At 34.8% G+C, this 72,089-nt stretch overlaps 3 protein-coding genes across 5 annotated transcripts; 2 read left to right on the forward strand and 1 right to left on the reverse strand.

Annotated features, from left to right (window-relative positions):
- Positions 1-14,049: 14,049 nt before the first annotated feature.
- Positions 14,050-18,385, reverse strand: LOC115987341. Its single transcript, XM_031110868.1, has 6 exons — positions 17,877-18,385; positions 17,255-17,400; positions 16,598-16,766; positions 15,046-15,144; positions 14,524-14,606; positions 14,050-14,422 (listed from the first exon to the last, which is right to left on the reverse strand). The coding sequence occupies exons 1-6, from the start codon at positions 18,276-18,278 to the stop codon at positions 14,290-14,292; spliced, it is 1,032 nt and encodes a 343-aa protein (XP_030966728.1). The 5' UTR covers positions 18,279-18,385; the 3' UTR covers positions 14,050-14,289.
- A 3,174-nt stretch (positions 18,386-21,559) lies between these two features.
- On the forward strand, positions 21,560-28,106 carry LOC115986710 (ribulose-1,5 bisphosphate carboxylase/oxygenase large subunit N-methyltransferase, chloroplastic). Of its 2 annotated transcripts, XM_031109968.1 has the most exons (12): positions 21,562-22,037; positions 23,412-23,575; positions 23,666-23,749; positions 23,885-23,942; positions 24,308-24,361; positions 24,628-24,699; positions 25,303-25,383; positions 25,871-26,043; positions 26,480-26,582; positions 26,660-26,791; positions 26,891-27,013; positions 27,651-28,106. In XM_031109968.1, the coding sequence occupies exons 1-12, from the start codon at positions 21,666-21,668 to the stop codon at positions 27,735-27,737; spliced, it is 1,503 nt and encodes a 500-aa protein (XP_030965828.1). In that variant the 5' UTR covers positions 21,562-21,665; the 3' UTR covers positions 27,738-28,106. The 2 variants fall into 2 exon arrangements, with proteins under 2 accessions (XP_030965829.1, XP_030965828.1); XM_031109969.1 differs by lacking the exon at positions 26,891-27,013 and having other exon boundaries at positions 21,560-22,037.
- Positions 28,107-30,578: 2,472 nt separating this feature from the next.
- On the forward strand, positions 30,579-36,926 carry LOC115987111 (TMV resistance protein N-like). 2 transcript variants are annotated; one of them, XM_031110578.1, is made up of 7 exons: positions 30,579-31,234; positions 32,820-33,939; positions 34,044-34,352; positions 34,437-35,513; positions 35,596-36,413; positions 36,533-36,607; positions 36,692-36,926. In XM_031110578.1, exons 1-5 carry the CDS (start codon positions 30,723-30,725, stop codon positions 36,352-36,354), a joined length of 3,777 nt encoding a protein of 1,258 aa, XP_030966438.1. In that variant the 5' UTR covers positions 30,579-30,722; the 3' UTR covers positions 36,355-36,413; positions 36,533-36,607; positions 36,692-36,926. The 2 variants fall into 2 exon arrangements, with proteins under 2 accessions (XP_030966438.1, XP_030966437.1); XM_031110577.1 differs by having other exon boundaries at positions 36,533-36,926.
- The last annotated feature ends 35,163 nt before the right edge of the window (positions 36,927-72,089 follow it).

The following is a 72,089-nucleotide window of genomic DNA, read 5'->3' on the forward strand; positions in this document are numbered from 1 at the left end:
TGGAGCGCAAGAAATAAGTTTTGTTTCGAGAAATTTCAGAGGCACCCAGAACAGATTATGAGGGAGGCTACTGGTTTTTTACTGGAGTATCAGATGCTCCAAAATGCCCAAGTATAGCCTGGGGAAGAAGATACTAAATGCTGGCTTCGCACTTCGCCGGGTTATGGGTTCGGGTTTGTTTCAGCCTAGTGTAAAGGGTCTTTGGGAAATAAAAGGATGTATTGTAATGGAATTTGGCTCCGCAAACCAGGCTACTGGTGGGCATACTTTGTATACAAAAGTTTTTTACATCAATGAAATTTCTAACAGTTACCTCAAATATATATATATATATATATATATATATATATTAATAAACTAAAAAAAACCAATCACATATACTCAATAAAAATCACTACACAATAAAGATTATCACATGTTCTATCTTATTAAAAACTAGAAAAAAATTATCATAATTAGTATTAAATTTAGGTAAGCATTTTAATATATAACTAATTATGTTTACTTTTTTTTAAAAAAAAAATTGATTAATTGTTTATATTTTGATGATAAAAATAGTGTTTTTTTTTTTTGTTTTTTTTTTTGGGAAACTAAAACAAGATTCATTTATTCATTAAAAAACTAAAATCCAAATACAAAGCCCTAAGGGCTGGTGGTGGTGACTCTTTCATCCATACAATATCATCATCTATTTGACTAGCATAACAAGCTAAAGAGTGGGCAACTGAGTTGGCACTAAGATGAACACAACTAATAGCTACACTCCAAAGACCTACTGCAATGCAGCAAATGTTCTCATAAACTAGTCCCAGCCAAGACAGATTTAAAATTAAAATTGTGTTTAATTTTAAATATATCTATACATAAAAATGTTTTACATGCTATCTTTTTATAAATAATTTGACTAATTATTTATAATTTTATAATAAAAATTGTGTTTAATTTTAAATGAATTCATGTGTTTGCATGGATTACATGTTAATTTTGAGTTAATAAGGGGTGCATATGATTCAGGGGGAAAAAAAGTATGGTAGACTTTAGCTATCGGGCCTAATAATCTCTCAAATTTGATGGAGGATTTGTGGCAATGCTGGATAAGAACAATAATATGTTCAACTTACTCTAACTTAGATACAATATTATAGGTATAATATGTAAACTTAATTCTTTATGTTGTTAAAGCATTCAACAAAAACTTTTAACTTCAGGACGTAGAACTTATTCTGGATTTCACATTGATATAAAACACAATAAAATTACCACAATAAAATAGTCATGAGATTTACTTGGATCTATTGATGCAATTCTCTTGAGATCCAGTAAATAATAATAATTCCCTGTAGGATTGGTTTTTCTCTCTTCACCCTGTATACACTCAGTTTAGTCAAATTTAGTCTATAATGAGAAAAAAACCGAATACCTTAATGGTAGAGAGAGTACCAATTTTCTAGTTTACTTTAATCTCCACTTCACCATCAAAGTTGGAGTTACGTTTAGGAAAACATTTCTCTAATTAACCAATTAGATAAGACACTAATCCTATATAAATAATAAATAAAAAAAGATAAGACACTAACAAATATGCGTTTATTTCCCCTTTAAACCTCTAACTTATCACATGTGCCTTATCATGTGGACCACTAAATTAAATTAATAAATTAATTTGGTCTTACATAGTATATTAATGTTTTGCATTAATAAATCAAAAAAATTCCAACTATTGTTAGTTTTTCAATTCAATTTTTGAGAGGGACATGAGATCCATCTTTTTTTGGCTAGGAAGGCAGCACTGCGATTGTTGAGCAATATTGGTGAGGTAGATATGGCATACACATTTCAATAGAATTCAAATAGCTTTCGTTAGTATCAAATATATGGAATGGGTGCCACATGCTAGCAAAGGGATCCAGATTAGATCTAGTGCTTCCAGTGCACTAGACCTGGTCAGATGGTGACACATGTCTAAAAATGGACACGTGTCACAATTCCAACAGGTCCAGTGCCATTGGACATTGGACCCAAACCTCCCCCCCCCCCCCCCAACCAAGTGGTAAGTAATTTTAATAATCAAGATGATGACCCATTGGGCTAGCCTGGTGATGGAAATATCTTGGACATAAATGTGTTTCAATCTGACCTTTCTTGAGGCTAATGCCCCCATCAATGGGCTTGAGTAAAACTATAAAACTAAGGGTGGGCTATGCATTAGCCCTAAATGTTTTGCAAGCCCAAGTCTTTTTTTTTTTTTTTTTTTGCTCTAAGATATAATTTTACTCTAACATAATTTAAGTGTATATATGTGTAAAGAAGATCTCTTATAGAAACTTGAACCCTGACCCTTGCCCCGACACCTTGCAATCTTGAGCTATTTTGAAAATGGGGGAGACTGGGAGAGTTCTAAGGCTATCCCAACTCAGACCCCTTTGCTCTGGGCAAGTGGTCCAACAGTTTTCAAGTAGTTTTAATTTCATGATTCTCGATGGGTATTGGGTGTTTGACTCGGTTTCAGAGAGAGAGGGACAACCATCGATGACAACAATTGTGTGGTTGACCTTCCTATGCTAGCTAATCCATTATTCATTTATTCCCCTTTTCTTAACCTTACTCTCATCGAGATATGGGAGTTGTGTCTCAGTAATGGTGGAGGTATTTTCATCCCATTCAGTGTTGATTTTGGAGAGAGAGAGAGAGAGAATCAACCAAAACATTGAACATCAAATGACCTCCAATTATTAGTATTAAAATACTCTATTTATGCATTTCATATGTTATTGTCAATGTCAAGGCTATAATCAAACTCATTCTTCTTGTGGAGGAGCAACATACATTATAGTTTATACTTTCACTTTGGTCCATGGTTGTCAAGAGCACAATCTAAGATAGCAGGATTGTAAAATCCTACAATCCTATTGTATAGAATTTGATTTGGATTGTATTGGGATCATTTGTAAAGAAAAATCAGACTGGGATCGCGAGTCGAATCATAGGATCGTACAAAATCGTGGTCCCACAATGATTTTACACAATTTTACCACATCTACTTTAATTATGCTTATTCTTGTTATTAGTCCTTTAATATAAGCCCAAAATAAAAGGAATTTTTTTGTCTCACACAAAAGCACACATGGTTCATTAAAAAAATAAAAAAAATCAAGCACCAATTGGCCTAAAGCCCATAAAATGAATTTAAATGCTTTAAAAGAAAACCCCATTTCTGTCAATTCTCAATCTATTTTTGCTAAGTTGGAGCATTAAAAAATTTTCATTTAAGACATGTGTCGTGTCGATAACCGTATCTATTATGGTGTAGATACTATGCTATTATGTATGTGTGTGTGTATATATATAGATATATATATATATATATATATTTTTTTTTTTTTTGAGAAGGAAGACATTAAACTTTATTAAGAAAACCCAGCAATATCAGCTAGGACAAGAGAAACAAAGGGTGGTAGAACAGTCTCCATCCACATCGAAAAATCAAAAATACAAATCGAATGTCTTGCTAAATTATGCGCTACCTTATTACCCTCTCTCTTTACATGAGAGTAAAGTAATTGATTACACAAACTAGCATTGAATCTGATGTACTCCATTAATAAACCATCTGAAGACAGGTAGGGGTTGTTGTTTCTCAAAGCATTTGCCAACACTTGGGAGTTAGTTTCCATAATTGCTCGACTAAAACCCAGCTCAGATGCAAACGCAAGTGCTGTTGAGGCTGCCAATGCTTTAATCTCCATTGGCATGTACAGCTGTGGCAGAAGTTTGGACATTGAAGCCATGACTAAGCCGTTGCTGTCTTGGATCACTATGCCAATACCCGATTTTTTCTGCTCCTTGAAAGTATCTCCATCATAGTTTATCTTCACCACTCCTTGAGTTGGAGGACGCCACGTAGCCCGAGTTCAAGTGAGGTCAAGTCGAGGAATGGATGGCACGGATTGAGTCAGTGCAAACTCAATCACTTGCTCCTTTGCCGATGATGCAATCTGATGAACACTAATGTTGGGTTTGCTAAAACACACTTGATTCCTTTAAGTCCAGATTAGCCACACTGAAGTTGAGAACAATCCAAGTTATGGTCATTTGTACCGAGCCATGAGAGTAGCTCCTTAAAATCCACAAAGGTATTTCTTCTTTGGCTTTGTCCAAGTGTTTCATCTTCCCAAATCCCGTCCAACTCGCTGCAAGTCCAGAGAGCATGGAAAGCTGATTCAAGTACCTATTTGCAGCGATCACATGTCGCGCTTTCAATGATGTTGGTGTAAACACAATAATAATGAAAAAAACACAAAGAGAAACTGAATAATACGTTGAATATTATTAATTTAAAGAAAGAAATTACACAACACTATTTGGACTGAGGCACGGCACTCGCTCTCTTTAAGGAGACTCAAGCCCTTGGTTGGCTAATCTTTGTAACCGGTGCAGACCTTTTCTGACTTGTCTCCCTAGGATACAACAGCCCAACAAATGTTGTATGGCTAGAACAGCTTCTGCACAAAGTGTTCAAGCCCAAAACTCCACCAGAAGAACACCTTTCTTTGGCCCGAAATTTCTCAAGTATTTAGGAATATTTTTGAATTCACTCTCTCACACAATACTCTTTGCTTTTAACTATTTTCTTCATTCACTCTTGATATGAAATTAGTCCATAGCATAGTCGTATATATAGTCTTTTAACCCTTCACATAACCTACATGTTATTTATTAATTAAGAAAACTTCTCTTAATTTATTTAATCTAACTTACATACAAGTAACTCTTTCTTTAACAACTTTTATTATAACTCATCTCTTTATTCATCTTCAGTTATTTTGAGTTTTAACATATTTAATTTAAAATGTACTAACAAATGATAGTTCGCCGCACAAAATTATCTTTTGTTGGCAATGAGTTACGGCATGCCCTCCACACCAAATTCTTGATTTTATTCGGTACTTGAAGAGACCAAATTGTCCACCACAATTCCTTATTGTGTGCCCTCTGTTCTTCACCGATCTCGGTTTGTTCTTTGGACTTCAAAAATTTGTACACAGACTTACTTATGTAGATTCCATTACTTGTGAAAGGCCAAAATAAAGTATCCTCTGCCTCGCATCTGGAGAGTGGTATTGATTTGATCAAGTCCGCTTCCTCCAGGGTGAACATTCCATCTATCAAGCTGTAGTCCCACTGCCTTGTGTCTTCCTTGATCAATATCTCAACTTTTGCACCAGCCAATGTTTCCACCGTGGGTGATAAAACTTGTGGCATGTTTTTCCTTAGCAGCCAGTGGTCTTGGCATATACTCATTGCCTTCCCATTTTCAATCCTCCATCTGCAACCCCTAAGTAATACATCCCTTCCATGCAATATGCTATTCCAAGCATGAGAGCCACCACTTGAGTGTTTAGCCTCCATAAAAGTGCAATTTGGAAAGAAGCGCGCCTTAAAAACTTTGTGCAATAATGAGTTCGGGTGTTTCAAGAGTCGCCATGCTTGTTTAACCAACAAGGAGTCATTGAACATAGCTATGTCCCTAAACCCCATGCCTCCCTCCAATTTTGGTTTTGTTAGTTCCTCCCACTTCAACCAATGGATCTTCCTTTTTTCTCCTCTTTGGCCCCACCAAAATTTCTTGATCATGGTTTCAATTTCATGGCAAAGACCCAAAGGTATTTTAAAGCATCCCATAGCATAAGTTGGGATGGCTTGTATTACCGCTTTAATGAGCACCTTGCAACTGGCTTGAGACAAGAGTTTCCCTTCCCATCGTTGTAATTTTCTCCACACCTTTTCTTTGATAAAATTGAAGCCTTCTTTCTTTCTTTTACCCACCAATGATGGCAATCCAAGGTATTGCTCAAAATGCACAATTTCTTGTAAACCCAAGGCAATCATGATTTCTTGCTTGGTTGCTTCCGTGGTAGATTTACTAAAGAAAATGCTTGTTTTGTTTTTGTTCACCTTTTGGCCCGACTCTCCTTCATATTTCTCAAGGATATCAATGATCTTCCTACATTCATCACTAGTTACCCTACAAAAGAGAAGGCTATCATCTGCAAATAATAAATGGGTTAGTGTCGGGCCTCTCCAGCAAAGAGGGAAACCCTTGATTTCTCCCATATTTGCTGCATGTTGGATGAGGCCATGGAGGCCTTCTGTGCATAGAAGGAAGAGGAATGGTGATAGTGGGTCACCTTGGCAGATACCTCTAGTGGGTTAGATAAATCCTTGAGGTTTGCCATTGACCAAAATGGAATAAGAGATTGTTTTTACACATGCCATGATCAATCTAATCCACCTCTCATTAAATCCCATTTTTCTCATAACATTTTCTAGGTACACCTATTCCACCCGGTCATATGCCTTACTCATATCAAGTTTAATAGCCATGTACCCTGTTTTTCTTGCACTCATGTTTTTCATGCTATGTAAAGATTCAAATGCCACAAGAATATTATCAGTAATCACCCTATTCTTAGCAAAAGCTAATTGGTGTTCAATGATGATGGTGGGTAAAGTATGTTTAAGTCTATTTGCTAGAACTTTAGAGAAAATTTTGTAGAGGACATTGCACAAACTAATGGGACGATATTGAGTGACAAATTCAGGGTTTTTTATTTTAGGGATAAGTGTAATGAAGGTGTGATTTATTGGATGAGGGATTGTACCTGAATTGAGCCAAGATAGGACTGGATTTGTTATCTCATTATCAACCACCCCCCAAAAGTGTTGATAAAATAATGGTGGCATGCCATTGGGTCCTGGGGCCATTTACTTGAGAGCTTCTATAACTTCATCTTCTCTAAAGGGTGCAATTAGGGCTGCATTTATGTGGTCGGTGATTACATTAGGAATATGTTCCAAGGCTGCCCCTTGTGAATTCGGCTTTAAAGAGGTGAAGAGATCCTGATAGTACTTGATCAAAAGGGCTGCAATCTCATTCAAATCCACTCTCCAATTATTTGCTACGTCCATGATCCCACGGATTAAATTTTTCCTGAACCTTTGAGTGGCTCAGCAGTGAAAAAATCTCATATTTTTATCTCCATTCCTTAGCCATAGTGTGCATGATCTTTGGCTCCACATGCATGCTTCCCTATCCAAGAGAATGTTTATTTCTTTTTTAAGTGCCCTAACCTGTGTGTTCTGCCCAATTTCTTGTGCTTCTTTTTCGGCTTGCATCAAAAGCTTCTTTTTCTTTGCCAACTCTGTCCTCACATTGCCAAATATGTTGTGATTCCACCATGCAAGATCTCGACCACACTTTTCAACCCTTTTCATGATGTCACTATCACTGAACCCTTGTTGGTAGGAGGACCATGAAGCCTCCACCACTTCACCACATTGCACATCTAATAACCACATCTCTTCGAATCTGAATAATTTCTTTTGTGATGGAATCTCCAAACCTGACAGATTAATGTATAGAGGCATAGGGTCCGATGAAGTACAATGGAGGTGATACACAATTGTACCTAGGAACTAAATAAACCAATTTGCATTGACCACAACTCCATCATGTCTCTCCCAAATAGAATGTCCATTTGCAAAGTGCTTACTCCATGTGAATCTGTTTCCCACAAAGCCAAGATCTAGGAACCCACACTCATCCAACACATCACATCCCTAAATAGCTGCATCTGACCTTGGTGTCTTGTTGCACCCCCAAGTTTCTTTTCCTGTTGGACTATCTCATTGAAGTCACTTGCACACAACCATGGCACATCAGGGTGGTGATTTAAAATTCTCAGACTATCCCACGCCTCACCTCGTCTTTGAAGTGTTTGGTTCTCTATAAAACCCTATGAATCTCTATTCGTTAGGGGAGCCTTTGTCAATCCAGGTATCAATATAATATTTGGATGAATCTATCACCACCAAGTTGATTGAGGACTTCTAAAAAAAAAAAAAACTAAACCACCATTGTGCCCCACCCTCGGAACCACCCACTTGTGTTCAAAATCTATATTTTGTTGGATCATGTCTAGCCTTACTTCGTCTGCTAGTGTCTCGGCAATGAACACAACAGAGGGGTCTTTAGCCCGGATTATTTCTCTAAGCTCTTTCCTTGTACGCAAGTTCCCAAGCCTGCGACAATTCCAAACTAAGCAATTCATGGTGACTGGCGGGGCTAGGTGTAAGCCTCTACCAATTCAATACCAGCATCCTCCTCACTCCTTGAAACCTGGTAGCGTTTATTGGGTAACTTGGAATGATTATCATTGAGTGCCACTATTCTCTTCCCATTGCTCGGCTTGCCATATGATACATCCACTATTGGTTCTTTGTTGACACGTACAACCCTAGTCCAACATGGTTTAGGTGCTTGCATAGAAACCCTAGGGATTTTTTGAGTGTCACATGCAAGGTTGGTGGCCTCATTAGGACTTAATTTCGGTATTAATTCTGAAATAAATGCTGAGGTAATGTTTTCTTTCGATTTTGAGTTTGTATGTTTTTCTTCAATGGATGAATGTGGATGTGATTCTGTACAAGGGTAGGCTGAGGAGTTTCCTATTTGGGTGGGATTCTCTGAGGAGTCAAACTCCTTTAATGCCGCACCAATCTCATTAAGGTGAAAATCAGGGCATTGCGTGTTTGGGGGAGGGAAATCATTGCACTTTAATACTTGGGCACCATTGGACATGTCTATCATTGAGGGATTAACATGTGTAACGAACTGCCTTAACTCATGATTGTCCACGTCAACTGAACTAAATTGGCTCTGTTGCTCATCGGTTTCACCATTACCCGACAGTGGTGCACGTTGTTCCTCAGCCTGAACCTCCATCTGCTCCTTCCTTTCCACGTATTTTCTATTCCCCATCGTAGCCTTCTCTGCCGAGCCCTGAGTTTTAGATGGTCTAGACTTGTAGAACCTAGGGACTGAGATGACTTGTTTGTGAGAGTAAGAGAACGGAGCTACCCTAAGACTTGGCCCGAATTGCTTCTGCTCCTAAGTAAGTGAGCCTTCGTTATTCAGCCAAACTTCACAATCCTTATCGTCATGATCAAAGCAGCCGCACCAGTAGCATATATTTGGTAATCTCTCATATTTAAAGCTAATCCAAACCTACTTCTCTTGTCCAATTGAAACCAATCATCCACGGCATAAAGGACCGGTCACATCCATTGAAACTCTAACACGAATGAAGTTCCCTCCCTCTGATTCACTCGGGTTAGCAACAGGTATGATTCTTCCTAGAACCTCACAAATCTTCTCCGCTGCCCTCATGTTCATAAACTTGATAGGGAGGCAGTGTACTTGCACCCAAAATGAAGTCCTATCTAGTTTGAGGTTGTCAATAGAGGAGTTAGTATCGAACCCTTCCATAACTATTAGGTGTTTATCAAAGGTCCATGGTTCACTTTGGAGCACTTTGTCCACCTCCAATTTGTTATCAAACACGAATAACACTATGTTCCCCCATATTACATACCTTGAATCTATTCTTAGAGCGCCAAAGTGGAGTGAAGGTTTTGGCAATAGTGTTGATGTTCAATGCTCTTTTTGTGAGAAATTTGTGGCAATACTGAACTCAAGTGAGCTCAATTCCTCATCCAGACAACAACCCGGACCTTCTTTGTCTGACAGAGTAAGTTGATTCCAATTAGTGGTCAAATCATCCATGGTGATGAAAAAAACACTAATGCACGAAAGGATTAAAAACTTCACTGTTTCCCAGTATCCCCGGAAAAGAACCCAACAAGCCTCAGAATAACCTTGTTATCCCAAGGAATACTATTACTTCTTCCTAGGGAAGGGACCTCTATTCTACTGTATAAGAAAAGCTAGATGGGGAGCTTTCTTAGGCACAGAGAAACTAGAATTCATACATGCCTCATGTAAGTATATTTGAGCTTTAACTTTTATATTAACGGTGAAAATATAGATCAAACCTACCTTTGATTGATGATTCCCCTTCTTTTAATTGTCCAATGAGCAATGTTTTCAAATATCCATTGTTGATGGGCATGCAAATTACATATAAAAAAGAAAGAAAAACTCTTTCAAGTTGAAACATTTTAGTTTCTTTTCAAGCTATTTTGTTGTTATAGGTCTCTCTCTCTCTCTCTCTCTCTCTCTCTCTCTCTCTCTCTCTCTCTCTCTCTCTCTCTCTCTCTCGATAATCAAGTCTTACTCTGAGATTGTCAATATGTTTTAGTTTATCAATTTATCCTTTTTACTTGCTATTCTTGTCCTTTTCCCCTTTAGTTAATGTATTGGTTATTAGGTACTTAGTAATTATTGCCTTAATTTTTGTCAAACTTACTTATTTTTTTCAATGGTCTTAACATATATCATCATTATTGATGATTTTTCACTTTATTCTTTTACAAAAACTAGAATCTTACGATCCTTGCTCTAATCCTATGATTTGATCTTCAGATCCTCTCAACGATTTGTTTAGGATCCCAAACTAGATATTCTCCAACTAATTAACAAAAATAAGAGTGGTCAGGTAGTAATAAGCTCATAGCCCTTGTGTGCTTCCAATAAAAGCTCAAAATACCATCAATACAATCATAAAAAACTTCATCACAAATTTCTTGTAGCCTTAGAATAACATTTATTCATGAAATTCTTAGATATCATGTGTTAGTAGTCGTTGTAGAATGAAAGAGATCCTAAGTATTTGGAGAATGTTTTTTTTTTTGGGGGCCAAATTCCAAAACCCACCCTCTAAGTTTCACTAGTTTTCATTTCAATCCTCTAAGTTTGCATTCCTTTATTTCAGTACTCTAGTTTCAAAACTCCTTAATTCAGTCATTTGTTATGCCATTAAATCCCCAAAACAACACCATTTTGCCATTAGTTTAATATTTAATTTTTTTTATTTCTTAAATTATAAAAAAAAAACATTTATTTAAAAAAAAAATCCAGAAAACCCAAAACAAACTGAGATTGGTGGCTCCAACCACTTAGCGACTTCGATCATGGTTGATAACTAGAATCGAGGTTGCACACTATTTACGTGAGAAGAAAAGCCTATCATGGTTGTTGAATCATAGGAACTCCAAATTATGTCATATGCCTTGCAATCTCCTCGTAGTTATTGTAATCCCTTTAAGTAGTTAGTTAGTTGAGATTATAATGAGTTAGGTAGGATTTGAGCACATGTAACTCATTTAACACATGACTTAATTTATAGAGCACATGTTGAATTAACTAACTAATTATCTTGAGCCATGTGGGCTAATGGAATTAGAGTCAGTCTCTTATAACTACATAATTGTAATTCAACATTAGATATCAATGAAGAATAACCATCTCATTGCTTAGTGCATTTCCTCTCTGTTAATATTTCTTTATGGGTGACTATCTCAAATTAAGTTAATTTCTCTACACTTCCTACCCATCTCCACTAAGAACCACTAAGTTCCTAACATTGAGAGGTTATGTTAAAGGACATTACGATGATGCTGCGCAAACACTAATTAAAATGCTTGATCTGGGCTTTAATCCAGATTATTTGGACAGGGCCGCTGTGTTGCAGGGTCGTAAAAATGCTTTGAGTATTTTTAATTCAGACACATATATGTTTGAAAGATATGGTTTAGTGGTGAAGATTGCATAGCACAATCACTTTTTCGATGCCTTTTTGCAAGTTAATACAAGCACCATTGTTAATTTTGTACAGTTTTGGATAGATTTGAACTGCACAAAAATGTTGGATGGACCAATTTTTACAAGCCGATCAATTGTGAAATATAGGAATATCTCAAGTCATTAATTCATTATCTACGTAAGTATTGACACTAACGGCAGTTAATAGAATGATTAGTAGCGCTCATTTTTTAAACTTGAGAAACTAATAACGCTCATTTGAAACTTGAGACCAATCGCATTCATAAAATAAACTCCAGGAATCAATAGTATAGCTTCACCTTTTAATTATGGCTTAATCAGCTATAGGTTTTTTTTTTTTTTTGAGAAACAATCAGCTATAGGTTAATCTATCAATTAACACCCAATTTAATGTGATTAACCAATCATATAAGTATGGACATCTCTACAAGCATGCATAAACATATAAAACATGTATAATGAACAATCCATAGAAAATCAAGCACAAGATAACACACCAATGACCTATGTGTTATCAACGAGGGATGAGGAAAACCCAAGTCCTAGGCGTAAAAACCTCTATGGTCTTATTGCTAGAAACAATCCACTAAAATAATAGTTGCAGTACAATTTACTCACAGAATCCTCCAAGTAATGTAGCAAAATCATACTTGAGTCCTCCAAACCCTGCTAGCAATCAACTCCTTAAATCTTTTCTCTATTCTAGCATTGAGATTTGCAAGTTTAGCAGTCAATCACATGATCAAGTCTCCTTAACCACTCAAAAGGGCCTCTTGAAGATTTGGCACTGCTCCAATGATTCCTAAGAGCCAAACAACAGTAAGAACTTTGAAGGTTTCTTTGTGTGTGTATTGGATTTAATCTCCTCTCACAGAGTTTGGCAATTGGAGAGGGAAAAGGTAGAGAGAATGAGAAGGTTTTAGGTCTCTTTCTAGCTCTTCCATATGGGGACTAGGGTTACAATTTTGTGGGAAATGAGAATTATATAGGCAGACAAAAGAGCCATTACTGCAGACAAAAACATAAATGAATTGTCTCAGGTTCTGCAAAATTCGTAAGGGCGAGGAGGTGAGCATGGGGCTAACTTACTGACCAACATTTTTTCAAACTTGAACTTTGTACCGTCTTCGCCTCATACACATGCAATTCGTAGGGACGAGCTCCACTGCATCAGACTTCCACTTTTTTTGCACTTTATACCTCTTCAAATCACAAGCCCAATACAATTAAAGTTCACAAAATTACATACACATGATGGAAGTTTGAAACCCAAAACACAATTAAATTTGTCATGGAATTAGCCAACAGGATAAACCTAACAAATTTCTAGGAAAATATTTATTAAAAAAAAAAAAAACTTATACTTTATAGTTGTGACAAATTAAATTACATATTTAAGTATTTTTAATTGTGCCAATTTAAACACCACATTTTTATTAGTGTGACATTGATTTTTTTTTTTTTTTTAAATCCTTGCTTTTCTTTTAATAGCATTATAGAAGGCAAAGTGAAGTAGTTAAGATGATATTGTCATCTCAAAACATTTAATCAAGAAAGATGCTTGTGCCACGTAAAGTGGCACAACTTGTGTCACAACTCGCCTACATGGTTAGTTAAAAGTGATAGGAGTGATAGTGAGTGTATGTGAAGACACCTCTCTACCACTCATAACTCGCCACATGGGTGAGTTGTGGTCAAGTTATGCCACTTTATGTGGCACTAGCATAACTCTTTAATCAAAGGCTTCTAAGTTATAAAGGCAGCATGCCTTAATGAGAAGCTAACTATTTTTTTCTTTTTTGTCACAAACATAATATATTTCACTTTCGTTTTTGTTACAATTTGTTAAGGTGATAAACTATGATTAGTGAAACATTTTTTTTTTTTTATTGAATAACTTGTGCAACTTCACTTCATGTAACCACAGCTAACATCACTTTTATTGTACACCAGTCATAATTTGTCACCTCAACCATTATGGGAAAAAAAAAAAAAAAAAAGTGATGAAATTACACTCTGTACAGACAACTAAAATTGTGAAAACACGATTTCAGCTTGTGTACAGACAACTAAAATTGTGAAAACACGATTTCAGCTCATGCACGTTCAGCAGTGTATAACTCAATGTGTGCAACAAAAATTAACATGAAAAACATTGTGAAATTTGTTTTGTTATTAGAGTTATTGCGTTTTGTAACCATCCTTACTTGAAAACATCTAGCAGTCAACAATGTGGAAAATTACTCATCATTGAGCATTAAAAACTAAAAGAAGTAAAGGAAACGAAGCAAATATATTTTCTTTTTCTATTATGTTAATTAAATTTTATTGACGTTTTAAATAAAAATATAATTTCATCACAATAAATTTGGGGATTTGATCATTTCATTTTCTTTTGGGAGGAATGAACAAACATAGGGAAAATGCGAAATAGAATGGGGATTCCATTCCTTCTTACAAAACTCTCAAATGAAATATTCTTTATGAATCAATTTTATTCCATTCCTCCCTCCCAAACAAGTTGTAAACATTTCAGGCATGTATCAATGATGGCATTTCAATTTTTTTTTTTACATAAAGGCTGATTTTACATTTTAAACACAGGCTATGCTTCATTCTCCATACAATGATAAAGTCGCCAAGCGAAGCGATTGACATTAGCACAAAGAATGTGAATATCTTATGTGACTCAAAGAATGTGATTCTCATTCAGACTTGGATGTAGTGGGGTTTAGTGAAATAGGCATTGTTGTTAGTGATGGCCTTAGGACAAGGTACAACGCCGGGCCTAAAAATGGTACCGCTGATAAGGGAAGAAGCCAAGAACCTTTGTCAAACCTGTGATAAGCATATGAATGTTATGCTACATAAAATCTTCCAAAAGAGGATTTCAAAGCTTAAAATGAGAAAGAAGCACTCAAGAGTATCCAAAAGCTCACCATTTCCTGGCAGTCATATCATTGTAGACCCAAAATGGAGCAAATGCAGATAGTAGAGTGAAATCAAGGGACGTGATATGGATCTGCAACATAAAGGTCCAGTGCTAATGGTAAGTTTTTGTAGGTTTATGAGATTGCAAATATCACGATTCACGACTAAAGAACCATACAAAATTACCAATGAAAAAAAGTATATGATAAGTTTTTGTCTAAAATTGACCTAATATATCATACATAAGGTACTTCCTCAAGGAAAAGAAAAAAGAAGAAGAGGAAGGTGCACATGACACCAGGACTTGCATTCTGGACTTGAATCAATTTCATCAATGGGCAAAACTTTTATGATTAGAAATTTTGAGATTGCTACTGAAGGTTCAAAAGCTCCACTGAAAGTCGTTGTCATGGAAAACCAACTCACTATTCAACATGACTTGGTATCCAATTATCAAAATGGGCATTATGTTTTCCAAACTATAGGAATATCTATGATATGCATGGATAAATGCTTCACACAACACTTACAAATTTGCTTTCCCTGAAGTACTGGGCAAATTCCTTCCAGTCGTCCCAATTAGCCAAACCTGCATAAACAATTATACCTAGTCCTGCAGCAAGTGATATCTGATGTGTAATGGAGTTAACTTGCAATTCCAATATAAAATTAAGAAACTAATCTAATTGCCAACTTATGTTCTCAATAAACGGGTAACACTTCATACACAGGATTGATCAAGGCATGTCCTACTTACAAGGAAGAGGTGCCACCACTAGACCAAAAGTCAGAATATAATAACCATTTTATTTTTTGAAGAAAAAAAAAATGTGGGAAAACAAAAATGACTTTTATTTGAGTTCAACACAATGCTTCGCTCTCAACCAACCTAGAGGCTTAATCATTAAAAGCTGTCAGTAAAATGGCTGCCTGATTCAATTAAAATCAAATTGAAATTAACAAGGTGAAAACTACTGATGCGGATAACAGAGAGTTTGAGGAAAAACAAGATTAAATACCAAAAGATTCAATGTTTTTGGTCTAGTTTTGATGTGGGGCTTTATTGGAACATTTCATACATTATTTTAGTTATTGTTGAGTGTTAGTATAAGTTCTTAGGTTGGAAAGTTGCTGGTTTAATTATAATAAAGTTTTAATAAAATAGTAGTTTGGTAATTTTCAAATTTTCTGGAATGGGCTGCCCTAGGTGTCATGAGTCTTATTTTATATTTTGAGTCCTCTCCCTATTTAGTTTAGAAGTTCTTAAGTACTTTTTGTTTGTTATTTATAATCCTAATCATTCTAGGAATAGGTTATTTAGAGATCTAGTCCTTCTAGGAAATGATTTGACAATAACCTATATAAAGGTTTATTGTAGTCAATAAAATTAATAGTGAGAGATTCAAATCAAATTAAAGCAGCTTATTTTAAGCTACTGTTTTATCTAATATTATTCTTGTTCTATTCTTACTTTAACTCCAAACAGCCATCAACACATTCAACATTTAGTATTTTCTTTACACAATCCCTTAAAAATCAATCCTTATTTAAGAACCCTTCAAGATCTGATTAAGAAATCTAATTTAGTTCTGAATTATTAAAGATCCTACATCTAAATTGGTATCAAAGCCTGTTAAGTGATCCTACATCATCCTGATTCCATCCTGCATAAAATAACCCCCCCCCCCCCCCCCAAAACACCCCTCAAAAAAAAAAAAAAAAAGGTAGAATTTCATATTCACTTGTTTTATTTCCATGCCTTTATCAGTAGAAAGATTTAGAGGTCAATATCTACAGGTAATCTTCAATCAAATAATTCAGATATTGATAGGATACTGTGCAGATTTGAAGCAGCATCCACTATTTTTTTTTGGCTCCCAAAGACTGTTTAATATTTTGGTATCACATTCATAACAGGACTATGGTTTTGATATGTGCATGGTTTAGTCTTATATCTTTATTCTTCTTGTTAGCTACTTGTAACAAATTTCAAAAGCTCGCAAAACAATTATATAAATATATTTTCAGATATGTTATCAAGAGAGTTAGTTTGAGTTTTTAAAAGTTAAACAGATTTCTCACCCCTGCAGTTAATTTTGATTCCAGAAAATTCAGAGGCCATCTTCTGACCTCAGTTTCTTCAACAGGAGGTGGTGGTGGTTTCCAAAGTACAAAATAGGGAAGAAGAGCATATGCCCCGCCAAAGCATGAAAGTATTAGGAATGGCCAGACTGGAATTTTGCTTTTTGAGCTGCAGATACAAAAAAGAAAAAATATTTCAGCTGCAAAACACTAATGGTCAAGAAATTTAAAAACATAGCTAGATGCTTGTGAGTTCCCTTCATCTCAACCACTGCAGTGCACGTAGATGCTAGCATTCAGGCCACCTTAAATATAGCTTACTAGCTTGCATGAATCATCAGATATACTTGACATGTTAACACTTCTATTATTCCATTTATTTGCATCATTTGGCAAACCAAAATCTATGACAAAGAATGCAACCAAGTAGAATTTTAATTACTTATGAGTCACTTTGTCATATTGGTCACAGAATTCTTTTTCTACAGGAATAAAAATAATTTGAGGAATAAGCATTGGTGGACTCATTGGCTAGATATTGGCCTATTCTAAGTTTCTAACCAACCTTACTGTTTCTAGTAACACATAAGAAAAAGTATGTGCAGGAAAAAAGGTACTTGAGATCATTGATTGACTAAGCTAAGGAATGGCAGGTACCTTCTACCTGTTGGGAGCAGCAGCATGCTATAAACCAAAGGCCACAGACCCATTATGTACCACAGAGACACAAGCACTTCATTCATCCTGAAGCCATCATCCCCCTTCAAATTCAGTAGTTTTTGCAAGAAATACATGTCCCTAGACTGAATACAGTTAAAAGACAATATGTTAAGAATAAAATGAAAATGGCTACTTTGCTTACAACAACAATATGGACAAATAGAAACGGGTTATTTTGATTAAGATTGTTTAAAAAAGATTGAAAGATACAAAATAGGGATTTTACTATGCTGAATTTGAATACATATCACTTCATTTTTTAAATTCTATTTTTTGTTTCAATCCAGTGGAAGATATGATTGAAAAACACTAGTAAGAAATGGGCATTAGCATTTTACACATAATTATCCAAAACATACAAAATCAACACTAGAAATGCAGTCATCAACACCAAGCATAAGAAGAGAAAGCCTTAGTCCCAAAACTTTGGAGTTGGCTATGCATCCTCAAGAGACTAATTGGAATGAACCACATGTACACAAGCAACGAAGATATTTTAACAAGGCAAAACAAATATTATGAATTTGATAATTAAAAAAAAAAAAAAATTCAATAATACCGGGGTCTGATTTGGTGTGAGATTGAAAACATAGTACATGAGTGCTCCCCACAACACCAAGAGTAAAATTGAGGTTGACCAGTTCCATCCCTCTCCTCCATTTCCGCTCCCACCAACCCCACCTTCCAAGGAATCTCCTTTTTCAACAGCTGGGTCTTCTGAGTTCTGATTTGTTAAGTTACCATGACAAATTTGAACAAGACCCTTTCTCTGAAATTCCAAGATGGAACTTGTATGATTATGGGGTTTGAGAAAAGCTGAAAATTTTGAGGTTGTTTTGAGAAATGAGATTCTGGGTTTAAGGTTTTGGCTTTGCAGTGAAGTTCTGAGTTTTGGCCCATTGAGAGTGGAAGATGTGAAGGAAGAAAAGTTGCAGGAGATAATGTTGGCATTAGCAAACATGCTGAAGATATGAGGCTATTTGAAAGATATTCCAATCGAATTTGTAGCTTTTAAAGTGAGCTCTAGAATAGAACTCGCCTAGAAAACAAAAACAACAACAACAACAACAACAATAATAAATAAATAAATAAAAAGCTATACATAACAAATATGAATATGATGAGAAGGTATCTTGTGACCGATGAGACCTATATATGTTGTGAAAGATAAATCTCATAAGATAAATTTTTTTTATTTTTTATTTTTTATAAAGTAAGGTGTGCATTCAATCTACCAACTCAATAAAATTGACTCCACCCAATTTAATCCATTGCCTTAAGTTGATTTTCGTGCAGTGGAATTGGGTTGTGTTTGAATTTTATTACTTTATTTAAATTTTTTAGTCTGATTTATTTTTGTAATTTATGAATTATATATTGTTGATAAATTTAGAATTTTGCATTATAATTATAATTTAAGCATATTAAGTAATTTATAATAATTACTTATAAAAAGTAATTGGATAATGCATGAAAGTTTAATATAGTACATGCATTATACATGTAAATACAACTTACCGACTTAACCCAACCCAGCCCAATTTATGTTGGGTTGTATTGGCTTGAAAAAACCACCTAACCCCACCTATGTACATGTGAGGCCCAAGATACAATTTTACAAAACGCTTCTCCACACCAAGACAAAAAGGGAAAATAGTTTTCAAACTTTGGATGTGAAGTGTTTTATATAATGTCCACGCTTTTACATCAAATGTTCATATCTTATACATGATATAAAAGAATGCGAACATGATGTAAAATAATATAAACACTATTGGACCTGAAACAATCACTACCATGCAAAAATAGACAAGGCAACCTAGGACCCAAAGCCTATATTGTATTTTAGATTAAGTTATGTTTTCAATTTTGTCAATTAAACTATCATATTTGTGAAATGGTTTTATTTGAAACCATTGTCCGGGAGTATTTATATTCTAACAAGTATCAGAGTAGAGAAAAGTTGGAAATTATTAATAAAATTAGGGTTGAAATTACTTGTGGACCCGGGGGGAGGGGGGGGGGGCATTGTTTCATAATTTTTTAACAATAAATGTAGTTAATTTGTTTATGGTAAATATAGTTTAAATTTGGTGTTAGAATTTTCAAAAGTTATACTTCTTCATAATTCCCTCTTACCAATTAAGTCGACACAAACAGATCTTGAAAACTTTCTCAAAAAAAGAAAAAAAAAAGAAAAAAGAAAAAGAAGAGATCTTGAAAAATAGAAATAAACCAACTAATTAATACCTATACGGCTATACCTCCTTCTAAAAATATATATATATATATATATTATTTAATAAATACTTCAACTTAAGTGGTGCTACTATCTTGAATGCATTAACCATTTTAAGAAGTGTTGACAATTCGTGGGTGTACCACTAATCTCTTGGTGTTCTCAACACTACCCATGATATTAGTTTGCAAAGGTTCTCAAATCTGATCTCAATACATGTTCTTATTATATTTTTCATGTTTCTAAAACTTCAAGAACATTAAAGATCAAAATTTAAATTTTAAGTTTTTGTGGTAAACAATTATGCATAAAAAAAATAAGTTTATCTCTGATTTGAATGAAATTTGATACGTAGGTTAAGAACATAAAGAATATGTAATTCTTAAAATTTCAAAATTCACATTCAATAAAAAGATATAGGACAAGTTTAGAGGATTTCTCTCCAAATTAGTTTGGACAGAAACCTTTTGCTTTATTATTTTTTTAAGGAAAACATGTTCATAATCTTTGTATTCTTCTCTAGAACATGACTGTTCGTGTTCATGTTTTTCATAATTAATCCGTATTTTCTTTTCTTTTCTTTGTGTTTCTTGTACTTTTTTTATAACCAAACACATCAAAAGTCAGATCAATAACAGTTAAACAAAATAACATTTTATTAAGCATTTTCTTGGCACCCAAACGTGTGTCAATCTCATGACCTAAACATTTTTCTCTCCTAATTGGTAATCTAGAAAATCCCCTTTCACAAACCCAAAAAATTCCCTTTCACAAACTTATAATATCCATTCTTAACGCATAGAAAATTAATCTTAAATACAACAAATAAGGGGCTTTAATTAATGAGTTTTTCAAATTTTTCAAAAACCCAAAACAAATTTAGCAAACCCACCCATCTCAAATTCAATCCAAAGATAGAGAGAATGAGGTGAGAAAGTGAGGAGGGAGAGGAAAACGTGGGCCTTCAGATCGGCTTCAAATCTACTTGGCCAAAACCCAAATACCCCACCTACTTAGGTGAGAATGACCATAGCAAAAATATCGACCCACCACCTGCGAACCCAATTGCCGATCCCACATTACTCCAACGATAGCAATCAGCAACCTCCATCACTAGCCACGAACTCATGTCACACCAACAACCTTAGAAGAAAGAAGGAAAGGCATCCACTTCAGAAAAATCAATTATAACGACAAAGATAAACAACAAATAAGTGAATGTTGAGAGGGGGTTTTGTAGGATGAATGGTGGTGGTGGTGGCATCAAACGACTGAGATGAATGGTGGAAATGGGGAGCTTTGAGAGAGAGAGAGAGAGAGAGAGAGAGAGAGAGAGAGAGAGAGAGAGAGAGAGAGAGAGAGAGAGAGAGAGAGAGAGAGAGAGAGAGAGAGAGAGTTTGGCTTACTTCTAGTACATTTTTAACTAGACATATCATTTTGTTTTAAATATACAATAACAAGTGGTAATGAGTTTTAATCCCTATTTTTTATTTAATTAGTAGGTGATATGACAGTCTTTCATTTAAATAAAATGAGATTTCTTTTAAAAAAAGTATGGGAGGTAAGCAAAATCTGAGAAATAAAAGGAATGGTGGAAAAAAATATTTGTGATTTTGTTTGGTTGTTAAGAAAGCGCAAGAAAAATCTAAGAATGTTCATATTTATATATTTTTTTCAATTTTTAAAAAGTTTTGATTCTAAATTCATTTTAAATGCTAACATTGAACTTTTTAATGTTAATTACAAAAAATTATTATTATTTTAATAACCGCATAGACGCTTTGTGCGCCAATTATGCACTTCATCTATCACGTATACTATTTCTGTTAGTGAGACGATGAAGACTAAAACGAGAATGGTTTATTTTATTTTATTTTTTTAATAAATTATTTTGAGACCAAAAGTGGGAAAAAAGAGTGACCTAAATGGAAATCGGCAAAAAATATAAAGACTATTTACCACCATAAAATAAAATAATATAATAAAACTAACCAAACACCGCGTTGTACAACTGCCACAACTACCATAACCCCATCCACAACCTTTTACAGACAGCAGATAAGGTAGCTCTCTCTCTCTCTCTCTCTCTCTCTCTCTCTCTGCACAGCCATGGCTGAAGCTACAAGACTCTTTCACACCACACTGATACCGAGTTTCAATCCACTCCACAAAACCAAGCCTTACACATACTCTCATTCTCCCCCAATAATCTTTCATAAGCGCCCAATTAACTGCTCAGTTTCTACAAGTGACACTACAAAAGCCACGGTGACCCAGAAAGTCCCTTGGGGTTGTGATATCGATTCTTTGGAAAATGCGTCAGCTTTGCAGAAATGGTTGTCTGAGTCAGGTCTCCCACCCCAGAAAATGGCCATACAAAGAGTGGAAGTTGGAGAAAGAGGACTTGTTGCTTTGAAGAATATAAGGAAGGGTGAGAATTTGCTCTTTGTGCCTCCTTCACTGTGCATCACTGCAGACTCGGTAAGATTTCCTTTACAGAAAGTTTGTAGGAAAGTTGCTTAATTGTGTGTTTCTGTTAAATTATCTGCGTTTTATAACTGTGTAAGCTTGAACTTTTATGCATGTTGTTGAAAACCAAGTGATACGAGTGCTTCCATAATGTTTTTGGACTTAGTTGGAATTGGAACGTATATTCATTATGTGGGTGTCTGCTACATTTGTTTGGTTAGTCCAAATGTATGCTTTTATACAAGGCTGAGATGAGAAAAAGTTTGACAGATGAAAATTAAAAAGCCACAAAAAACAGAAACGTCTTTCTAAAAAGTAAAAACATAACCCTTGAATCCATTAGGTGTTCCTTAAATAGACAAAAGAGAATTCCTGAAATCCATTGGAAAACGTAAAGGAGAAAACCTCTCTGAAAAACTTTTATTGGAATAATGGTTAAATAATTAAATTCATTGTTTTCTAAAAGCTTTAGTTTTTGGGACAACCTGTAATTATCAATTTTAATAAGAAAAGTAAGAATACTCGGTATTCAACAACCACTAATTTATAGGAAAGAAATCCTAGGGTGGGTAAGAGACCCTTGGGAAATCCTAGAAAACCTTAATTCTTGTTAAGAACAAAATAAGCTAAAAAAAAGAACGGAAAATTTTACAACATTATCAAATCCTATGGGCTTTAGGGAACGTCCCAAAACTGATGGGACCTTGGTCTAACTTTTAAATGGATGACTAAAATAAAAGGAAAAATTATCATATATGACAAACTAAACTAAACAAAAGCCTAAACAAAGGAATTTTCCCGAAGCAGTGTAGGTCGCCACCAATGAAGATGTGTTTTGATCTTCACTATGATTCCCTTCAAGCCACCAAATTTCATGCGATTCTGTCTTTGGCTTTGACGATTTATGCTAGTACTTTTCTATTCAAGAAAAGTCTGTGTTGTTCATTCTACATCAAAGTTCTTAAGTTTATCTAACTTTGAAGGTTGAGTGAGTGATAGAATTCATTGACCACCAAGAGGAATCCCATGCTTAATCCAAAACATAAGCTAGCTCACAAACCACAAATGTTGACAATCAGACAAATCAATGAAGGAAACAGTCAAAAAGACGATACCAAATTCTATTTGTGCCATTGCAGATTGCAGCATTTAACTTGGCTAGCTTGTTGTCCCGTGCATAAATTTTTTGGAATGCCAAATTCTGTATATATATATATATATATATATATCAGCCTTTTTCATGCTTCTTCGATCTGCACTTCCAAATTATTGTTATCTTCTGGTCTTCTATGAGACCTGTAATTTTTCTTCACTAAATTGATTTGACTGTCATATTTACCTGCAATATTTATTCTTTTCTGTGTATATGTGTGTTTTGGATGCTAGGAGTGGAGCTGCACAGAAGCTGGTGAAGTGCTAAAACAGAATTCTGTACCAGATTGGCCACTGATTGCAACTTACCTGATCAGTGAAGCAAACTTCATGGAATCTTCGAGATGGAGCAATTATATTTCAGCCTTACCTCGACAGCCCTATTCACTTCTGTACTGGTAAATTCTACTCTTAATTACTTCTTTCTTCTATTATGGAAAGGGTCTACTCTCAGTTTTTTTCCCTACAGCTTCTCTGTATTATTTCAGGAGACGCGAAGAGCTGGATCGATATTTGGAAGCATCACAGATTAGAGAGCGGGCAATTGAGAGGGTTACAAATGTCATTGGAACGTATGATGCTCCTGCTAAACTTGGTTTTTCTTTCATTTGCCTTTGTTGATATATATTCTTAGTCTAGTGCCTATGTTTTGCTGAGTAAACAATTTGGGCTGTACTAAGTCGAATATCTATTCCACTCTTGTGCAGATACAATGACTTAAGGCTCAGGATATTTTCCAAATACCCTCATCTATTCCCTGAGGAGGTATTCATTTCATATTGCTGAATCTCTACGTGAAATTTGACATCTAATTTAATGGCCTGATGATTTCATTGTAAGCATGTGTGAAGGCTTATTCATCTTTTCATTTTATCTGGCCTTTCCCTTCTTATAATTCTAATGATTGACTAGTTTACTTGTACTTCAATATTTCCATTTACATAAAGAATCAGGATTTAAGTAAAACTGTCTTTGGTATTAAGTTGGGCATAAAAGATAAGAACATTCCAAACTACTAGTTGTATCTGGATCTCCTTATATGCATATTTATTGTTACTGTATATTTACCATATAACTTATTTTGACTTTTCAGCATGTTGCCTGACCTATCAGCATGAATGATTTTACAGGTATTCAATATTGAAACCTTCAAATGGTCATTTGGCATTCTTTTCTCACGCTTGGTAAGTAAATTAATTATGAGACCTTTGAAATTTTCTGCCTAATCCACTGAAAGAAGACTATGATAAGGCGTATGGACATATTCAATTTTTTTGTTTATGTTGTCCAAACACCTTTCAACTATTGCCTTGTATTTTTACCATATCTTTGATAAATAAATGTCACTGAGATCGAAGCTTGATATTTTGATCTTCCTTATGAAGCTCAAAAGGCATGCAGTGGTTTATATGAATGAATCTCTTAGACTTCATTATTCTCTGAAGCACAGGTACGGTTACCCTCAATGGATGGAAGAGTTGCCTTGGTTCCGTGGGCAGATATGCTGAATCACAGTTGTGAGGTATGATTTTTTGATAATTGAGAAAATTTTTTATTAAGAAGAAAAGACATCAGCCACTATGCAAGGTGTGTACTAGAATAGCAAAATCATGAGAAATTCCAAGAGTCTAAAAAACTCTAAAAGATGGGCACTAGGATGACCTGGTAAAATTGCCATCCAATCATACAAAGAACATAATAAAAGCTTGTTAAGCTCTGTTGTAAATCTTTTGAGGCCCTCAAATTCTCTGCTATTTATGCTCATGTCAAATGGTCCACACAAGATACAACGGGAAAGCCTTCCAACTATTCCCAATCCAATACTTTGCAATCTGCCCTGTCCAACATGCCAATAAATCAACAAACCAGTGAAGCATGATCCGCTGCACTCCAAATAAACACACAATAAGAGACCATAACTCCCTAGTGTAATCACAGTGCAGCAGTATATGATCTACAATCTCTCCATTTCTTACACAGAAAACACTAATCTGCCACTTTGTGAAGTAATGTTAAAAGGTTGTACCCATTGCACAAAGCTCCCAATTTGTGAGACATTGTTATTAGATATATAACTTTCTTGATTTAAACTCTAATTAAGTGCATCTTTTATTGACTTTTCTAGGTGGAAACCTTTTTAGATTACGATAAGTCGTCAAAGGGAGTTGTCTGTACAACAGATCGGCCATATCAGCCAGGTGAGCAGGTAAACAAGCTTTATGTAATCCCACCAATGGCAAACCCTCTCTTAGGTAGGAACTGCTTGGACCATAAACCAAAGATTCTGATGCATTTGTAATTAAGAATCCTCTCGTAATGTCCATATGAGGGGAAGGTTAGAAGAAAAATAAGTCCTGTTGTTTTTTGGTTTTGTTTAATGACTTGATAAGAAAGTTTAGGACTTTTTTTTTTTTTTTTTTTTGATACTTGGATTCACTCTGGGACATCGGGGGGGGGGGGGGGGGGGACCAACCAAATGGGTTATGTCAGTTTTTGTTCATTTAAAATAACCACAGTAACAGTATGTTATCTGCCACAAAGTCAAATGAATTCTCTTATGGGGAAATGTGTTCACATAGCCCAAGCGCAGTGTTAGTTATGAATTTCTGAATAATCTTTTAGACCTGTAATAGTTGATATATGCCATCTAAAGGAGGAATCATATGTTTGAATCCTTCTATTTCTTTCTGCAGGTTTTCATTTCATATGGCAAGAAGTCTAATGGAGAGCTATTGCTATCATACGGATTTGTGCCGAAAGAGGGTACCAACCCAAGTGATTCAGTTGAATTGTCACTGTCACTTAAAAAATCAGACAAATGTTATAAGGAGAAGCTGGAAGCTCTGAGGAAGTATGAATTATCAGGGTAAGTGCCTTATAGGTCAATGGCAACGTTTCCAGTCCTTTTAAAAAAAAAAAAAATTCTTTCTTTAGTTTAGTCATTCTCAAGCATTTCCTAAGCTTGATGGACGAAAACGATGAGGGATTAGCTCAAGTACTAAAAGAGATGCTAATGGCAGTGGGACTCACCTAATGGGATTATGTTGCCGGAATACCTGATTTATCAGTTTAGATAACATAAAAAAATTTGTCAAATTTTGACATGACTATTGAGAACCTTTTTGTTATGTTTTATTTGGTAATCTTCTGTTACAACTGAAATTAGACATTTGTAAGTGATTGTTCCCTCTTCTAATATAATGATATCATTTGAATTCTTGGGCATGATTACTCAACTTGTAGTTCCTACTTATGTTTATGATATTCTTCTTACTTCAATAAAGTGTATATGTTTTTAACAGATCTCAGTGTTTTCCTATACAAATAACTGGTTGGCCAATGGAGTTAATGGCATATGCCTTTTTAGCAGTCAGCCCTCCAAGTATGAGCAGACAGTTTGAAGAGGTTTGACTGTTTAACTTTCTTAATTATAAATCAAAATTTCAGTTTTGCATAACCTGTCTCAAACATATTTATTCCAGATGGCTGCTGCAGCATCAAATAAAAATACCGCCAAGAAGGATCTAAGATACCCTGAAATAGAGGAACAAGCACTGCAATTCATATTGGACTGTTGTGAATCTAGCATATCAAAGTACAACAGATTCTTGCAGGTGAGGATTATTTTGTTCAATAATGTTTAGTATGGTTACCAAAGTTTGTTATGATTCCTTATGAATCAGCCTATATATACATTATATATATCCTGACAGGCAAGTGGATCAATGGATTTGGATGTGACATCTCCAAAGCAACTTAACCGACGACTGTTTCTGAAACAGTTAGCAGTGGACTTGTGTACTAGTGAGCGGAGAATACTATTTCGTGCACAATATGTAAGAGAAAACCCCTTTCACCTTCTGCCAAATGTTTTTCATTGTGCACAAAAAGTATGAAGCACATTGTCAATTATTGGCTAAAGCTTTGTCTGATATTCATTCCACTTGAAGCTCCATCAACAGTTTGCTATTGGAGACATATAAAGAAGTTAGGCCATAGCTTCTCTCTTGTTAATGATTCTCTTGTTTTGCCTGAATTTTCAATAACAATGCCCATGTAATAGTATATAAGCCATGACACTTCAACAAAAGTGAGGGAGTCTATGGGCAATCCTCTAGCTCAAGAAGTTAATATGTTCATTCTGGTGTTGTGCTCTGATGTGGCTGGTAATCAGACATCAAAGTATGGGGATAAGTTGGATTAATGAAGCTAGGACATTAATATAAGCCTCATGTTTTGATGATATGTGGTTTATGAGAATTTGCATGTTGTATGGTTTCTCTAATCCCTTTGAACCAATGGAAAAGAAGAGAAGAATCCTTGAGTAACACAATGGCCATTGAACAAACATTTTATGAATTGATATGGTTTCATATGAGTACAATACCATTCATCTGCCCTAATAACTCAATTATGGTGCATCACTTAAATGAGGTTCCTGTTTAACTTTGCTTTTTTTATTTCTGGCTCCAGATACTGAGGAGGAGATTGAGGGATATAAGGAGTGGTGAATTGAGAGCTCTAAGCCTCTTTGATGGGTTGAGGAAGCTATTCAAATGAGGGAATTTCTGAATGCAGTCTGCTTCGGCTGTTCTGATGAATGTTTTTGGGACCATATGGCAATGGGATTTGGCTCAATCAATACCTGGCAGGTTTCTCATATTACCTCAAGCAACAGTTTCAAAGAACGGCACACTTTTGGAAGGGGCTATTAACTATGTTTAAATGAGATTATTTTTTTTATATGTTCTGCCAAAATATAAGGTAAAAAAACCCTGGAGCCTAATGTTTCAGTTAATTTTCTCATGTAAGTTCTATTTGATGTTGCACAGCCAACTTCCACTGTTCAAAGTTTGAGAAATTACTGAAATTAGAGCATCAAGCTTGGTATTTGACTTAGCATGCGATTGGACTACCACTTCCTTGTTATAAAGAAGTATAAGAACGAAGATTTTTGTTTTTTTTGTTTTGGGGGGGGGGGGGGGGTGTGGTTAAGAATGACCTTGAATTATCAACAGACTTCTCCCAATTTGAAACCACAATTTTTCTCCTACTTGTAACATTGCTTGGCATTGGAGCTCTTATTAAGGCTTTCTTTTTAATCTCCTCCTACATTTAGTATGCAATATGAATTGCATCGACCATTGTATAAAGCCTACTTGCAGCGAAAGAAAATAATAACTTCTTCATTCCATGAATTCCAATTAACTCAACAGGTAAAATCTCTTGTTATCGAATAAGAGATTTGATTTTCGAACCCTACCTACACCAAAAACCACTTGATGTCTTAGTCTGATAATAAAAAATAACGATCATGGAGAGGACATTCGAAGTTGAAATTCTATCATATTAAATAATTTTGGTTTTGCTCTTGCATTCACATAGTTGCATCCTATGTGAGAAAGATTAACTAGCCTATTGGCATTTGAGTGCGGATTAATGTTGCGTCTTGTGCAGTTGTTATTGTGTTTCCAATTTAGCATGTATGCTCCTCACATCTAAATTTGTTGAAGCTGCTATGGACACACATTCTCACTTCAAATTTCATAGTTTGTAGACTTGTGCAATTGTGAGAGGTCAATGAAAAGTGATGGGTAGAAAGTGTTCACTTATAATCACACAAGTTAACAATTATGAAATTGGGGTGCAACTAGGTGTGTCCCTAGAATTTTTCAAATTTGTTTTCTTGGAAGTTACTGTTTGGACCTGATGGAGTCATGGAAGATTAAAATGCTATTACTTTGCAAATTCACCTATTCAAGAATTATTTTATTGGGTTTTTGTGTGAAGTCCAATTGAAGTGAAAGACCTGCCCTTTTAATGGTCTAACTATCTAAGTATGAGTTGTTTGGGTTAAAACAGTTCTTAATTTGGGTATTTATTTTATTAGTTATGGTAAGTTTTATATGGAGGGGCAAATCTGTTATTTTTGCGAATTAAGGGTATTTTGGTAATTTAGTTGAGCCTAGAATCTTCCAAGGTACTCTAAGTATCTTAGGTTTATTTACTTTGGATCCAAGTTAGTATTTACAAAGTTTTATTTGTAGTCCTAATACTAGTAGAAATCCTATTACTAATATTACAAGTAAGAGTCTTTATATGTATTGTGCTAAATTTATTCAAAGAATAGAATGAGTTGACTAATAAAATTTAGTGTTTTGAGCAGTAGGCACGTTGGCCTTGTTGTATCTTTCTCATTCTCTCTCTCTTCTTTCTTTCTAAGGTTATTGTTCACGGGTACTATTCACAGCCCCTAATTAGCCCTAACTTTTCTCTAATTCTTCTTCTTACTTAACCCTAATCCCATCGCAACTAAACATAGTAAAATTCCTAATTTGCCCTACATCTAGACCACTTTACCATACTGTGAAAAAGGAGAGAGGAGAAAAATAATTTAGTAGTAAAAAGAAAGAAGAAAAATTGATAAAAATAAATAAGAGAGCCGTCACTCAGTTAGACTATAAATATAGCTTTTGACATGTCACATCAAACATTGTTCACAAGAAAGTCACCTTTAACTATTATCTTCCAAGAAATTGCTCAATTAATTTAGGAAAATTGACTTATCAAAAAAATTAGTATAGGAAAATTGCTTCTAACATGCCACATCAAACCTTGTTCACGAGAAAGTCATCAATAAACACAAGGCCATCAACACTAGGCAATTATTATAAGATCCACGGTATATGTAATTAAGATTTTCAAGGAATTTTTCTTAAACTTTTAAAGGACATATATAGTTGAATCCTATATGATAAAGATTAACTACACCTAAATCTATTGTGCATGTGAGTGCAGATTGATGTTGCATCTAGAGTTCCTCCAATAAATATAAAACTAAAGAACGATCATTTGCCTCAATAATAATACAAATTAATGTCGATTAAATAATTTTTTTTTCTTCATGAGAATAAAGTGCAAATAAAACGCTACATAATGTTATGTGTCCAATTTAACTATTTAAAAATTAAGGGATAAATAATAAATTACTAAACTTTTAAGTGTGTAAATGGTTTTAACAAAACAAAAAAAAAAAAAAAAAGTATGTAAATGATATATATATATATATATATTTTTTAGAATAATGTAAATGGTAATTTAATGGAAAGGAAGACTTGACAAACCACACCTTTTACAAATTTCGAAGTAGTGAATTCCAAAAAAAAAAAAAAAACGCACCAACGCCGACAATCTCTGTTGTCAATTTGTTTTCCTTCTCTCTCCAGCACTGCAAGTCTGCAATGTCATCATCCTCGTGCTAACCTCACCTTTATCTTTATTCTTCTTCCCTTTCTTTGCAGCTGAACGCTAAGCTAACCCAATTCTCAATTTTCAAGACCTCACTTGCTCTCATCTTCTAAGATTTCCCCGTCAACAACTTTTCAGTTTACGCTCCTCACTTGCTCTCATCTTCTAAGATTGGTCAACAACTTTTCAGTTTACGCTCCGAAATCTATTTCTTGTTTCTTTTTTTCTCTGGTTATCTTAATTTGGGAAAGTGACTGAAATTTTTGGTCATTGATCCAATTTCTTCCATATCCTTCTATGTCCACTCAAACAGCTTCCTCCTCCTCCTCCTCCTCCTCCTCTTCTTCTTCTTCTTCTTTGAAATACGATGTGTTCCTTAGTTTTTGCAGAGTTGACACCTGCAAGAATTTTACAGACCATCTCTATATTGCTTTGAGACAAAAGGGTATTATCACCTTCAGGGACGATGATGAGATACTTGAGCAAGGAAAGTATATTTCTTCACAGCTCTTGAAAGCAATAGAAGAGTCCAAGTATGCAATCATCATTCTCTCAACAAACTATGCTTCTTCAAGGTGGTGCTTGATTCAACTAGCTAAGATTGTTGAATGCATAGAAGAGACCAAGTTGACAGTTTTGCCCATCTTTTACCATGTTGATCCCTCCGATGTACGGAACCAGACGGGTACTCTTGCTGAAGCCTTTGAGAAGCATGAAAAAGATCCCAAGATTAACAGAGAGGATGTGCAAGCATGGAAAGCTGCTTTGAAAGAAGTGGGCAATATCTCTGGATGGGATTTACATGATAGGTAACATTTGTCTTTCGCTAGAGTGCTTTTGTTCACATTATAATCAATATGGTAATTTTTCTGCACTAATGCTTTGCTGACTTTCCCGTCGAATAACATGACAAATTTTATTTGCCTTTTTCTAATCTGATTAACTAGAGAAAATTTCTGTTTGTCCCTTGTATGTATATTATGACTTAAGGAATTATAAGCTCAAGTTTGACTTTGGTTGAAGAGCCTTTGCATTGTATAAGGCATGGTAGTCTTTTACTGAATTACTCAATATAGACAAAAAAAAAAAAAAAAAGACTTGGTAATCCGCATTATATAAATGATTTGTTGAGTCAATGAAGCTTTGCTTTTCTTATAGTGGGCCTCAATTCAAATGCTTGCCTTCTTTTAGCTTAGAAAGTCTAATACCTTTCACACACACACACATACACACACAAATCACAAAATGGCTTATTCATTTGCAAACAAATCCCTAGTAGATAAACACATTATAATAAATATGTTATTGTTATATTTTGTGTGTGTGCATGTGTCACCTATACATTTTGCCCCCCTAAACTTAAATCTTGGCTCTGCCAATTAATAACTATTATCTTGTAACAGGACTCAAGCTGGGTCCCTATCACGACAGTAGTGTTTAGACATATGCTTGTAATTTCAAACTTCGTAATATGCATGGTCTAATCCCATATATACTTCTTTTCGTTGTAGATTTCTCATGTGGTCATAACCATATCATTTTGCATTAGGCTTGCCTCCCATTTAAAACCCTCCCATTCTCTCCCATTTTATTTTGATGGATGACACATGGCAAATAAATGATATAAAGGTTAGAAAAATGCCATGTCAAACATAATTTATTTCTCACTACATTCTCCTCTTCTTTGCCTTCCTTTCTTGAGATTACAAAATTTTAATTATGGTAATGATTTAGGCCCTAAGTTGTAGTTGTGGCTAATTCCAATTTTAAGCTAATCTACCAATTTATAGGCCAATGGTATACATCATTAGCCAATTAACAATATAGCAATAGCAAGCATGAATAATCAATTGAAAAACTCAATCACTACAAGATAAAGAGCACAATACCACACGATAGCACTGCATTTTCATTTAATTCTTATTTCTTGTAGAATTTCTTCTTTGAGCAGTTAAAATGTTCTGGGCAAATAAATAGGCCAGAAGCATAAATATATAGTAAATAGTTAAATACTTCAATTGGTCTATCTGTTATATCTTTTTTCTTATTGTGAAGATAAAAGAAATAGAAAAAAGGAGTGAATTAAAATCTGAGAAACTTACAAAAAATGACATTAAAATTTGTCACATTCTAACTATCGGCTTATCAAAAAAAAAAAAATAGGCACACTCTTAACTCATTAAACTATTACAATTAGAAGGAAATTCATGGTTCTCACATAGACTATCTGACGTGACAAACAAATCAAACCTCAATTATGATGCTATATAATGCACTTTTTAGATTCCCCTTTTGCTCAATGAATCTAAGATTGTATTTTGAATATTTTGTCTCCTGTATTTATGCTATATATTATACAGTCATCAAAACTGTTGTTTTCTATCTTCTTTGCAGGCATGAATCATTAATTATCCAAGAAATCCTTGAACGGATATCTAGTGAATTGAATCTTATATTTCAAAGTACCATTTCCAAGCAACTTGTAGGAATAGAATCCCCTGTGTTGGAAATGTTGGATTTATATTTAGTTGAAGGGTTGGGTGGTGTTCGTTTTGTTGGGATTTGTGGGATGGGTGGAATGGGTAAAACAACTCTTGCACTAGAAATTTATGAAAGAATTTCTAGTAGCTTTGAAGCTAGCAGCTTTATAGCTAATGTAAGAGAAAAAACTAAAAATCATCAGCTAGTTTCTTTACAAGAACAACTTCTTTCTAACATCCTTAAGGGAAGTAAAAAAAATATATCGAATGTTTTTGAGGGGATCAATCTTATAGGGAATAGACTACGTAACAAAAAGGTTCTTATTGTTCTTGATGATGTGGATGGAGATGAACAACTAGAAGCATTAGTTGGGAACCATGATTGGTTTGGTTCAGGGAGTAGAATCGTTGTAACAAGTAGAGATATGCACTTGTTGAGAAGACGTGGTATGAATGATATATATACAGTCAAGGGATTGAATGACAATGATGCTTTGCAGCTTTTTAGTTGGAGAGCTTTCAAGAAACCCTATCCTGAAGAAAATTATGTGGATTTGTCTAAGGACTTGGTGAATTATGCAAATGGCCTTCCTTTGGCTCTTAAAGTTTTAGGTTCTTTGTTGTTTGAAAAAAGAATAGATGAATGGAAAAGTGCCTTATATAAACTAAAACAAGAACCTGATAGAAACATTCTAAATATACTTCAAATAAGTTTTGATGGTCTGATGTATACCCAAAAGGAATTGTTTTTGGATATTGCATGTTTTTTCAAAGGAAAGAACAAAGATTACATAAGAGATATACTAGAAAGTTTTGGTTACTATCCAGACTACAATATTGATGTTCTTATAGACAAATCGCTCATAACCATTGGTAGAGATAGAATTTTGTTGATGCATGAATATTTGTGGATGCATGATTTGCTACAAGAAATGGGCCAAGAAATTGTTCGTCGTGAATCCCCTGAAGAGCCTGGTTGTCGAAGTAGGTTATGGCTTTATGAGGATGTTATTCACATATTGAAGAATAATACTGTAAGTTGTCCATTCTAGACCTAAACTTATAGAATTATATATATTTTAACAATTTCTTCTAAAGATTTGTCAATTACTCTAATTTCATTATTCTTGGTTATTAGGGAACAGAGGTAGTTGAAGGCATAATGCTAAACATGCCTATTGAAGCAAAGGAACACTTGAGTGCTAAAGCCTTCTCAAAGATGAAAAATTTGAGATTTCTTAAAATTGGTTATGTGCATACTCCACAAGACCTCATTGGAGGTCCTATCCAACTTCCACAGGGCCTTAATTATCTTTCTAATGAGTTACGCGTAATTGATTGGCATGGATATCCTTTAAAATCCATGCCGACCAATTTCCAACCAAATAAACTTGTTGAACTAATAATGCATTGTAGCGACATCAAACAACTATGGAAAGGAATTATAGTAAGATTTTCACTTATACTGATTTGTATTTCCTGCTTTTTCATAATGCTTGAGTTAGTCTAATTATTTATTGGTTTATAACAGATTTTAAATGAGTTAAAACTCATTGACTTAAGTGACTCTCGAAACTTGATTGAGATCCCGGACCTAAGTGGAGCCCCAAATCTTAAACAATTAATTCTTCGAAGTTGTACAAGACTGTATAAGATTCATGCATCTATTGGAGATCTCAAACGGCTTATTCGATTGGATTTGAATGGCTGCAAATGTCTCAAAAGCCTTCCTCACAAGATCAGCTTGGAAGCTCTTGAATATTTCAACCTTGGCGGTTGTTCAAAATTGAAGAAGTTTCCAGAGATTGTGGAAAATATGTCATGTTTGTCAAAACTTTGTTTGAGGGAGACTGCTATAAAAGATGCATCATTATTAGTGGAACGCTCAACTAGCCTTATAGACTTGGATTTAAGAGATTGTAAAAACCTTTCAAGTCTCCCTATTGCAATTTGTAGTCTGACGTCTTTAAAGACTCTTAAAATATCTGACTGCTCAAAACTTGACAAATTGCCAGAGAACTTGGGAAATATTGAAGGCCTAAAGGAGCTAGATGGGAGTAGAACTGCTATAAAAGAGTTACCTACATCCATGGTTCTCTTAAAAAATCTCCAAAATCTCTCTCTCCGTGGATGTAATTTTCTATCATCTAAACCATCAAATAAACTCCTCAATTTTCCTTTATTGCAAAGAAGAAGTCTAGATCCCATGGGCATGTCAATGCTTGCTCTATCAGGCTTGTCCTCCTTGACCTATATGAATCTAAGTTATTGCAAGCTACAGGCAGTCCCTGATGTTATTGGTTGTTTGTCCTCTTTAAGAAATTTAAATCTAAAGGGAAATAATTTCGTTTCCCTTCCTGAAGATATCATTCGACTACCTAAACTAGATTCTCTTTATTTGAGTGGTTGCACTAATCTACGATCACTGCCACAGCTTCCATTAAGTATTGATTATTTGGAGGCAGAAGGTTGTTCCTCACTCGAAACATTACCCTTAAGACCAGAAGAAGATTTTCATCCACATCTTTATCTTCTTAACTGCTTCAAATTAAATGACAATCAAGATTACGGTGGCATGTTCTTAACAATGCTGAGACGTTACATTCAGGTGTGTGTGTGTGTGTGTGTGTGTCTCTCTCTCTCTCTCTCTCTCTCTTGAAATTCTAATATCTTGATTTGTGTGTTTTCAGAGACCAGATTTAGGTCTCCAAAATATTCTTATACCTGGAAGTAGAATTCCGAAATGGTTTAGCCATCAAAGTGAGGGGGCTTCATTGAATCTGCAAGAGCCTCCAGGTTTTATAGGAATTGCTATCTGTGTTATTTTTGTACTCTGCGAGCATTATCCACTCCAACATCCTCTGGAAAGTTCGGAAAATCATCCAGTTACGCATTTTATTTATTTTCTCTGTAATGTCAATGGATATAAAGTTCCAGATTACTTAAGCTTTGGTTTTTCCGAGCAATCTGGTAAGATTGATTCAAATCACCTTTGGATAAAATATTTTTCTATGGAAGGGCTATGGGACAAGATATTGAGTCAAGTCGATGCTAATGATCAATTGAGTCAGGTTGATGTTGGAATTGAAATCGAAGGTACAGGCTTGGAGGTGACGAGATGCGGGGCTCGTTTGGTATATGAGCAAGACATTGAAGATCTCAAACAAAATATGGCTGGTTCCTGCAGCTGCAGCATCACTCCTTATGAGGATGATTTAGACAATTCAGCAAAAGATACCACAATTAAGCGAAGTCATGATGACCATGATGGGGATGGGGATGGACCTAGTGGAGAAGTTACCTATAATGAGGTAGATGTACCCCACCCAAAGAGGATACGGCTCCCTGATTTAATTGAAAGATTCATTCCACGTTTGGGAAATTGGATTGGGAATTCAAGCACACAAGAACAAGGTGACTCTGATTGTGAGGAAGAGAAATCCCAGTGAAATTGGTAGCTTTGATGAATTTGCAAGGCTGATACACTATTTTTCTCTGACTTTTTTTTGTAAGTAACGCTGTCTTTCTTGCTATTCTCTAAACAGAATTCGTTTCTGGCTGTGTGTGTGTGTGTGTGTGTGTGTATATATTTCTTTTTAATTCCTTGGCATTTCTTTTCTTAAATAGGGCCTGAGTGATTTTGTTGTTAATCCAGCAACAAAACTAACCCCATAGGACTTGCATCAGGGTTTTTGCTCTCAGGTATGTGTGTGGAATGTTAAGCCTCTATATATTTGGTGTGGTAGTATTTATCATCTGAAGTTACTCAGGGCCCAAATTTATCAGGGCCTTCTTAATACGCATTGACAATTAGTAATGAATATGATGATGACCCAAAGAGAATGGTAGATTGAGCAAGTGGACATTCTTGCCAGTTAAATTATCTGATATTCATGCTGTCAGACTCAAAAATGCTTGTGGCTCAACATACCCTTAATGGAAGAACACTTGTGGTTTGAGTTGCTACCCCAAAGGCAAGTTCTGTTCCTATCTTATAAGAATTCTTTCTTTACATGGATTACCCTCTTGATGGTACCTCTTGTATTGTTCCAAATCTTTGGTTTTCATTTTTCTGTTTCCATTGTCTTATTATAAAATTTTTTTTTAAAAAAAAAAAAAAAAAAAAAAAAAAAGAACCTGAATACACCATTGTTTTGAAAATTATGTTGCTTGGTGCTTGTGACTAAGTGTTAAGGCTTGTATCTACGTGGATGAAGTGTTCCCTTATGTCTTCACTTTCAGTATGTTGATCTTATATTGTAAGGAGCTCTTAAATGTCTTTCAAATATAGTTATTTTGGCGGAACAACCTGAATATACCCTGTTAACTTATAAAATTCACCCTCCATCCTCTTGAAACTTACTCATTGGTATCAGTCATGACCAATTTGTTACAAATATCAATTAAGTAACCTCTTACCAGAGAACTTTCTCTAGTTGTTTTTTAATATTACTATATATTATATCCATTACAGTGAGTTTATTCAAAAGAGAGTATAAAACATATAATGCTAAAGAAAAGCTAGCCATGAGTGTTCCCCCATTATGGATACAATAATAAACACAACTTAGAAAGAAAAAAGCAGCACAAAATACCAAAATAGTACCACGACCTATGAAGGCATATAATCCCCTTGAAGCATCTTTGCAGTGAGTGCACTGCTCTTGGCCAGAAAACCCATCTGCCCTTTACAATAGATTGTACATATTATGTCCACACTGGCCTGCTTGAAATGTAAATCCATTAAGCCCAAGAATATAAGCTCAGTATGTTTCTATGCTGAAAACCTGTACTAAGTGATGATCATATACATTGAAATATTTCTTTATCTCATAGGAAACTGGGTTATCACAATATAATTTGTAAGTTTTTATGGCTAGAAATTCCGTGGGAGTTTCAAGAAAAACTCCAATTCTCACTTGATAGCCTTTATTGACATCTACGCATTCTCTTTGGCATGATCTTCTGTGTCTATTCAAAGCTCAGAGTATAGATGGCTATTTTTCTCATGGGAGTATCAAGAAAACTCCAATTTTCACTTGATAGCCTTTACCGACATCTACACATGTTCTCTTTGGGAGAACTCCTGTGACTATTCAAAGCTCAAAGTATTTATGGCTATTTTTCCATTCTAAAACTCAGTTTTGTGGAGGATGATTTTCACACGAGGTCTGATTGGTGAAGAATTCCATGTATATGAAATATTTCCACAAAATATTTCCTCTTTAGGTTTAATAAGTACGTACACTAATCTATATATATCTAAAAGCTAAAACGTCGCATTCATTGTTGCTACGCTCTAGTTGAGCCACATCAGCGGCTACATCACCCACTTATTTCCAACAAATTTTTTCTTATTTTTTGACTCTTCTTATTGATTTTTTACCTTACTATTACATTTTCTCCAACTTTTATCTCTCCCTTTTACCTTTTCATTTCCCCGCTACTCATAACTTTAATGTAACTCTTTCTTTATTCTTTCATCTTCCTTTTATTTTGACTCTTCTTATCCTCATCCTCTTACTATAAATTTCCAATTCTCTCATTCTACACATATTTTCACATACAAAAAAAGCTTGTTACTCTCTCTCTCTCTCATGTTTTATTTTGTGGATTTTTTATTTTTTATACCTCCACTTTATGTTGATGAAATTTTGTGTTCTTTAGAATTCTACTTTGGGTTGATGCAATTTGGTTTTGGTTTTTTTAAGTTGTTATTTTTTTTTTCATTGTTAAATGTCATCATATTGAATTATAGATATAATATATATGAATATAATTTTATTCTATTATATAGCATAACTTGGATAATTTGGTGTGATTATAATCACATCATCTTTCTACTTTTATCTTTCTATTTTCTCACTTACATGAATGGACCATTAATTTCAAATTTTTTTAATATATATTTTGCTCAAATTTGACAGTGTTAGTGGAACTTTCATTAGTTTATTATGTTTAATATGGATTAGAATTGTATGGGCACTGAAAGTGTAAATGGAGGCACATACACCTTCATGGTTTTTTTTTTTTGGCTGGAGAATACTGTTCAGTGACAGTATAGTAAATGTAAATGTAATAAATTTGAATACAAGGGTGCCTTTTTTGAGCTTTACTTTTCCTCAAGGTGGAACAAAATGGACCAAAGGGCCTGCATATGCTGGAAGTGTTTCTCACTATGGTCCAGGATGTTGGATTAACAGGCCAACTCCCCTCCTCTATTCCAGCATGCTCAAAAAACATCCCAAAACGCCCCTTCCTCCCTCAAACCCTCTGGAACAAACCTAAAGTAAGATTGATGTTGTTTTTGTTGTTGAAGGAGATCAAGAGCCATCAGAAGTTCATAGGACAATCCAATAAGGCAACCCAATAGGCATGGATTACATGAATCAATTATGAAATTATTGTATGTTTAGTCAAAATTAAACCACTATTTGAGTTTCTTTTATGTCTTTTGGAGGCTATTGGGTACCGCGGAAGAGAGTGAAGTCCTTTTCTTTTTTCTTTTTTTAATTTTCACATATATATTAAGTTGGGGTCAATGCCAGTTTGTGCTCATCTAAAATATATTACTATATTATTTATTATCAGAGCATGATATCAAGCCAGATCGAAACACAAATACCCATTGCAGTTTCTAATAAGAAATAGGAATGATTTGTTTGTCTCCCCACAATATAGCACTTTTATTTTTTTTCTTCTTCACCTATACTTTTTTTTAAAAATCAAATAAAACTTTATTTAAATCTTCATTTTTTTAGATCATGCCTTTTATGTTAATAAATCTTCATTTTTCATAACATGCCTTTTAGGTTACTATGGGAAAAAAATGTTGGGAAATATGAATAAAAATATTTACGAAGTAATTAAAGGAGCTTAATATAGTGAATAATTATTAAAATGGTGGGAGAAATAGGAATGATTTGTTTGCCTCCCACAATGTAGCACTTTTTTTTTCTTCACCTATACATTTTTTTTAGAGTAATGCTAGAGATACAAACGTTTTTTTACAAAAGTTTTTACAAATTGCTGATATAGTGAGTGGTTATTGGTAAATGAATAAGTGATATTAATAGTGGAATTAGATGAAAACCAATAAGAAATTGGCCACATCATTATTTTGTAAAAATATTGTAAAATAGTTTGTGATCATTGAATTACGCTTTTTTTTAAGAGTAATGCTAGAGAAACTTTTTCATTAAAAAAAAAAGTTTACAAACTGTTGATATGACGAATAGTTATTGGTAAATAAAAAAGTGATGTTAGAGGTGGGCCTAGATGAAATCTAATAAAAAGTTGCCCACAACAATAATTTGTAAAAATGTTGTAAAATAGTTTATAACTGTAGCATTATTCTTTTTTTAAAATCAAATCAAACTTTACTTAAATCTTTTTTTTTTTTTTTTAGATCATGCCACTGTTGATGAATCATTATGTTTTTATAACAATATTTTGAGTTAATAAGATTTGGACGTGTGTGTTTTGAGTTCTCCATCACAAGCTCTCTCTCTCTCTCTCTCTCTCTCTCTCTCTCTCTCTCATAGCTTTTTTTTTTTTTTTGGACATAATACTTAGTTATTTTGAAAGTTAGAATTTGAATTTATATCAAAATACAATTTCGCTATGTATTTGAATATGTCTGTTGACTATTTGAGTAATATTGGGTGTAATTTTGTGATAAATTTTGATTATCATGATAATCTCCTTTAAAAGAATGAGAAAATTGAATAATATATTTGAAATTTAAAGAGTTTAGTTGTAAAAAGAAAAATATTTATAACATACCATAATATAATTTAAAAACATATTAACCATCTCAAAAAAGAATAATATCAATCAAACACACCAAAAATATTAAAATGATATATTTGTAAAGATGGATAAATGAAAAATAATTTTAGAAATTGTTTAATTTATAGGAAGAACAAATTATCTTCCACAAAATTTAAATAACAATTTATACATTATACTACAATTACAAAATATTTATTTATTTTCATGCATCGCATGGGTCTGCAACTAGTTATCATAATGATCAGTCACTTGTAATATAATCCGATAAAATCTTTTTAAGTTTCTTGATTTTATATTGCCCTGCATTGAACTGCATTCTCACTTTTTTTTACATCGAAATGTGGAAATTTGAAGTTGCTTACATGAGGAAGGCTTTTACTTATTTTCTAAATTTTCTAAACCCCATTCAACCAACCTTACTCCAGTTTGTTTCAGGAGAGTCTATTAGGCATCTCTTCACAACTTCCCTCCGTAATAATTTCGACAAACTGCATTTAAAAAATAAATGATCTGGACTTCCTATGCTTCTGCAGAAAGCACACAGATTATCACCTGGTGTCCCACCTATAAGAGTTTATCCCAATTCTGTAATTTGTTTTTCTTAGCAAGCCAAGTGATGAAGCATGTCTAGGAATGGTGGTACAAAACCAGATTAGCTTCCACTAATTAAGCTCAGATAACCTCAATCGAAATTTGATTCTATGTTTCTTAGCTGGCATAAATGCCCCCCTTGGCAGGATCCCAAAGAGGTCTTTCTACGTCTCCAATGTCCACCAGAGGAAGTTTGCACTCTATAGAAACCAGAAAATTAGACCTAAGTAGCTTCCAGACAGCTTTTTTACTTGCAACATCATCTACTATCTGTAACCATACCCACAAGATAATATTTTTTTTCCATCCCCCACAGAAGATCATATAAACTATCTTGTTAACTCTCTAAGTAAAGGACTTTCCTCCGTCCCCAAGAGAATTTTTGAGTGAGTTTAGCACCCAAAAGGATAGATCTCAGCAGATTTTTCTCTCGTCATCATTTTTCCTTGTTCAAGTTCGCAACTCTCTGGCACCCCAAACCTCCATCACTCTTTGTCGGTATATTGAATTCCAAGCTACTTACTTCATGAGTTATCACTTCAACTCCATAGAATCTGCTAAATTGCTGCTTTATCAGCGTAATGACTCTTTTAGGCAGTAAGAAGATGTTAGATCAGTATACTTATTGTTTATAAAGCACTAAGTATAGCAATTGCAGCCTCCCAGCAAAGGAAAGTTTCTTAGCTCCTCAGAAATTGATTCTTGCATCTCTCAGACGTAGTCTTCATTGTTTGATTTCATATATTTGTCAATTTATTTAACAAGAAGAGTGATTCTAGCTGAGTCAATATGCATGCATTTGAATTTAGAACAATCTAAACATGATGTTGTAATTACATTTAAGTCCATTTCTAGACCCCCTTTTGTCTAATAAGTTGTGTTTTTTTTTTTTTTTTGGTTGGTTTCCAATAGGGAGAACTGAACACTGATGACATAGCAGTTATTAGTGTTGTTAGACTGTGATTGGATTGATAGGACACAGGGATAGCATTTTCATCAATTATGAACTTCAATCCCAGTAATATTACAAGTATACTTTTAATATGTTGGATATGAACGAATTAAATGTCTAATTCTTTTTTTTTTTTTCAAATAATTGAAAATAAGATAAATGTACTATAATCTAGGAAGTACAGGCACAAATACGGATATGGGTATGCGTATGACATAGAGACACATCCATTTTTGAAAAATTAGGACATGACAAAGAAGTTTTGTATTATCCTAAAACAATCAAATCCCATGGAGTTTGCACTCAAAACCTTCATAGAGAGAGAGCTTTAAATAACTAGGCTATTTATGAATAAATCAGACTCAGCTAAAAAAGAACCAATATATTTCTATAATTCTAAATCTTTTATTTCCTAGAAGATTCCGGGAAAATGGAGAGGCCTTGCAAAGTAATTGATTATGTAGAAAAAATGAATACTTGAGACGTGAAAGCCGGAGCATCTGTCTCACTTTTTTTCTCTATTCTACTTTTAACTTTTTGAAAAAACATTTAACGTTAATCATGTTAACTTTTGATTTTTGATTGAGCTTGTCAGCTGCACATAATATGAGGACTTTTGTCAGTGTTCATTGCTTTCATCCAAAAGTTGGTGGGAATTAATTTTTGTCTTTTTTTTTTTTTTATTTAATTATTTTCCTTAATATAATATGTTGGAATAAAACACACTCAACCTATTGCAATGAACAGGTTAAAGGTTTCCTTAATTACAATTAAAATTTACCACAAAGCTATGTTTGCTCTTGCATCTTTAAATTCTATCCAAGAATCTATTTAATCCTTTTCTTAAATATTTTGTTTCCACACCTTCTTTGAGCTGAACAATTTTTCATCTAATTGACATTAGGTATAATACCAACTGATAATCATTTGAACAATGACAAAATTTAGGTATAGTACCTTAATTAGGTACTGTTTTTTAGGTTCTCCTTTTAAAATTCAGTCATGTAACTACTTAATTAAAAAAAACACTTTCATCCCATGAGAAAAAATTCATATTGCAGAATTTTAAAAGATGAACCTAAGAAACAATACCTAGGTACTGTACTTAAATCTTGCTCTTTAAACAAAAATCAGGAACTTCAAATCAAGCAAATTATTTTTCTATAAAAATATATACTTTTGATCCATAAAAGTTAGCTCATTTCTTGTACTTTACCAATTAGCCAACGGATTTCTATTCCAATAAGATCGTTGTTTGCATTGCTTTCCAGTTAATTTCCACCACTCTTTACTTAACCTGTAATCTGTTTGAAGGTCTTCCTAGTTAGTCTTCTTACACCTATTTCAACTTTATTTACAGACACTTATACGCTGCTTTGACTCAGAATAGAAAATTACTTTAGTCATTATTGAGGCAGAAGTGGAACCCATATGTTTCAGTAATTTTACCAGGAAGATTCCTGGAAGATGGTGAGGCCACTTGCAAACTGATTATGTAGAAAAATTAAATACTCCCTGTCTCCTGGTACTGATTAAGTAAAATAAGTATTGGTTCTACAAATTCTTTATACGCTCGACATGTCGAATCAGATCTTTATTTCTTACTGTATTTGTTATTGAAGCAGCTAAAAAATTTAAACTTAAAAAAAAAAAAAAAAAAAAAAAGATTTATGTGTACATGATTCTTCAACATTTTTTTATTTTTTGGTCTTATGGTACGTGGCATTGTTCAATTCTACAATACAAGATAACTTGATAGTAAGAATTAACACTTCACACCCCAATTTATCTATATTTATTTATATTTTCTTTTTGGTACATCTTACTATATGTTCCAAAAATATAAATATATATCTTTAGTAAAATTTCTTTATTTTTTTCCCCTAAAACAAACTCCTTTTCATTTTGCATTTTGAGAGTTAGGTATACATAAATGCATGGATTTTTCTTTTTCTTTTTTGGAAAAGATGCTATAAATTTTATGGTTACAAATTTGAGACATGTTCTACATTGCAACCCATAAACAAAAAGAAAAGTTTTCTTTTAATGTTATGATTATATTTCTATGATACTCCTTTGTATATTAAGGCATATATAAGTGACGTTTATTATTTAATTCACTTAAAATTAATTGATTTATATACACTTTATGTTACTTAAAACTTTTTTTTTTATAAAGTTTCAACCTATAGCATCTTTACCAACTGACTTAATTGGAACCCACGAAAAATAAATATACTCTAATGTGTAATCTTTAATTCATTTAACAAAAAATTATTGATTTGTATAAATTTCTACCTCCCTCACTAAGCAGGAAACTAATATTTCACATGCATTGGTATGATGCGCAATCATTGAACTCAATTTTAGAGTTAAATATTAATCTTATTATGTCTTAGCTGCTATACATTCATTGTGTTTCAGGATTAGATGGTGCATTTCTGACTAAGAGCATTCCCATTAAGGATGCTAAAAATGCTTAAAGCTAAATTTTACCACCAATACACAAAAATACCCACTACATCAAAGATTTCAAATGCCAAAAATTTTGACACACAACTACAGTGAGCTGTTATCAATAACAGCTCACTGTAGCATAAATGTTAAACTAAATATTATTATTTTTATTCTCAACAATAACTTTTTCTCTTTCTTTTTTATTTTTCTCTTCTTTCTTCTCTCTCCTCTCTCTCTTTCCCATAGCTTCTGTTTCTCTCTATTTCACGACGTGGACATCGACGTTGAGGGGAGATCGACGTGGGTCATCGGCTAAGAGTTCAGCATGGGTCATCGAGTTGATTGGCGTGGGTCTCTGATCAGTGTGGTGGTTGTTGGAATTGTGGTTTGGTTGTGATTGTGATCGGTGTGGGTCTGGGTTATGGGTTTGTGATTTGGGATTGTTATCGGTGTGGGTCTGGGTTGTGGGTTTGTGATTTAGAATTGTGATCGGCATGGGTCTAAGTTGTGGGTTTGCTAGGTTGTGGGCTTGTGATTTGGTTGTGATTTAAGAGGGTTGTTTTTCTTTTTCTTTTTCTGGTTGTTGGTGGTGAATGGTGATGAGGTTGTGGGTTTGAGTTTGTGATTTGGTTATGATTTTGGTGGTTGGTGGTCATGGTTGTGGGTGGTGGTGACAGTGGCAGTTGTTGTAGCTATGGTGGTGCCGATTTTTATTTTTTTGTTTTCGATGGTGGTGGCTGGTAGTGGCTAGCTGTGGGTGTAGGTTTGCAAAGAAAGTGGTGGGTTTTCAGAGAAAGGGAGAGACACAGATAAGAAGACAGAGAAAGAAACATACAGAGAATAAAAAAATAATATCTAAATGAAGTGGTAAAAAAATAAAATCTTTGATGTGTGATGTATTATAAAGTGAGGTGTTAAAAACTAAAAGGTAATGTTTTGAGATGGTAAATATTAAAAATTTTGACTCTCTTGATGGGAATGCTCTGAGAGCATCGTGCATATTATAAAGTTAGTATATTTTAATAGTTAATGCACAGTGTAAATGCTCTAACAAAATCCAATAATCTATTTAAGAAAAAAAGTCACAATTTTAAAGATACCTCATCTTTTCCCACTTCATTGCTATAATATAATGGTTCCTCGGGCACCACTTCAACTTTCACACATAAGCTGCTTTAAACTCAAGCGCTTTCTTTCTTTGTCTTTATATGTATAAATGGTTAATTGGTCAGACTCAGACATGTGAACGCTGTCTCATGTTTATTTTATTCTTTTTTGGAGACTTTATTATAAAGAAAGATAAAGGGCGCACTCAAAGAAAGGCCTACTTTTGACTAACAAATAGAAAAGTAGATCCTATCAAAAAAAAAAAAATTAAATAAATAAATAGAAAAGTAGGTCTCATTTTTATTTTATTCTTTTTTGAAGACTTTATTCTACAGGGTAAGGAATAAAGGGCGCACTCAAAGAAAGGCCTATTTTTCTTTTTGTTAGTCAAAAGCGAGATAAAAATATAAAGATCAGCACGTGCACAACTTAACACCAGAAACATTTACTGAAGCTGTCCAGGTGTCATGAAATGATTGGCTCCGTGTAGTTAGAGCTAGGTAGTTAGTTTGTTAGAATTTTGGCGCCATTTCTTCTCTCATTTCCTTTGCTCTGCTCTGATGTTTATATAGCAGAATAGCAGATATTTATTTGTACTCTCAAGTATAAAGAAATATAATTTACCTCAAGCATATAATTAAGAGTAATGCTACAGACACAAACTATTTTATAAGATTCTAAAAAAAAAAAAAAATTATTTTATAACATTTTTACAAACGGCTAATGTGGCAAATTCTTACTAGTTCTAATATGGGTCTATCACTAACATCACATTTTTACTTGCTATAAGTATTTGGAAAATACTAAAACCACATCAGTAGTTTGTAAAAATGTTGTAAAATAGTTTGTGTCTGTAGCATTACTTTATAATTAATTCCCATGCTGCAAAAAAAGTCTTCAGTTACCTTGCAAATTACTCAGTGCCTATCCTTTTTAGTTTTTACATTCTCTAACATGTTTAATGGTTGTATTTGTTATAGTTTTATAGTTCAACTAATACTTTATATTGTTTTCAATAGAAGGGTTTTAATATTCTCATTAGCAACATATGATTGAGCCAAAATTGTTTATAAATATCTTGGTTAATTTAAACCTCTAACTCTATGAAGGTTTTGAGTGTAAACTCCATGAAATTTCGAATGTAACACAAAACGCTCATGTAGTATTGTTCTATGTGAAAATAGTATCAATACTTGTCAATATATGAACAATTTAGTTTGTTTTTACAAATGAACTCCATGGGATTTTGAGTGTAACACAAAACCCTCATGTAGTATTGTTCCATGTGAAAATAATAACGATACTTGTCATCATATGAACAATTTAGTTTGTTTTGACAAATGTTCAATGATTTATACATATAATACCACATTTTTCTAGAAAAGAAAAAAAATACCACATAGTGTGATCTTTTAGTTTAATGGTTCATACATATACAATGCCACATGTTTCTTAGAAAATAGAAAACCACATAGTGTGATTTCTTTCTTGAAGGTCTTCCAACATTCTCTGTCGTGCAAGTGACTTAGTGATTTTCTATGCGTCATCACAGACAGTCATAAATTCTCTAATATAAAAAAAATTATGTTGTCATATCCTATTTGGAAACCAATTTAAATAATAATAATGCTAATAATAATAATAATTTTAATTTTAATAGATTGGATAGAATTTCGACCTATGCCGTCAGCTCAATAGTGATTGCTACCTAGTATCATGTTGAGACACCAGTTTATTTTTCGTGTTGGTGGAATTTGAACTCAAAATCTCTTATTCGAGCAAAAAAGGCTTTACTAGTCAAGCTAACTAAAATCTGGAAAAAAAAAAAAAAAAATCAACTTTGAGTGCAAAACAAAATAATTATTTTTTATTTTATTTTTATAATTTGATCATTACAACAATAGGAAGGGGAGATTGGAACCCTAACTCTTCTAATAAAGGAGAGCATTACAACAATAACTTGTCAACAATAGGGTTAGGGGATTGGAACCCTAACCCTAACCGATGGGTACTACTTGATTCAAAAGTTTAAATTTATAAGTTTGGACTCACTTATATTATAACTACTCATTTTTCTCATTAGTATTTGTAAAGTTGAATTTATTCAACTATGTATTGGCTTTATTCCATACCAAATTTGCTTATAATTCAGCATTTAGAAACCTTGTATTTAGGTGGAAATAATGTAAGGGTTGTATGTGAGAGAGTGTGAAGATTTGATCAAGAGTGTGTAACAAGAAGGTGACTTAAGACTGGACTCGCGACTGACTCGTGAGTGGTGACTCGCCAAAATGAAGCACACGTGTGAAGCATGCAAGAAGATGAAGAGTCAAGCCAGCTGGATCACTATAGAACAAAAAGTACAATTTGGCCTAGTCTGGTAATTGGCGACTGGAACTTGCGACTCATCCCAGTCACGAGTGACTCACCAGTTCACCTTGTTTTGCTGAAAAATGACTTTTCACATTCCATCCCATACCCTACTAAAAAATACCCTCATACCCAAAAAATGTAGAGATCTTCCAGAGAGAATTTTGAGAGAGAAACCCTAGAGAAAAATAAGATTAATTCATCCACAATCTTATACACTTGATTCTCCAAATTCCTCTACTCTCACCCTCTCCATTGTCATACCCATGAGAGGATCATAAACCAAATCCTTACCTCACCAAATTTAGAGTAGTGAGAAGGTTCTTAGTGTTTGAGAAGCAGTTCAAGAGAGAAACAATTCATATTGGTTTATGCAATGGGCTAATTGCGGGATCCAGAATGTTAGAGAAGACACAATTAGGCGTAACTTTGTTGGAGCAAGAAGCTTGGAGAGCTTAGGTGCATTGGGTAGATTAGGCTTGGAGAGTCTATTATTATTCATGTATCCCAACCAAGGTTGTCAATTCTGTATTGTACCGGCCGGTACGGCCGGAATATACCGTACCGGCCAGCAACCCGGTACGCTCGACCCCCCTATTTCGTACCGGAAAAAATACCGACTGTACCGGCCTTGTACCGGCCAATTTCGGGCAATATCAGCCGGTACAGAAAAAAGTTTTTTTTTTTTTTTTTTTTTTTTTTAAGTTTTGTAATTTTTGAATTTTTGTTAGGACAGAATGATAACTTATTTGTATTAACTAATTAGTATTATTTGTTTTCTTAGTATGCAATGGTAACTTTTAAGCTTTCTATTTTATTTTTTTTTATTTTTTTTCCCTTTTAATTGATACTAAAGTATAAAACCATGAATATTTAGTTCTGAATTGAGGAAATGTTTTATGGTAAACTTTTATATTTATTATAATATATATATGCATAGACACATACATACATGCATACATAAAAATATATATATATATATTTATATTTATTTATAAATATAAAAAATAGCTTTAAACCTGAAATGGTACACCGGTATTGACCGGTATCCGAAATATATTGTACCGGTGGCCAAACCGGTACGATATTGACATCCTTGATCCCAACTGATTTTCTAGTGGATCATTTATCGCTTGGAGGGCAGCGAAGAGGTTTTTCACCAAGTTTTTTAGTTTCCTCTTCGATAACATGTGCTGGTGTTATCTTGTATTTGCATCTCTCTTTCTCTTACTCTTAGCATTTAATTTCTACTGGTTGTGATTAATTAATGGCTTAAAGTAGTTTGCTAATTTGGGTATTGCTTATATTTCATAGTCCGCAAATATATTGTTTGAATATAAGCTTGTATTGAAAAATTTGTATTTGGGGATTTAAACATTTACATGTGTTTTATACACTAAGTGAGTTTTTATTATTCAATATGAAACTTCACTTCTCAACTCTAAAAATAGGAAGTTTGGCCCAACCCTATGTAAAAGGGGGTGCCTAGGGGAGCCTAAAAAGAAGAAAGGGACTGGACCAGGATACCTTGAAACTACCAGAGCCAGGGGGGATCCTTAGGAAGTGCAAAAAAGAACCAGCTGGGATGTGGACAGCTCAGAGAGGCATGCCCATGGGCACAAGGAACGAAGGAAGTCATGTCACATTAGCCGCCCACAACTCAAAAGAAAAGCTTTGGGAACAGATGATGACTTAGGAATCAGCACATGATAAAGGGAGCCTAATATCTCGGTAAAAGCAAGAAGGGGAACTAAAGGATGGTAGCTGGGAGTCTTTCAATATGCCATGAAGGAATCTACCTATTTGAAGGAAAGAGACAAAGGGTGGTACAGCTAAAAAGGCTCTGAAAAGTCTTTTTATAACTTTGGGAGAAGGATTGTAAGCCCTGACTTGGGAAAGGTATTTGAACTTGCCTCATCAGGATATCCCAAAATAGGAAAGTCAACTGGGAACTTTTGGGAGACAAATCTCAAAAGAAGAATATAATGAAGAAATAAAGAAACGACCAACCACCAATGTTACTGGCACAACATTGGTTCTGGTACCTAGAGCAGCAAAAGGATGGAATCATGGCATGCCAAAAACCCTAGAATGGTACTATAAAAGGAGGATCAAAGAACCAACAAAGGGCATTTAGCCACTATTAACCAGAACATAAAGAGCATCAGAGAGACTCATTAAGCATCAAAAAAATAGAGAGAAAACAAAGGCAATGTGAAGGATCTTGTAACAAGTGCTTGAGGATACAATTGGAAGTCTAAAAAGAGATATCCAAGTTTGTGATTTTTAAACTTATTTGAATCTAGTGACATATCCTAGCGAGAAATAGGGTCCAATATGCTAAAACTTAATACAATGACCTATTACTCTATTTTTTGAGGATCTCTGACGTTCTTGCTTGCATTTTATTAATAATTCTTTTATTGTTCCTTAGCCACTCATTTTACAATATGTGTGTGTGTGTGTTGTAAGGCCCATGTTTTATGCACAAACTAGTTCGTAATTAGCCCAATATAGTTGCGGTAAACCAAGTCCAGTCCACCAACTAACAAACATTATTTCTTGGGAGACCCAAGGTCCTTATCATTATTTGGGCTTGGGTACTGTCCAAAACAGGAACCCACATTTTAAAACGACTCCACTGGGGACTAGGTAAAGGAGAGGGAAGAAGCAGTTCCTTTTGCAAAGGAACAGTAAAGGTACCAACCTGCCATCTGCGACATCAGAACTCGTGGGAGAGAATGAAGTGGCCTCTAGGCAAAGGAATGAGGTACCCCTAGCAGAACATGAAGTTGCCTCAGGGCCAAGGCGTGTGACACAAGAACCAGATCCCATGGTTCGAATGACAGAAATGATGAAGGATCTCCAACAAGAGATTTGTCTCCTCAAGGAAAGAAGAACCTAGGAAATTAGGGACAACGCCCCTCCACTAGTCAACCAAGAGAGAGGCCAGCTAGAAGGAAGGTTAGTAGTAGGAGGGGGAATTAATCTCCAATATCTCATCCTAGCAAATGCAAATGCTCTTCTTGAGCAAGAAAGGGAGAAACTCTCGGGGATCTCTAAGTAATTCTCTCGGGATCCCCCTTTTCCAGCAGAGCTCCTCAGCAAGCCCTATCCTAAAAGGTATGAACCCCTAAAGTTTCACCTATTTGATGGAAGGAATGGGAGTGGTGTGGAACATGTGAACAGATTCAATAAATTGAGAATTAGGAAATGAAAGCTTATGCATTTTACCATTAAGACAATGTGTACAAGATATGAGATTACACTTATTAGCAAAAACTGAAATTGTGGAAAAAGAGATTATAGGACTTAAGCATAAGGATGTCCAAGCATGTTATGCCATATGTCCCAAGTTGAAGGAGTAGAAGAAACATGATTGCAGACTCTAGACTGTAAAGACAAATTAGTAGCTTTACTGGGGTGGATAGAGTATACACCCTATTCACTCTTGCCCTGGTAAAGGACTTTCCCCGTGGCCAAAGCCTAAATAGACAGAAGATTTTCATCAAAATAACACTAACAATTGTTAACATGACAGATATTGTGAATAGAAGCTAGATTTACGGCAATAGATGGCAATCTAAGGACATTATTAAGATGCAAAGATGAATTTTGAGTAGGGAATTGAACATTACCTATGTGTGTAATTGGAAGATTTTGTCCATTACCAACTGTAAGGTGATCTTATCCAGTATAAGGTTTAGGAAAAGAGAGTGCATTTAGGCTGGATGTGACAAGATCAGTGGCTGCACTATCAGCTAGCCAGGGTTGGTCCTGAGTAATTGTTACATTTGAAGCTATGGCCATAGTAGCTAATTTTGTAGGAGGATGCTTTCCTTGAAATGCATAATCCATCCTATGATAGCAATCAATAACAAGATGGCCAATCTTGCCACAGATCTAACAAGTTGGTCTCTCAGTCTTGATGCCTTGAGCTTGTGATGGAGAAAATTGGTTTTGTTGATTCTAATTTGATGAATATGGAAAAAACTAATGTGGAGAATATTTAGATCCTCTACCACCTCCATTACCTCTACTTCTATTTCAATTTCTTCCTCTTCCTCTGCCATTGAATTGATTATATTGATTGTAACCTCCAGGTCTAGAAGTGGTGTTTACAGCCTTTGCAAAGGCATCCTTGATGTCTCTAGTATCATCTAGAGACTCTTCTTCTACATTGAGTAAAGTAGTGAGTTCATCAAAACTCAATTGTACGTATGGCAAATCTGAATGCATTGTAGTCTTTTGGAAGACATTTGAGAGCTATGTGAAGTAATTCCTCATCATCAAGAATTACTCCTGCTGCCATCAGCTTATCCCTTACAATCTTCATTTTATGCAAATATAGATTAACAGAATTAGTACCTTTTTTGATATTGTGAAGCTCACCTTTTAGATTCATAATGTGTGATCTTGAGATTGAAGAAAAATGATTTTTAAGAACCCTCCAAAATTCCATTGCTGAGTGGCAACCCATAGTAAGAGCAAGGATTGAAGGTGTTAGTGTTAAACTAATGAATGTAACTAGTGCTTTCTCCTTTGATTTCCAAACCAAATAGTCAGGATTCACAATTGTTGTGACAGTTCTTGAAAGATCTTTGAAAAATTTCTTAGGAATTAGTTGAGTTTCATCAAGTAGCTCAACACATAGAGTAAGTATTAAGCACCATAGTAATTTGATGCTTCCACACAATATAGTTTGTACTATCCAGTTTCACGGTCATCATGTTGGCCATATTTGACAGAAGTAGAAGAGGTTGATTGACCAAATTAATTGAAGAAGTAGTAGATGAAGATGCCACAGACACCATTGTAGAGGTTGAAGATGATGTTGCAGTAGAAGCCATCTGTGGCTCTGATACCATGAAGAAAAGCTTGGATTTGCAAGCTAATCACAAGAAGTCTATTGAATGTTCTAGTACAAATTCATAGGGTAACACAGAGAGAGAGAGAGAGAGAGCCAAAGGATTATTATTGCTTACATATAGAATTATACATCATCAAGGTATTTATACAGAAGGATTATACATAAATTATTTCTAGAAAATTCTAACAATCATAACAAAAATTCCCGTGCAATGAGGATCTGAACTATAGCAAATTAATTCGTGCCATAACAGATCTTTACACGTGTCATAACTGATTTCCAAAGCACCTAGTTGTTGCCTTGCTGTTGAGATGAAACATAGCGTTTGAGTAAGTAATCACACGTGCATTTGATAGCACATGTTAGCTCTTGACGATGTCGTTTTTCTAATGTTGCTGGTGCTTTTCTTCAACACTCCTGAAATATGAAAAATAGTGCTTGTTTCTCTCATATTTATGGTGGGGTCTATTCATTAAATTCATGGTAAGGTCCAACATAAATGTAAGAGGAGAGAGCAGCATTTTATTATAGTACCTAAGAATGTTCCGTGACAAATAGTCATAATTGCTAGGTGATTTCTGCCTAGACTAACCAAAATAAGAAAGTGAGACAGAGGGTACAACATTCATGTGTTAAGTATTCATTTTTTCAACATCAACCAATCATTTTGGAAGTGGCCTCCCTTCTTCCAGGTATCTTCCCTGTAAAATAAGACTTAGGCTACATTTGGTACACTGAATGTAAATTACATTAGGAATAGTAATCTTTATTACTAGGAATAAAAGACATTGTAATGGAATAACTATTACTATTCATAAGTTTGGTTGTTACATATGGAAGGCTTGTAAAAAATGATGTATAAGGAAATTTTGTATTTTTGGAAATATATTAATTTTAAAACTTATTATATGCACTAAGGAATAACTATTACATCCATTTTAAAGAGGAATAACTATTCTTCAAATTAAAGAATAGTTATTCCAATGTAATAACTAATCCATGTAATAAAGATGTAACCAAATGACTGAATTGTTATTACACATGAATAACTATTCAATTATAGGAGCTATTACAGCATACCAAACATACCCTTAGAATTATTGAGATATATGGGTTTTTATTTAATTTTTTAATTAACTTCCAAGTAATTCTCTTCTTATTAAATCAAAAGAGAAAGAAAGGTAATTCCTATAGTCAAGCTCCATATGTGTAAAAAAGGATGAAGTGGGTGTCCGCGCCTTTGAGTCACCGAGGAAATATCGTAGCAATGAAGTAGAAATAATAGACAAGGAAGCCCTACAAACAGATTATAGGTAACAAGTAAAAACTGGTAGAATTTGAATAGAAATACAGACAAGGATCTTATTGGAACTGATGTTGCAACACTGTTTTCATGTTGAGTAGGGAGTTTCTGCCCTTGTTGTAGTGTACTAGTTGAAGATTCAGTGTTTCAAATGTTTCTGTTTGTATTGGTTTGTTTCATATTAGTAGGAATTTCTGAATTATCCAAAAAGAACTGTTGATGCCTTCTCCTTTGTGTGTGTATGTGTGTGTGGATGCAACAATCTTTGAGTGTTGACTCTTGAGGAGTAAAGTAGAAACATCCAAACTTTGACCGTGGATGGTTGTATTAGTTACTTGCACTATTTTTGTTGATGAACAGTTACTTGAAACTATAATTTCTTAATCTGTTTGATAGTTGCATTTGTCATTGTGTTCCACTTTTTTTTTTTTTTTTTGGTAACAGGGAATATATAATAGAGGCAGAACTACATAGCTCAAGGACTAGTATCAGTACAAAATCTATTACATTCGAGACGAGTGAGGTCATATAATAAAAGTGAAGACACCTCCATAGGCAGAGTGTCTAAAAGAACAAAAGGCTACTTGAAGTGCCATTCTTGCAAGTTGGTTAGCATATGTATTTGCTTCCTTAAAACAGTGTTTTAGCTTCCACATAGAGATTTGGTTCATTAAATTCCTGCAATCATCGACCAAAGGGACATAGTCAGCAATGGAGGCACTGCCTTGATAACCGAGTTCCCATTTCTTCTTTTCTTTTCTTTTGAGGGTAGGGACTAGGGAGGGGAAAAGGGTCGATGGTGGATAGCAAATATAGTAGACATGGCAAAACGGGTCAAAATTTTTTGATCTGACCCATTTGACCCACGACCCGATTGACCTGACTCGAACTCGACCCGACTCGCCCGTTTTGCCATGTCTACCAACGTTGAGTAGATTGAGATTGAGGTGTAATTCTTATAAAATATTTACTTATTCTTCTTTACTTAATATGTTATGTATTCCATTATAGTTTGTCATTCTTTACTTGCCACCTTCATTTTCTCTTCCTACTTTAAACAAATCAAAGATTATACCAAGATTAGCTTCTAGAAAGCTAGAATAAGAGTTGCACCAAATTTGGGTATCAAGTGTTTAGTGGTAATTGGTAACAGTATGAGTGAGAATTTAATTACAGTTAAGGAACTCATAAACAATTGATAGATTGCATCTATTTCAAAGGGAAAAAAAAAAAAAAAAAAAAAAAGCTTGTTGGAAAAATACAGGTCAACTCGACCCGACTCAACCAGCGACTCGATTGACCCGCAAACCCGATTGACCCAACCCGAACCCAACCCGACCCACCCGTTTTGCCATATCTAAAATATAGGCAGGTCTTTTTGACTTAAGGAACCATAAAGTAAGTAAAGCTAAAAAGGAAAAAGAATGAAGAAAATAAAATAGCTTCATCCAACCTTTAAAAATTTTCAAGAAAGAAAAAAAAAAAAAAAAAAGAGACTACAAGATTTAATATATTATTTTTTTTTAAAAAATACCATAAACTATTATCTTCCAGGAAATTACTAAATTAGAATAGAAATATAGTTTTTGACATGCCAAAAAAAAAATTGATCACATGTCAAGTATTCATTTTTTCAACATTAATCAATCAGTTTGCCAGTGGCCTCCCATCTTCCAGTATCTTTCCAGTAAAATAAGACCTAGAATTATTCCAGCATATGAGAAATGTTAGCGCGGTAAAAAATATCACAATTTTTTTACAATTAGTTATGCAGTGAACTGTGAGTGATAAAGAAAAAATAGTAAATTTATATTTTCATCATTCACAACTTGCTAACAAGTTATGACAAAAATTACGATATCTTTTGTGATAGTAGCATTTCTAAAAAAAATATATATATATATATATATATATGTATATGGGTTTTTACTTTTTATTGAAAATTTTGAATTAACTTCGAAGTAATTCTCTTCTTATTCATCAAAAGAGTGAAAAAAAAAAGGGTAATTCCTATAGTCAAAGCACCGTATGTGTCAAAAAAGATGAAGTGTCAAGTGAGTGTTTGCCTCTGAGTCATTGAGGAAATATCGTAGCAATCAAAAAAAGGAAAAGACAAGGAAGCCCTGCAAACAGATTATACGCAACAAATAAAACTGGTAGAAATTGAATAGCAATACTAACAAGGATATTATTGCTGGAACTGAACTAAGAGTGGAGGAATGTTGGATTCCTTGGTATGTTAGACAAGAAACTGACACAGCCTATAGAGAGAAGAAAAACTCAAATTGATAATAAAATGAAATTATATGCTATATATATACACACACACAAAATTATCATGTGGTTTCCTCTTAAAATACAAAATTTTATGAAGTTTTCAATGTATTTATTAACCTTGTGAGTAGGGTTGTGAACTAGAAGAACCGAGTGTGTGTGTATAAATATATTGTGGAGGGTAAAACTTGCGGCCTGGCCCAATTTGAATGAGACTAGGTTAGGAAAGAGGCCTAATACAACTAATTTGTAGTGATGGATGGTTGAGGACAACCTTTTAAAACTTGGTAGCCACGGTTTAGTTAGTTAAAGAATGAAATTTGGCAAGGACAACAACTTAAGTAAAAAATTATAGCAAGCAAAGAGAAATTCTTATTTAAGTTCTTCCACGGGCTAGCTGAGGAGTGATGGTTCTTTAGATATATAGTTCTCAATTTTACAATTATCACTTTCTCTCTCTATTTCCCATTTCTCCCTCTTTCAATTTTTTCCGATCCCCTTTCAAGGAGGATCTTCCTTCTTATATATAGCTGTTTGGATTGCATCCTAACCTTCTACTTGGATGGTCATTGATCCCTTTTTAGATACTTGTCCTATCACTGCCTTGTTGGTGGCGGTAGAGTAGGCTATAGGCTGTAGGTGCACTATTTAGGGTCATTATGCCCATTGATGCAACAGGCTGAGTCGATATGGTGCATTAAATGTGGAGGTGATGGATGTTTTATCTAGAAGCTTCCTCCTTCCCTTGCTTGCACATCACTACTACCCTTCTCGGCCTTCAACCTAATGGCCTTATTGGTTTATCTCTAGTCACCTGAGAAGTGTTTGCTCCTCGAACTCCTCAATTTCCCTGACCAGGCTATCTTGATTGGATTAAGCTTGATCTGATGAATAGTTGGGCCTAGGCCCCTCAGATGGACTCCACTTGATGATTCCCTCTCTTTGGGCTTCCCTTCCGCCACCCCTCCCCCCCCCCCCCACACACACACACACACACACATATATATATATATATATATTTGATGGGTCAAATAATAAAAGTTTAAAATTGTTTATTTAATTTTATTTCGAATACAAATCGATCTTGAACTCATCAACAAAGTCGATTACATGTTCAAGTCTAATTTTTTTTTTTTTTTAATACGTTCAAGTTTATTTACAAGCTACTTAATTTATTCTTTTTTCATATATAGTAAACGTTGCAACTAAAAGTTTTTATTCATTCACAAATCTATGCTAACTAAATTATAGTTGAAATTATATTATTTGAGTTATTGAGATAAAATGATTTTTATTTATGAACTTATAAAAATTAGATTATTGTTAAAAACTATATAATTTTTACTACAAAATAGACTATATATATTACCAAAAAAGTTACAATTATTAAAAAAAATCTAGTTATGGGTGTATACTTTAAAAAAAAAAAAAATCAAGCATCAGATATTCGAGCTTGTTCAGTAACATATCATTATGTAAGTTTGGCTTGTTTAATAATCGTGCATAAATTAGACCTTGAGGTTAGCTTGTTTGCTAAATAAGCATACATTAAAAAAAAAAAATTAATCGAACTAAGCTTGAATTGTTTATAAATAGCTTGTTCACTTACAACTCTAATTCTATGAAGGTTATGAGTGTAAACTACATGGGATTTTGATTATAACACAAAACACTCAGGTAATATTGTTTTATGTGAAAATAATGTTGATACCTGTCATTATATGAACAACATAATTTGTTTTCACAAATATTCAATGACTTATACATATAACAATACCACATGTTTCTTTTAAAAAAACCATATAGTTTGTTCTCTTATTTGCTGGTCCTCCAACATTCCCTGCTACTACTAAGCTCAAACATTCTCCCTCTTGAAGACCCCCTAGCACTTTGTGCATAAGGGCACCAATTAATCTACAAAGCTCTTGACATGTATTTATTAATTAATATGTCTTTATATTTTGAGGTGCCATAAATTTTGGCTAGTGTTTTTTTTTTTCCTCAAATACATAGATCTAATCAACCATTTTTTTTCTTTTCACACAGTTAGTTCTACATATTTGAGAAAAGAAACTGTGGAGGAGGATTTTGTTCCATGCCCTGCAAGCTGTTTGTCCTTTTTGGGGAGCCAAGCCCGCAAGGTTTTGTTCTCAGTACCAAGTGTGGGGTTTGGGATTTTTGGGGTGCTTTGACCTTGTGACACCCTAGTCCAGTAGTGGTACACTCATGGTTGCTCCAAAGGCTTATAAATCATAAGTGGGGTGCATCTCTTGCCTATGTGGGACTAGGGTGTCACAGGGTCAAAGTACCCCAAAAATCCCAAACCCCACACTTGGTACTGAGAACAAAACATTGCAGGCTTGGCTCCCCAAAGAGGACAAATAGCTTGCGGGGCGTGGAACAAAATCCTCCCCCATAAAAAGGCGCTTTTGAGGGACTGTGCCCATCTCGAGTATTGTCCGCTTTAGGGTAAGGGTGGGATTGGCTTGGCCATGTCCGACACCACATGATACCTACACGGTTTTGTTACCCTCAAGGGGCATGCCTCTACCACTACTGCACATGTGTGAGTGGTATACCATGCCTTGCTCCAAGGGCTTATAAGGCATGCGTGAGGCGCTTCTCCCAGGGGCGGAGCCACATAGTGGCTTGGGGGGGCCCTGGCCGCCGCAAAAAAAAAAAAAAAAAAAAAAAATCCATTAGAGTAGGCAGAAAAAAAAATTGGGCCCCCCCAATATTGGACAGCTGGCCCCCCCATGCCTAATTCTCAACTATTCTCCCAAGCCCAGCTCAAATATTCTCCCAAGCCTAGCTTTAGTTTTAGGCCTTATCACCTTATGTACTCCAAATAAAACAAGTTGGCCCGCTCAAGTCCAAACACTAAAAACAAAATTTCACTTTCTCTTCATCTCAAAAAATCCACCCACTGGCCCACGGAATCCCTTTCTTTACTTCTTATTCTTTTGTTTTGTCTTCTTTGATACACTTTCATTTGCACTAGTACCGTTGCCAACCTACTAGCCCCCAAAACTCCCGTCCTATGTACTCACAGTCCGGAAAAAAAAAAAAAAAAAAGAAAATCCTGATCGATTTTTTCTTTCTTCATCAATTTTAGTTTTGGAACTTGGTGACTGGTGAGTTTTCTTCTCTTTCTTAAGCATTAGACATTCATCTCTTTTTAGTGTCTTTTTTTTATTTTCTCAACTATCTACACCTAAATATTCACATGCTCTTTATATTTTCATAGATTTTTAGAGAAATACATGATTGAAGGCATGAGGAGATTGTTTGTGATGGGTCTTGAAGGGAAAATCTAAAGTTGGAGGCAGTCAGGCAGAGGCAGTAGGCATTGCCACACGGTGACCTATCTTTGCACTTTGTGAAGACAAAATTTCTAAGGTAAAATTGTTTTGATTTATTACCTATTTTTGATTAGTTAGATATCATGTGGTTGTGGATGTGGCCGTGGGTGTTGTTAAATTGTTTGGTTTATGTTGTGTACCAATACTTGTGTATATAATTTTTGTTTTTGTTTGAGGGGTTATTATTAATTAAAGTCGTATTAAAAATGGGTTGTATGTTTAAATTATAGTGGAATTTTGTTTTTTCTTGAGTATGAATAACATCCATATAACTAAGTAAAAATTTCTAATTAAAATTTTATTTTTTAAACTTCTTTTCAGGTTAATTTTTGAGTCATATTCTTAAAGCTAAAAGAATTATGAGCAAACAAAAAACAATTGATGCATTCTTTAAGAAAAAAGATGTTAGCAATTCAGAAATTAGGACACCTGTGGTTGTAGAAACAAATGTTGATACTTCGATGCCTGATGAACACCCTGACCCCTCCAAATGTTCAAGAATTCAATCTGAAGAGAAGATTGTGATCCAAGATCACGTAAACAAATATGTGAATTCCCTATCAACAAACAAGATGAAATTCGATGAGCTTATCTCAAAGAAGGTCCATATCAACCTAAAAATATAGACTATCCATACAACGATGATACTCATCGTCGTCGATTTCAACCTTCATGGTTCGAATCGGCCCCCCCATGTAAAAATTTCTGGCTACGCCCTTGGCTTCTCCTACCGATGTAGGACAAAGGTGTCAAGCCAAAAATGGCTACAAGGCAAAGCCCTTGGCCTGAGGTGAAAATCTTGAACTTCCACATGCCTTGCTCCAAGGGCTTATTAGGCATGCATGGGGCACTTCTCCAACCGATGTGGGACAAAGGTGTCAAGAAAAAAATGGCTACAAGGCAAAGCCCTTGACCTGAGGTGAAAATCCTGAACTTCCACACTCGGGAACGAGGACAAATCCGTGAGGGTTTGGCTCCCCAAAGCGGACAATGAGCTGAGTGTGCGTGAAAAAAAACCCCTACAGAAACAAAGTTAACTTTATACTTTGATTGTTCACTTAAAACTAATTTTAGGTCATGAACAAAAATTTACAACAATAGTATTTCTAATTTTTTTATAATTAGTGTGTGTTTGTATTGAGCGTTGCGTTGCGTTTTCTGCGTTTCACACTTTTTTTTTTTTTTTTTTTTTTTTTTTTTTTTTTTTTTTTTTGCAGAAAAGGGAGGCAAACGGTACTGTAGCGGTTACTGTTCATTGAACAGTAACCGCAAATGTTGACTTTCTGCCGTGAACAGTGCACATGTGCACTGTTTACGGACCCACAAATTTCATTTTTTATCAATTTTTTCATTAAAAATGGGTCCCACAGCACTATTCACACATTTAAAAATTATTTTGCTACAGTGTTTTCAGTTTTCAGTTTTAAGTTTCAGCAAAATAAGTTCTATTCAAACAGACCCTTAATAAACTTATATGGTCCTATCAAAAAAAGAGATTAAACTTATAAGGTAGCAAAATTTATAATAATGTTACAAAATTCAATCGGCATATTTTAAATGATAGTACAAATTTAAGATATGTTTTGGAAGGGCTTCTTCGTGATTTCTTACTGCATTGCTAGGATGGTACCTCGTGATTTCTAACTGTATAATATGCCTGTCCCTCTCAATCATTATTATGTCACTTCCAAACACTCAACTCAGGTGCCCGTTCCAGTTCCTTTTTATTTATAAAGACACATTAGATGCTCTGATTCCAGCGTTATTTCAAAATTCTTTTTCCGTCTTCTCTGCAATTTCGTAAATCTGTGAACTCATTTTTCAAGCACTTCTATCTCTTTTTTTATTTCTTTTCCGTTTCCAAAAAAAAAAAAAAAAACCCACATCAAATCTGCTTTCTTCTTCCCTAATTTATATTTTTCTTTGTGTTAAATTCTTCTAAACTAGTTGAATATATTAATATTATTATATATCTCTAGTGCATTTCTGATGGCTTTTCTGGCCATAGAAAACACTGCCTCCTCCTCATCTATTCCTCCCCCTTCTTCTTCTTCTTCTTCTCTTCTTCTGATGAATGGATATACAAATATGACCTGTTTCTCAGTTTCAGAGGCACCGACACCCGCAACAAATTCACAGACCATCTATACAATAGGTTGAAGCAAAAAGGCATATTCACATTTAGGGACGATGAGAGGCTCGAGCGAGGAACGTTGATTGCCCCAGAGCTCTCTAGAGCAATTAAAGAATCGAGAATTGCTGTCGTCATACTCTCGAGTGACTACGCTTCGTCGAGATGGTGCTTGGTTGAACTTGCAAATATCGTTGAATGCATGGAAATGAAGAAGCTGAGAGTCTTGCCTGTGTTCCGCTATGTGGATCCCAGCGATGTGAGGAATCAAAGGAGTACTTTTGGGGAAGCGTTTGAGAAACTTAATGAGCGTTGCAAAGATAACACTGAGGATCTACAATGGTGGAGAGCTGCTTTGACAAAAGTTGCCGATCTCGCTGGATGGACTCTTCACAGTAATAAGTAAGTTTTTATTTTTATTTTTTAATTTAAAAATATTGTCATTGATCATTATTAATGGTTACTTTTTTTTTTTTTTTTTTGATAAGAATGCTGGTAAACTTTCATTAAACTGGGCTGGAACCCAAATCAGATACATCATTAAGGACTTGAGACATAATTATAGGGGGAGTATCTTCCACCCAAATAGTACATTCAGAAATCAGTTTGGCATGTTTGGCCATGAGGTGAGCTGCCTTGTTCCCTTCTCTGCGCGTGAAGGATGTCTTCCAAGCTCTAAACTTTGGCACCCAAGACTTTATACCAGTAACAAGTTGCTGGATCTGAATAGGGCCCGGATCATGGCTGGCAATGGCATTCATAACAGTTTGGGAATCCCCTTCAAGAATAATCTCCCTAAGGCCCAACTCCCAGGAGAAAATTATGCCAATCTCAGCAGCTTTGGCTTCAACGTCTAGAGCTCCTAACGGGTATGGGAGTGTTTTGCTAAGAGCTCCCATTATTTGGCCTTTATCGTTCCGAACCACCACTCCTATCCCACACTGACTCCGTTCCTTGAAAACAGCCCCATCAACATTTGTCTTGTACCAACCTGGTGGAGGGGGTTTCCAAAGAGTAAGGACGTGGGACTGAGGGGCATTAGAAGAAACACAGTGGGTTTGGAACTCTGCCAAGTAGATTCTTGAAGCCTCAAAAATTTGCAAGGCCGTTCTACTAGTTTCCCCATGTCGCACTGCATTTCGATTATTCCAAAGGAACCAAGCTGTTGTTGCGAAAGCTTCAAGGTCTTGGGCTGGTTTGGCCTCCATTACGCACCAAAATAGGTCCATGAAGTTTGGTGGGCTGGTCATGAGGCCAGGGGCTTTGACATTTGCCATTTGCCAAACTGCCACTGCAATATCACAACTCCAAAAGGTATGACCTGCTGTTTCCACGCCTTCACACAAGTCGCACTCCACATCCACTGGAATCTTACGGTCTCTGAGCTTAGTTTTAGTTGGGAGGATGTCTTTACATGCTCGCCAAATAAAGTTTCTAATTTTGTTTGGGCAGTGGAGCTTCCAAATTGCTTTCCAAAGCGACTTCATCCTGGTGTTATTCGAGCATTCCCCAACATTGATCTTGGACAGTTGCTTGTGGCTTACATGGTAGGCACTTCGGACCGAGAACACCCCATTGGCTGTACCAGACCAAACTCTACGGTCCTCAAGGAGAGTGGAGCTTAGAGGGATAGCCAAAATAGTTGAAGCCTTATGGGGAAGAAAAATGGAATTAACCAACTCAGATTTCCACACTGCGCTTTCTTTATCAATTAGAGCAGAAACTTTCTCATTATACATCAGGGGGTTTATAGGAGTCAAGACCTTGTAGGTTTCGGGGTTGGGGATCCACTTGTCACTCCATATCTTCACTTTGTCTCCATTTCCAATAGACCATCTAATTCCGTCTTCCACCACACTTTTAGCAGCCAAAATGCTCCGCCAAGAAAAAGATGGTCTTTTGCCGAGTTGAGCTTCAAGGAAAGACCTGCCAGCAAAGTACTTGGCTTGGAAAACATGGTGGAAAAGAGAATTTGTGTTTTGGAGGAGGCGCCAACCTTGCTTAGCTAGGAGAGCTAGGTTGAAGGCTTTTAGATCTCTAAACCCCATGCCGCCCATATCTTTGGATTTACACAACTTATCCCAAGAGACCCAAGAAATTTTTCGCTCATCAGATTTTTGTCCCCACCAAAATTTGCTGATCATAGAGCTGAGTTCTTTGCAGAGCGAGTCAGGCAACTTGAAGCAGCTCATTGTTTATGTAGGAGTGGCCTAGGCAACCGCCTTGATGAGGACTTCTTTGCCAGCCGAGGATAACAGCTTTCCCTTCCAGCCAGCAATTTTTCGGCCAAGCTAATCCTTAATCCTATTAAAAGCCTTCTTTTTTCCTCGGCCAATTAAGGATGGAAGGCCTAGGTATCTTTCATGTTGCTTGATGACTTGGGCACCAAAAAGATTTTTTTATTTCAGCTTGAGTAGGAATCTCGGTGTTCTTGCTGAAGAAAAGGGAAGTTTTATCCTTGTTGATTTTCTGCCCAGATGCAGCCTCATAGTCATGGAGAACATCCCATACTCGCTGACATTCCCCCATATTGGCCCGACAAAAAATGATGCTATCGTCCGCAAAAAACAAATAAGACAAACGCGGGGCACCCCGACAAATAGAGATCCCCTTAATATTCCCCAACCTCTCTTCTCTTTGGAGCATTGCCAAAAGGCCTTCTGCACATAACAAAAATAGGAATGGCGATAATGGGTCCCCTTGGCGAATACCCCGAAAAGGAATAATTTCGCCATTTGGTTCCCCGTTGATTAGTACAGAGTAAGAGACAGAAGTTATGCACATCATGATAATGGAAATCCACCGGTCATGAAATCCCATTTTCTGCATTACCCTAGCTAAACATTCCCATTCTACTCTATCAAATGCTTTGCTCATGTCTAACTTAATTGCCATGAGACCTTCCTTACCCTTTCTTCTCTGTTTGATATGGTGAATTGTCTCAAAGGCAATTAATACGTTGTCTGTGATGAGTCTCCCAGGGACAGAGGCACTTTGTGCTTCACTAACAATCTTAGGCAGGATTTTTTTCAGTCGATTTGCTAGGACTTTGGCTAAGACTCTGTAGACCACATTGCATAGACTTATGGGGCGGTATTCAGTGATTTTTTAGGGATTTTTTGTTTTTAGGATAAGGCAGATATGAGTATCGTTGAATTTAGGAGGCATAACACCAGTATTCAAGATATTTAACACACACTCAGTTATATTTTGACCAACAATACTCCAATAATTTTGAAAAAAGAGTGGAGGCATACCGTCTGGGCCTGGGGACTTGGTGGGATGCATTTGAAAGAGCGCATTCCAAACCTCATCAGGATGGAAAGACTGGAGAAGGAAATTGTTCATCTCATCTGTTACTTTTCTCTCCACTGCTTCAACGACTGGATTGAACTGTGAAGGCAGGTCAGTCTGATAGATGGAAGAGAAGTAGTTTAAAATGATGCTCTGGATGTTTTTTTCATCACCCTGCAACACTCCATTGCTATCTTCTAACCCAGTGATTCTGTTTTTCTGTCATCTTTGGGAGGCAACCGTGTGAAAAAATCTAGTATTTCTATCCCCACTTTGGTACCAGAATGACTTTGATCTCTGCTTCCACATTGCAGACTCACGCTCAAGGAGCTCATTAATCTCTCTTCGCAGACTTTGAATGTTGACAGCATCTTCATGGAGAGTGTTACAATTTTCTAGACACTGGAGGCTTGTTTGCTTCTCATTAATCTGTTTTCTAAGGTTGCCAAAGACGTTTTTGCCCCACCACTAAAGTTGGTGCTGGCAGCTTCTAATCCTGTCTTGGGTTGAGCAACTATCTCCCACCATGCTATCAACCGACCAAGCCATCTCCACCACATCCCAGCAACTCACATCCCTAGTCCACATTGATTCAAAGCGGAACTGGGCTTTACCACGGCGACGCCTCAACTGAGGGGTATGATGAAGGGCTAAGAGGCAGTGATCAGACGAGGACATAGACCTGTGGTACACCTTAGCTTGCTGGAAGAGCTCAGTCCATTTATTATTTGCTACCATGCGGTCTAATCTGACCAGAGTGCGTTGATCACCAATCCTGCCATTGCACCAAGTAAAACGTTGTCCAACAAAACCCAAATCCCGAAGACCACAATTGTCTAAGGCGTTTTGAAAAGCATCCATCTGATTTGCATCTCTTTCAGCCCCTCCACATTTTTCTTCAGTATGAGTAATCTCATTAAAATCTCCAAAAACAACCCAAGGCAAATTAAATTGGGCATCCAAAGTTTCCAAGAGCCTCCAGGAGCTAGAACGTTGAGCAGCATCGGGGTGACCATAATGGTTACTTTCTATTATTATAAGCACAGTAGGAAACTTCTTGTCAAAGTATGTTAACCTGATATCGTCTCTGAATTAGATAGAAAAGAATTCTTAGAGCACAATAGACGAATGCCTCAACACCATCTGTTATGTCTATCACTCAAAGACCAACCACTTTTGACTTATTCCAAAACAACATTGGTCACTTTTTGTGTATTTATAATGGAATTTACTAAACGCACATGTTAATTTGATATCTTTTTCAATTTTTCATAAAAAATTTCCTAAAATGGATGGATAATGCATACTCTAAGGGCATATGTTAACCAGATGCATTTAATAATATGTGAGTTTATAATGCACTACAGTGTAAACATATAAAGGTAAAAAAAAAAAAAAAAAACTCTCATGTTTAACTAGCGTGTAACCCGTGCTTACGCATAGAAGTGATGAATTGTAGTGGTACTATTGAGTATTGATATTAGTTTGAGTTATTAAATATATAGGACATTAGTTTGACCAGGACATTTGAAGTTACTAAAATAATTTTCCCTTGCAATTTTAATTATATTAGTTACGCAAAGTTTCTTATTACACTACTATTATGTATATAATTTTGAAAATCAATATTGGACACTACATATACAATATCAATTCACTGTCACTATTTGTGAAATTCTACTAATTAAATACAACACAAAATAAAAGAATAAATTGTTTCAATAATACCTCCTAAATTGAATGGGGATAGGTATATGAGATCTTTTAGCTCAATTACAGTTTATTACATTCAAGATTTTCACGTACAAAATATATAAATGGAAACAGTATATAAAGTATGTTCATTAGTCAAAAAAAAAATCCAAACAATTTAATTTGTATAAAAAGCTAACAAAGCCAAAATTTAATTTTGATTCTAATCAAATTTTCTCTAAGCTTTGGTTAAGTATATTCATTAGTAAAAAAAAAAAACAAAAAATCTAAACAATTTAATTTGTACGAAAAACTAACAAAGACAAAATCTAATTTTGATTCTAATCAAATTTTCTCTAAGCTTTGGTTATATATATACATATATATATATATATATATATATATATATATATATATATGTTGGGGGACTACAATTTGACTCTTTACAACCACTCTAAAAACAAACACACGTGGTGTGATGTCAAAAGTAATAAAAGATTTCAGTGTGTCTTCCTCATCACCAATTGGTTTTAAGGTGAAATGACACAACTCACGGTCTGACAATATGTGTATATATATATATATATTACCTATGTTTATTTATATTGGACTCTTCGTTTTCTACACTGAATTAACTCACTTGGCACAAAAATTTAAAAAATTTAGATTAGATGGGATACATGGTGCAAAATTAAACTCTAATTGAAATCTACACTAAATTAATTCACTTAGTACAAAAATTAAAAAATTTAAATTAGATGAGACACATGACGCAAAATTAGACTCTAATTGAGTTCCAATTTGAATTCTAATTGAATTTTCTCTCAGTTTTACTTATTAACATATACTAGCTTGTAATCCCATGCATATGCATGAATATATTTAAAAGATATACATTAAAACACATAGTATAATTCCTATATATATAATTTAAATACTATTGATATATAGTCATTCTTATATTTTGTTAACTCTTTAAAAAATCTTGTAAGAATATTATTAGGTAGAAAATATAAATTGTCCATATTTTTAAAATTTTTTTTATTAATTCTTAATTTTTGATATTTTTTTCTTCTTTTTTTACGGATCATTAATTCTAGATTCTTAAGTTTTTGTACTCAATGACTCACTTGGATAAATATTTATGATGTGGTTCAACATTTGACTCCAAAATTAAGAAATAAAACTCTCTAAAAATAAATAATTTAGGATATATGGCGCAAAATTGCACTTTAATTGTAGAATCTATTTGAATTTTCTCTAAGTTTTGATTATATATATATATATATATATATAGAGAGAGAGAGAGAGAGAGAGAGAGAGAGAGAGAGAGAGAGTAGTATGTAACTTGTGCTTATGCACGGGAATGATAAATTGAAGTGGTGATATTGATGTTAGCTAGCTTGGGTTATTAAATGCTAGTTCGACCAGAACATTTAGAGGTACTAAAATGGTTTTTCCTTGTAACTTTTGTTAGGACATATGTGGAATTGTTAGAGACATATGTGATGTAAATTGGCTAATCCTTTGACAAAACGAACTTTACTTGTAATTGGGTAGATCTACGATGGGTTTAATACTTAAAAAAACAAATGTTCAAGTTTAGTATTGAAGCCATGCAAGTCTGACCAAAAAACAAGTGAAGAAGTGATGTTCATTAAAACTCGACAGAATCCTTTCTATCGAGGTTTAATGTTGAAGCTCGACAGAAGTTGTATCTGTCGAGAATTACAAAATTAGAATTTTCAGATCTGATTTCATGCATATCCATGTGTATTTGTGTAGGGTTTCTTTTCTCATAACCTTAGACATATATAAGGATTATTTTAAGGGCTGTCACACTTGATGCAATGGTTGTTACACTTGTTATTACATGCATATTGTGACCGGAGACAATTTGTCCTAGTTCATCATATTCTCTCTAAAAGCTACTGCGTCTTTGCGCTAAGGGTTTTGTAACCAAAGAGCTTCCTGATCTTCATTGTTGGATGAACTGAAGAACTTTGCAGCCAACGTCTTCCTCAAGTTAGTGTGTTAGTTATGTACTAGAATCCGTGCATCATTGGTTAGTCACGTATTGGGATTCGTGCATTGAACGGAGAGATTGCCGTTATATTATAAGTCCAATTGGGTATTGAGGTAAGGGTTTAATTGTAGGTTGGTATTAGGTATTAGGATTCCTTTTACTTGTAACTGCTTGTTTTATTAATAGTGGATTCTTGGGAGTGGCGACCTTATATTCACTCAGTAGGGTTTTGTCTTGGTGGTTTTCCTTATTCATAAACAAATCACCTGTGTCAAATTTATTTTTCGCTGCGTTTAACTTAGTTGATGATTTGTTTGTACTACCATGCTTATTGCATGTAATTAAATCTAATTAATTCATTTGGCTAATTAATTGATTAATTTACCAAAGGGGTCAATCTATTGACCCCTGTTTGTCATGGATAGAGGACAATTTCTAATTATACCTTATTTATTTGATGAACTATGCATACTGGAAAGTAAGCATGAGAGTTTTCTTGTAGTCTTTAGATGAGAAAGTGTGGCAAGTTGTGGAGATTGGCTGGACTAAGCCAAAGGAAGCGCTGGCTGATTGGGATGATGCCAAGATCAAAGCGGCAAACTTCAACAGCAGAGCATTGAATGCTCTATTCAATGCGGTCACCAATGAGGAGTTCAAGAAGATATCCTCAACTAAAACTGTTAAGGAAGCATGAACTATCCTCCAGACAACCTATAAAAGGACTAAGGTTGTCAAGGATTCAAAACTTTAAAGGCTTACTACGAGCTTTGAAGAGATTAAGATGGAGGATGATGAGTCATTTGATAAGTTCTATGCCAAGCTAAAAGACATAGTTAACTCAGTCTTTAATCTTGGGGAAACTATTCCTGAACCCAAGGTTGTAAGAAAGGTGTTAAGGTCTCTACTAGAGAGATTTTATGTCAAGATCACTCCCATTGAATAATCAAAGCATATTGACTCTATTCCTTTAAGGGAGCTGGTCAGCAACTTGCAAACCTATGAATCGAGTTTGACTAGAATCGAGAAAGGAAGAAAAAGCAAAAGCATGGCATTGAAGGCCAAAAACAATGAGACAGATGAGTCTTCTAATGATGAGATTTCAAGATGAAATCTTACATCACTAGGCAATTCAAGAAGTTCATGAAGAATGCCAATGCGAAAGGATTTGATAAGGACTGTAAGCAATCTAGTTCTTCTTAATTCAAGAGCCAAGACAGAAGAAAGAAGGATGCTAAGGATGGCAGTCAGTACTCTGTTCCCTCCAGACCAAAGTGCTTTGGATGTCAAGGTTTTGGACACATGAAACAAGAATGTCCAACATATCTCAAGACAATTGGGAAATGTAAGGCTCTTATTGCTACCTTGAGTGACACTGAGCTTGAGGATGAGTTAGATGATAATGATGACGAGGGAATCTTGAATGCCTTCACTATCACAATAAATCCTACTGAGGGGATTGTAGAAGAGGTAGATGAAGAAAAGGACTTGGTGGAGTCTAAGTTTGAGAAAATTGATGAACAAGATGACATCCATACAGCCTATGCTAAGTTGTATGAAGTTTTTGAGAAGCATGAGAAACTGTATAGGCTAGCCATCAAGAAGCTGAGTGATGTTGAGCTAGATTGAGAAGAGCTCTCTACAAAGGTTAATGAAGCAAACCAAACCATTGGAGCTTTGTAATTTGAGAACAACTTCCTTGCTGAAAGGACAAAGAAGCTTGAAGCAGAACTGTTCCAGGTTAGGGCTCAATTGGAAATGACTTCTAGTGCAAAGCTCAATGAGATGTTAAGCTTTTAGAAAGTTGCTTCAGACAAAACCGGTTTGGGGTATGATTTCTCTTCTCCTAATATTGTCTCATCTAGTATAGTTGTATTTGTCTCACCTGCTGATAATGTTAATTCTAAGATTGATGATGTTAAAATTGAAATAGCTAGTGAGAACATAGATAAAAGCAAATCTATCCTAAGAGCACCCCTTAAGGTTGAAAAGAAAGAGACTAAAAACCCTAGGACTAAGAAGGTTAACAACAAAAAGTCTCAACCGAAGAAGCCTCATCTCTATCATCACTGTGGAGTTTCAGGGCATACTCGTCCAAATTGTTACAAGTGGTTAGCCACTTAACAAAGCAATAGTATGCTCTCGTCTAGAAACCAGAATCAGTTTCCATCCTCTTTTGCCTCTCTTGGAGATCTTCTCAAGGCCTTCATGTTCCTTTCGAATTTGAACAGTTTCAATTGTTCCCCTTCACCATCAGATCAAAGATTCGCTCAAAGGAAAGGTTCTTATAAGGTGTGGAAGGAAAAAGACTCAAAGTGATTTAGTCACTTTTTCTCTCTCCCCCCTTTTGTTTATGCATTACTTGTTTGTTTTGCTTTCTTTTTTGTTTTTGATCAGTCTAGTTTATGCTTTGCTTTGTTTAACGTGTTTTTGTTTGTTTGTTTTCAGTTTTACTTTATTTTTTTTCATTAAAAAAAAATTGAAAACAAATCAGAAAAATACAAAAATAGTGTGTTTATGTATATTGATACTTGTGTACCTTGGATGGCCATTGAAACAAAATTTTCTAAACTTTATATCTTTTGTAGCTTAGATGAGCATCTTAATGCACAACTAAGCAAGTGAGCTTTATGGCTCATGTCTGTGATAAGGACGATTAAGTAATCTCTTATACTTAACATTCATATCACTCTTTTTGACGGGAAGGATTAGAAAATCCTAAGAGAAAGGCATAAATAACCATCTCACCACTAAAAATCGCTAATCATGAATAATATTTGTATGCTTTGGCATAGCAAAATTGTGATGTTAAGTTTACATAATTGGATATTTCTTTTTACTCTCTTATATGCCCATGCATAATATGCTCAAAAAGAAAAAGAATATGCAAAGAAAAACAAAAGCAAAAAGAATCAAAATGCTTTTAAATATAGTTACAAGTGTGTTTATAGGAGATGTGGGAGT

This window comes from Quercus lobata, chromosome 4, assembly GCF_001633185.2.
Source record: "Quercus lobata isolate SW786 chromosome 4, ValleyOak3.0 Primary Assembly, whole genome shotgun sequence".
Taxonomy (NCBI): Eukaryota; Viridiplantae; Streptophyta; class Magnoliopsida; order Fagales; family Fagaceae; genus Quercus; species Quercus lobata.

Coding starts and splice junctions, on each gene's coding strand:
- LOC115987341 (XM_031110868.1), bottom strand. CDS start 18,278: ATGTTTGCTAATGCCAACATTATCTCCTGCAACTTTTCTTCCTTCACA. Junction 17,401..17,876: donor TCACACCAAATCAGACCCCG/GTATTATTGAAT, acceptor AACTGTATTCAG/TCTAGGGACATGTATTTCTT. Junction 16,767..17,254: donor CTGCTCCCAACAGGTAGAAG/GTACCTGCCATT, acceptor TTGTATCTGCAG/CTCAAAAAGCAAAATTCCAG.
- LOC115986710 (XM_031109968.1), top strand. CDS start 21,666: ATGGCTGAAGCTACAAGACTCTTTCACACCACACTGATACCGAGTTTC. Junction 26,044..26,479: donor AGGAAGTATGAATTATCAGG/GTAAGTGCCTTA, acceptor TGTTTTTAACAG/ATCTCAGTGTTTTCCTATAC. Junction 27,014..27,650: donor TACTATTTCGTGCACAATAT/GTAAGAGAAAAC, acceptor TTCTGGCTCCAG/ATACTGAGGAGGAGATTGAG.
- LOC115987111 (XM_031110577.1), top strand. CDS start 30,723: ATGTCCACTCAAACAGCTTCCTCCTCCTCCTCCTCCTCCTCCTCTTCT. Junction 33,940..34,043: donor ACATATTGAAGAATAATACT/GTAAGTTGTCCA, acceptor CTTGGTTATTAG/GGAACAGAGGTAGTTGAAGG. Junction 35,514..35,595: donor TGCTGAGACGTTACATTCAG/GTGTGTGTGTGT, acceptor GTGTGTTTTCAG/AGACCAGATTTAGGTCTCCA.